Source organism: Homarus americanus, unplaced genomic scaffold, assembly GCF_018991925.1.
Source record: "Homarus americanus isolate GMGI-L3 unplaced genomic scaffold, GMGI_Hamer_2.0 scaffold16340, whole genome shotgun sequence".
In the NCBI taxonomy this organism is placed as follows: domain Eukaryota; kingdom Metazoa; phylum Arthropoda; class Malacostraca; order Decapoda; family Nephropidae; genus Homarus; species Homarus americanus.
Genome location: NW_024729824.1, coordinates 270,736 through 342,824, shown reverse-complemented (window position 1 = coordinate 342,824; position 72,089 = coordinate 270,736). Strand labels below are relative to the sequence as shown.

The 72,089-nt window shown below is 47.1% G+C and overlaps 3 protein-coding genes across 3 annotated transcripts; 2 read left to right on the top strand and 1 right to left on the bottom strand.

Annotated features, from left to right (window-relative positions):
• Positions 1-7,110: 7,110 nt before the first annotated feature.
• LOC121866841 (vegetative cell wall protein gp1-like) lies at positions 7,111-8,765 on the bottom strand. Its single transcript, XM_042366578.1, has 2 exons — positions 8,708-8,765; positions 7,111-7,682 (listed from the first exon to the last, which is right to left on the bottom strand). The coding sequence occupies exons 1-2, from the start codon at positions 8,763-8,765 to the stop codon at positions 7,111-7,113; spliced, it is 630 nt and encodes a 209-aa protein (XP_042222512.1).
• Positions 8,766-31,645: 22,880 nt separating this feature from the next.
• LOC121866840 (collagen alpha-2(I) chain-like) lies at positions 31,646-32,500 on the top strand. The gene is made up of 2 exons (XM_042366577.1): positions 31,646-31,800; positions 32,158-32,500. The coding sequence occupies exons 1-2, from the start codon at positions 31,646-31,648 to the stop codon at positions 32,498-32,500; spliced, it is 498 nt and encodes a 165-aa protein (XP_042222511.1).
• A 119-nt stretch (positions 32,501-32,619) lies between these two features.
• LOC121866839 lies at positions 32,620-45,970 on the top strand. The gene is made up of 3 exons (XM_042366576.1): positions 32,620-32,754; positions 45,028-45,038; positions 45,571-45,970. Exons 1-3 carry the CDS (start codon positions 32,620-32,622, stop codon positions 45,968-45,970), a joined length of 546 nt encoding a protein of 181 aa, XP_042222510.1.
• The last annotated feature ends 26,119 nt before the right edge of the window (positions 45,971-72,089 follow it).

Sequence of the window (72,089 nt, the reverse complement as noted above, 5' to 3'; positions counted from 1 at the left end):
AGACCAAGAAACCAAGACCATCAGACAGACAGACATAAAGACAAACAGGCAAGACGGAGAGCAAAGAAGAAAGGGGATATAGAGAGGAAATGAGGGAAGAAAATAAATGGAGTAAGGAGGAGCTAGAGATGAGTAATGGCCGGGAGAGAGGGCGGAGGGGAGAGAGAACAAGGAGGAGGGCAAGATGGATTGTAGGGAGGACCGAGGGAGGGCGCCATGGAGGGAGGAGACGAGAGAGAGAGAGAGAGAGAGAGAGAGAGAGAGATGATGGGTGAAAACTACAGAAAAGAACTAATAACAAGGAGAATGACGGAGGGAGAAAATGAGGGAGGGAGAAAATGAGGGAGGGAGAGAATGAGGGAGGAGAAATAAGGGAGGGAGGGAGAAGAATGATGGGTAAAGACATAAGGAAGGGACGATTGTCATGGGGAGAGGAAGCGGAAGTGAAGGGTAAATGAGGTGGAAAACGAGGAAGGGAGAGAAGAATGATGTGTGAAGAGGAAGGGGCGATTAATAGAGTGACAAGAGATGGCCAGGATGGGAGAAGGACATGGACACCAAGGAAGGGAAGGAAGTAGGGAAGAAGGGAAGGAGGAAGGAAGGAAGGAGGAATGGAGGAGAAATAAAGAAGGGGGGAATAGAAGGGAGAAAAGGAATGAAGAAAGGGTGTAGCAATAAGGGGAGGAAAGGGGGAAGGAAGGAGGGAGATAAGGGGAAGGGAAGGAAGGAGTGGAGGAGAAATAAAGGAGAGGGGAACGAAAGGGGAGGAGAAATAAGGAGGGGAAGAGGAGGGAGGAGGAGAAAGAAAGGAGGCAGAGAATGAAGGAGGGAAGAGAATGAAGGAGGAGGGAGATGATAAAGGGGGGGAGGCACCCAGCAAAACCAATTAATGCCCGTCATTTCATATTCAACCATTTCAATTCGGAACAAAGTGACTTTGGCATTTTAAACTGAGGGCTTGAGCGCCGCCAGAAATTTGATCTGTGTGTGTGTGTGTGTGTGTGTGTGTGTGTGTGTGTGTGTGTGTGTGTGTGCGTGTGTGTGTGTGTGTGTGTGTGTGTGTGTGTGTGTCACTCTATATCCCCCCACCATCACCCAGACCTCATTAAGCGAGGTATAATATGTGACAAAATATGTACTTACAATCGACTGCGACGAAAAAGTAAAAAGCTGTTAATTTAATGATGAAACGCTGCCGGACAAAAATACCTTCAGCGAATTCTAATTAGCTGTACAAAAGAGGGGGATGTCACACCTTGCTGCGCCTCAGTTTGTTGTATTAAATTGCATAGAGGAGAGAGATGGCAGGGGGGGTGGATACCCTAAAACCAATCTCATTACGTACACCTGCTAAAAATTCTTAATTACAAGTCTTAGAGGTTCTTAAAATATCTTTCAGAGGGGGACGAGAAGCCTTGTCGTCGGGGGAGCGTCCTGGAGAACTCTGCAGTACAGTAAGTTTTATGCTGACTGGTAAAATGGTCTCTCAATCCTAATGCCTCCCAACCCCGCCTTCCTACTGTATACTGAAGTCTTTATACACCCAATCTATTTCAACTTCGTCTAACTAATCCTCGTGGGCCGCTGTCATAACGGTTACACTGTGGCCGCTTACAAGTATACAGCGACCGCCTCCAACCTTCCTTCTCCCTGTGGCCGCTTACAAGTATACAGCGACCGCCTCCAACCTTCCTTCTCCCTGTGGCCGTTTACAAGTATACAACGACCGCCTCCAACCTTCCTTCTCCCTGTGACCGCTTACAAGTATACAGCGACCGCCTCCAACCTTCCTTCTCCCTGTGGCCGCTTACAAGTATACAGCGACCGCCTCCAACCTTCCTTCTCCCTGTGGCCGCTTACAAGTATACAGCGACCGCCTCCAACCCTTCCTTCTCCCGTTTACAAGCTCTCAACCTTCCTTCTCCTGTGGTACACAAGTATCAGCGACGCCTCCAACCTTCCTTCTCCGTGCCCCTTACAAGTATACAGCGACCTATCAGCTTCCTTCTCCTGTGGCCGCTTACACGACCGCCTCCAACCTCCTTCTCCTATACAAAGTATACGCAACCGCCTCCAACCTTCCTTCTCCCTGTGGCCCGCTTACAAGTATGCGACCGCCTCCAACCTTCCTTCTCCTGTGGCGCTTACAGAGTATGGCGGATATCAGCAACTTCCTTCTCTCCCTGTGGCCGTTTACAAGTATGCAACGACCGCCTCCAACCTTCCTTCTCCTGTGGCCGCTTAAGTATGCAGCGACCGCCTCAACCTTCCTTCTCCCTGTGGCTTACAAGTATACAACGACTGCCTCAATATCCTTCTCCTGTGGCCGCTTACAAGTATGCAGCGACCGCCTCCAACCTTCCTTCTCCTGTGGCGGTTACAAGTATACACGACCGCCTCCAACCTTCCTTCTCCCTGTGGCCGCTTACAAGTATACAACTCAACCTTCCTTCTCCCTGTGGCCGCTACAAGTATACAAACCGCCTCAACCTTCCTTCTCCCTGTGGCCGCTTACAAGTATACAGCAACCGCCTCCAACCTTTCCTTCCTTCATCCCTGTGGCCGCTTAAGTATACAGCGACCGCCTCCACCTTCTTCTCCCTGTGCCCTCCAAGTATGCAGCATGGCCTGTGGCCGCTATACAACCGCCTCCAATGGCCAAACTTATCACTATCCCCTTACCGCCTCCAACCTTCCTTCTCCCTGTGGCCGTTTACATATCATACAACCGCCTCCAACCTTCCTTCTCTCATAAGAACGCCGATCTTCCTGGCAGCCTCAGAGACACTCCATCTGGCCCCTTAAGAAGCCCACCCACGCAGTAACAAACGAAGGTACTTACAGCAGGTTCCAGTTAAACTCCAACGTATCCACCAAATAAGTCTTCCTACGTGACAAACGAACGTTCTTTCAGGGAGTCCCAGTAGAAGTCCATCAGGTCCCTGAGTAAATCCCTCCCAAAAATGACAAAGAATTTATCATACAGCAGTACACGATGCTCCTCCACAGTGTCTAGCCTAAGTGAAATTATTCTCACGTCCACCTGTTTAAAATTCCCACCAACAGATGAGTGTTTCTGTGTCCTTATAACTGTACACGTTATTATCTACCTACAGTATATATGTATACAGGTCCCTATCTACAGCTACCAGTCAACAATAGCTCCCACAAGTATCTGTCTATTAATTCTTACAAAGATTTTATTCTTTCGGGAAGCCATTAGTCTAGACGAGTACCTCCTGACTCCCTCCACTCACTACACTACACGTCCTCATAAATAGTCTGCCAAGTGTTTAAGTGGTCGTCCCTCGTAGCTGACTGGAGCCGTTTTATTGTGAATTACTTAGGTCCTGGGATGAAGGAGGTGGAGGGCGCGGGGGAGGTGGAGGGCGCGGGGAAGGTAGAGGGCGCGGAGGAGGGGGGTGGTTGGATGGTGTGGGAGAAGGGGAGGTGGGTGGAGGAGGAGGGTGAGATAGAGGGGACGAGGGAAGGATGAGGTGGAGGGTGAGGTAGAGGGGGAGGTGGAAGGGTGAGGTACGAGGGGAGGGCAGGGTGAGGGAAGTTAGGAAATGAAGAAGCTTGGAGGATACGTTTATCTTCCTTGAACTCCTCTCAATCCTTCGTCGTTTTCTTCCTCAAATCTCCAGCACGGGCTTCGGGTCTTTAATTAGATGTTAGCAAGATAATTAACATTCTTTCTCGAGTTGCTTGAGTCTCCCCCTTAAGAGTATATTTTCTCTGGGGGAAAAAAAGGAAAAGGAAAAGTCTAGGAGCTGTTACCGCTTTCTTTTTTCCTCTCGGTGTATTTTACTTTCCCTATTAAATATGCTGCACCTTTCTAATTGCAAGAGCTGGCTGCCACTCACGCACACTTTCATCACCCACTTTCTACCCACTGATGAAACACGTGATAAGTCTGAAGTGTAGTACTGAAGCGGAGTTTCTGAGAGTAATTTCAGAGATGGAGAAAATATTACTAAGGTTGTTTGTTATTAAACTTATTACAGCGTTAGGTTAGGTTAGGTTAGGTTAGGCTTGGCTTAAGTAACTACTTGACTGATCCACTCTGGTGTTCTCGAGTAATTCCTCACACGTGACCTATCCACTAATGAGTGTATCTGTCTCTTATTCTTACCCTCCGTTCCCTCCCTTCCCTCCTCCCGCTCCTCCTCTCTTTCCTTTCTCCTCCTCTCTCCCCTCCATCCCTCATCCTAGTTCCAGTCTAACCATCATTCCTTCCCCTCTTTCCACCCTCATGTCTCACCTTCCTTCCCCTCCCACCTGAGAGATTAATTATGGAAATACTTCTTTGTAACAGTTGTTGTTGAACTCGTGCGAGCAACCTACCTACCCCGAACACACCTGCCATCACTGATCCTCCAGACTCGAGAAGACATCACCTTGCCTCCCCGCCCTCAGCACCACAGGACCAAACTCTACACCAATCTTATCAATAAAGTGGTTAAAAGTTATTAATTATAAAGCCTACAACACGGGCTCACCTTTGGCTCAAACAGAGCTTCAGTAAACAAACTTGAACTGTAGTTTTTGCCTCCACTGTAAGGTTATGTCTACGCAAACAGCTCAGTCAACAAAAGAAGATAATCTAACCAATGGCTTCTGCAGAGACCAATTTTCTCAGATAAGTTTATTAACACAAATACAACTGTAGGCCATTGATGACGATCTTGGAGTGGATGAAGAAAGACATCGCCGCCTCTCACCACGAGTTACACCTGGGGCTGAGAGGAGAGATGCTGGTACGAGGAAGCCATTAATGTTGACGCATTATGGTAAATCTTGATGAATTCTGACATGAATTATTTGGTAACGTTGCGTAAATCACTGCGTGTGACTATCGCTACAGCTGATGACGGGAACTCCAGCTGCTGCCTAGTACCTGGTGCCAGCTTTAAAGGCTATAATAACATAACAACCCTGTGTGTTTTGTAATCATTATTTCTTACTACTGGTAATAAGTACTGTAGTATTAACTAATATTGTGTAGGTAGTTAAAAGTGGGGATTAAACACAGAGATTAACACATTAAAGATAAATTGTATGTTACTGTATTGTTTACTTTAATATTATCTAAAGCGACCTTTTACTGAGAGGCAGATCTTAAATAATATTGTTATAAATTATGTGGAATAATGATGAAAATCACTCATTATCACCCGGTGTTGACACCGCTGCTGAAAACTGAGCAGTTTGCCTACACACGCTCCATTTTGTTTGTACAAACAAAGTTTGTGCAAACATCTTGTCTGGCAGCGCTTGATTTTGCACAAACGTAGAAAATGGTTTGTTTATCCCCAAACCTGCCCTATACACGTTCAGTTTTGTCTGCGCAAACTTATTTGTAGAGAGAAATCAGAGCAAAGGTTTGAGCGTGTGTGGCGGACTCAAGGGATTATTTCCAGGCGAGAGACTCAAGGAGCACTTGTGACACACTGTTTCAAAAGACACTTTGAGGGATAAACTGTGGATAGTATTAAGGCCCGGGTAGATGAAGGGGTGGTCTCCAGGGCTTACTTAAAGGAAAAGTTGGAGGAAAGTATTTCGATATAGTGCAGCAAGGAAATACATTACAGGAGAGAGATTAAAAGAAAGAGTCTTCAAGGTAATACTTTAATACTTTCCAGGAAATATATCAGAGATAGTTTCCGAGAACTGCCTCCATATATTCCCAAGAAAATAGATATACTTGTAAGTGTCGATATGAAGGACTAGCTGTAAGGACTACTACAGAGGAGGCAAGTTTAAAGGGAGAGTCTCAGGGCTATAGTAAAGACAAAATTTCAAGGGTTAATTCCAAAGACGACTATTAATGGTGGAGGCTGAACTACTGGGTGAGTGAAGTAGAGAGGAGGACCTTCAACTCTGCCTCACTCTTACATTGATCAATCATTTTCCACACGAGTCACCTGTTTGATGTGACTCTTGACAAACACCTAACGTTAAACCTCTCTTCAACCCCCCATAACCCATATCACAACCCCCCATAACCCCATCACAACCCCCCATAACCCCATCACAACCCCCCATAACCTCACAACCCCCCATAACCCCATCACAACCCCCCATAACCCCATCACAACCCCCCATAACCCCATCACAACCCCCCATAACCCCATCACAACCCCCCATAACCCTCCACCAACCCCCATAACCCCATCACAACCCCCCATAACCCCATCACAACCCCCATAACCCCATCAAACCCCATAACCCCATCACAACCCCCATAACCCCATCTGCCCCAACATCACAACCCCATAACCCCATCACAATAACCTCATCAACCCCCATAACCTCATCCCATCACACATAACCCCATACAACCCATCACACACCCCCACCCCATCCACCCCATAACCCCATCACAACCCCCACAACCCCATACAACCCCCATACATCACCCATAACCCCATCACAACCCCCATCACCATACCCATCTAACCCCATACCCATCACAACCCATCCATCACAACCCCCATACCCCATCACAACCCCCACCCCATCACAACCCCATAACCCCATACTCAACCCCCATAACCCCATCAAACCCCATCACAACCCCAACATCCTGACAACCTCACAACCCCTCCTCCCATCACAACCCCCCATCACCTATCCAACCCCATAACCCATCAACCCCCCTAACCCATCCCTCACCAACCCCCATCATATAACCATCACACACCCCCCACATAACCCCATCTCAACCCCCTCCCTCTATCTGGGCTTTAATTCTCATATATACAAGTATTCCCTAAATTTTAATGTACTCCTTGCTTAGGAGTCACTCGTACTCCTTACTGTACTCTCTTCTGGTAATCAATCTTCGGTACTCAACACTTGCAGGAGTCCTCAGAGTACCTCTACTGTACTCTCTTCTGGTAGTCAATCTTCTGGTACTCAACACTTGCAGGAGTCACTCAGGTACCTCCTTACTGTACTCTGTTCTGGTAGTCAATCTTCTGGTACTCAACACTTGCAGGTCACTCAGAACCTCATACTGCTCTGTTCTGGTCTTCAATTCCAACACTTCAGAGTCATCAGGTACCCTACTGTACTCTTCTGGTACTCAGCTCTTGCAGGAGTCACTCAGAGTACTGGACGTTTCTCTGCTTTTAAAATTTCATCAATTTTCCGTCTCTTTAGCAGTTTGCCGGAACATTCAGGACTTTCCTTGTGAGGCTGAGAGGCGGCGTGGGCGGGAGTGGGCTGGATGATGGGTGAAGGAGCGTGGGCAGGAGTGGGCTGGAGGATGGGTGAAGGCGTGGCGGGAGTGGGCTGGAGTGGGCTGGATGATGGGTGAAGGAGCGTGGGCGGGAGTGGGCTGGAGTGGGCTGGATGATGGGTGAAGGCGTGGGCGGGAGTGGGCTGGATGATGGGTGAGAGCGTGGGCGGGAGTGGGCTGGAGGATGGGTGAAGGGAGCGTGGGCGGAGTGGGCTGGATGATGGGTGAAGGTAGGGCGAGAGTGGGCTGGAGGATGGGTGAGAGGCGTGGGCAGAGGTGGGTGGATTGGGTGATTGAAGGGCGTGGGCGAGAGTGGGCTGGAGGATGGGTGAAGGAGCGTGGGCAGGTGGGCTGGATGATGGGTGAACGTCGGGAGTGGGCTGGAGTGGGCTGGAGGATGGGTGAAGGAGCGTGGGCGGGAGTGGGCTGGAGCAGGCTGGAGATGGGTGAAGGAGCGTGGGCGGGTGGGCTGAAGTGGACTGGATGATGGGTGTTGGGCGTGGTGGGCTGAGAAGGAAGTGAGGTGTGTGTGTGTAGGCAGGTGAGAGGTAGGAAAGAATGGGGGGGTGGGGAGAAGCAAGCAGGATTGGGGCCTGTTTAGAGTGGAACCCCATGACAAGATGACGATTTGGCCATACCGTTTCTCGCACAAACACCAAAATCACACAAACACCACAAACACACAAACACCACAACACACAAACCCCACAACACACAAACACCACAAACACACAAACACCACAACACACAAACACAACACACAAACCCCACAACAAACACAACGCACAAACACACAAACACCACAACACACAAACACACAAACACCACAACACACAAACACACAACACCAAAACACACAAACACACAACACACAAACACACAAACACCACAACACACAAACACTACAACACATAAACACACAAACACCACACACACACAAACACTACAACCCACAAACACACAAACACCACAACACACAAACATCACAAACACACAAACACTATAAACACACAAACACTATAAACACACAAACACCACAAACACACAAACACCACAAACACAAAGCAAAAGTTTGGAATATTTCGTTATCTTTTACAACATATACTATTGGAGACACTTGTCATATTTGTCATTATTTCCTAAACGTACATGATCAAGGACCTAACCATCACGTACATGATCAAGGACCTAACCATCACGTACATGATCAAGGACCTAACCATCACATTACGCGATCAAAGGACCTAACCCATCACGTACATGATCAAGGACGAACCATCACGTACAGGATCAAGGGACGAACCATCACGAACACGATCAAGGACGAACCGTAAAGCGCACATGATCAGGACGAACCATCACGTACATGATCAGGACAATTCATCACATCACATGATCAAGGACGAACCATCATTTTTATGATCAAGGACGAACCATCACGTACATGATCAAGGACCTAACCATCACGTACACTTGATCCGGGACGAACCATCACGGCTGGGATCCAAGGACGAACCATCACGAACACGATCAAGGACGAACCATCACGTACATGATCAAGGACGAACCATCATGTACAGGATCAAGGACGAACCATCACGTACATGATCAAGGACGAACCATCACGTACATGATCAAGGACGAAGCATCACGTACGGGTCATAAACTGTGGACGTCCATCACTACAGGTCTTCACAGCGTTAACTAGACTGTTAAGCTTTTCATTAGGTACAGTACAGCTGTCTGCCAAATCGAACAATTCAACTGATGTGGAGGCCGGTGTGGCAGACGTGGAGGCCAGTGTAGCAGACGTGGAGGTCGGTGTGGCAGACGTGGAGGCCGGTGTGGCAGACGTGGAGGCCGGTGTGGCAGACGTGGAGGCCGGTGTGGCAGACGTGGAGGCCGGTGTGGCAGACGTGGAGGCCGGTGTGGCAGACGTGGAGGCCGGTGTGGCAGACAGTTTCTTGGGGTCAGTTCATCATTCATCTGGCACAAAGAGCATTGAGAGCACGACCTTTGTTAATTTCTAAACCCAAGAGTCACCAAGAGTCTCCAGGAGTCACCAAGAGTCTCCAGGAGTCACCAAGAGTCACCAAGGGTCAACAGGAGACACCAAGAGTCAACAGGAGTCACCAAGAGTCAACAGGAGTCACCAAGAGTCACCAAGAGTCACCAAGGGTCAACAGGAGACACCAAGAGTCAACAGGAGTCACCAAAGTCACCATGGAGTCAATAGGGAGGTCAACATGAGTCACCAAGAGTCTCCAGGAGTCACCAGAGTCACCATGGAGTCAATAGGAGTCAACATAGATGCCAAGGTCAACAGGAGTCACAAGAGTCAACAGTCACCAGAGTCTCCAAGAGTCACCAAGAGTCTCCAGGAGTCACCAAGAGTCTCCAGGAGTCACCAAGAGTCTCAGGAGGAGTCACCAAGAGTCTCCAGGAGTCACCAAGAGTCACCAAGGGTCAACAGGAGACACCAAGAGTCAACAGGAGTCACCAAGAGTCACCATGAGTCAATAGGAGTCACCAAGAGTTACCAAGAGTCTCCAGAAGTCACCAAGAGTCACCAAGGGTTAACAGGAGACACCAAGAGTCAACAGGAGTCACCAAGAGTCACCATGAGTCAATAGGAGTCAACAAGAGTCACCAAGAGTCAACAGGAGTCACCAAAAGTCACCAAAAGTCACTGAGTTTGTCTTGTTTACTGAATGGTGTACAGTGGGTGGCCAGCCTCTGCTATACTGGAACCCCCTGACCACCCTGTGCCTGTCACCTGACGTTACAACTCTCCAGTCAAGTAACTTTTAGAGACATTTGGACATGTAAGTTACACTCCTCAGCGCTTGTCTTTATATCAGTTCATATATTAAATCTAAACCCAGCCACGATTATAACAAATTCCAGCTGACGGAGGCTGACAGAGGCTGACGGACGCTGACAGAGGCTGACAGAGAATGGTGGCTCCACTTATGGAAATCTCCAATTTTACTTATGGCTTCGTCTGGACTTCACTTACATAGACAAAAAAAAAAGGTTTTCTGCGGACATAGATTATAACATAATCTAAAATCCAGTACAAGTCATCTGAGCAGATAAAGACCCGGGCGCCACCATCCTCACAATGGCACCACACAAACTCGCCTAAACACATTCCCCGCCAAACCACAACATGACCAAACAAGGTCAAATCCGTCTCCCGGCCTGAAATATTGACACTACAGCGCCCTGTAATGGTATAATTATTTCTGGCTCGAACAACCTGACACTCCGAATCACAGGCAATTCCATCACCATTATTTTCCTAACTCTCAGCTGACGAGACAAATTGTCAAGTAGGAACGCTAACACAGAGACATATTTTACAGTGTCAATTTGTCCCCACCTGACAGGGCAGCTCTGCAGTGTGAGTGGTGGGGTGATAGTGGCTTGGGAGAACCTCCACCGCGTCTCCATGTAAATGTAGACATTTCTGATGAGGTAAGAGGAAGGAAAGTGAACCTTATTTGTGGTGTTGTCTGTGTGTTGAGACCCCGGGAATGATCACTGTCTGTACATGGATATTTAGGAGAGAGAGAGAGATATCTCAAATGCACTTCATCTTCCTCCGTCCCTTTTAGCTACACATATCCTATTCCACACTTAAGGCCCATGACGGACATCTGAGCTTTCCAGTCCCCCCTCCCCCTTACTATCACCCTCCTTCAGGTAGTAGGTCTCCCGGTAACCTTCGCCAGGTGACCTCAGGGCACTCAAATCCTACAGCTATAAAAGACAGCTATATCAATTGCCTCCAGCCACTTACTGTGTGTGTACGCTACATACTAACCTCCCCTCGCCTGTGTTATGAGACTCCCGCGAGTAAAAGTTATCACCACGTCCAACTAAAACTGTGTCCTTGTAACATGAAAGCGTTTGACAATAGCAACATGCGTCTATACCTGTAGACTAGAACATAATACCTGCAGCATGTATGTATCCTAACCTAACCCAACCTAACCTAACCTAAAGCTGTCCACTAACAACCTAAAACTGTCTGGCAGAAAACTGATCGAGCGCTGTGAATTCCCCCTTCCAGGATGAGGCCCAGGGAGAGGGAGGGACGGGTAAAGGCTTCGCTCACTCCTCCCCTCCCTCCCTCGCATTATCTCATTATAATCAGCTAATTATTATCGTCTAATCACTCATCAGGCAGCCTCATCAGGACCGTAATCCCCGCCTCCCTTAGGTTCCCGTCCACAATGGAGTGTCGTGGCAGGAGACGTCAGAGGTCGACCCTGGGACCCGTCGCCGTCTGTTTTGAACGACAACGCCCAGTTTAATCCACTGAGATCAATATAAAGTGATACAATGCCGGTGAAGAGTGTACGTCCAGCCATGAAGAATGTGTGTTTACCTTCAACGTAAAACAATATCACTGCTAAGACAACAATAACATTATATAGAAAAGACGAGCATAAGATGTCGTACAACTTGCCTACTGTAAAGTCGTTCAGTTATGTTAGGTCAGGTTAGGTCAGGTTAGGTTAGGTTAGGGCAGGTTAGGGCAGGTTAGGTTGGGGTAATTAGGCTCATTATATATCTCAGACCGCCACACATGGTTTACCTCTCATATAACCTTCATCAGTTTCCATCATCATCAGCGTTTGGTCAGGTGACGCCTCCAGGGTGATGACACTTGTTGATCTCTCTCTCTACTTTCTATTTATTAAAAAAAAAAAGCTCATTTATTCTAGATTAGGTTTGGCTACACACACACACACACACACACACACACACACACACACACACACACACACAGTTTACTGACGGAACATGGCGGCCAAAAGGTTGAAATAAACAACAAACAAAGATGATAGAAATTACTTAATTGGGTCACTTGGTTGACAAATAATATACAAGTAACATAAGTGATGCAAATATAAAATAATATATAATGACAAGGGGCAGAGGGCCATTTAACAAGGGATTTCAGCACTTGTGTGTGTGTGTGTGTGTGTGTGTGTGTGTGTGTGTGTGTGTGTGTGTGTGTGTGTGTGTGTGTGTGATGTATAGTGATGAGTAGTGACTTCTGACCTTAAAGACTCAAGACACCAAAGAAGCTCATCACAAGACCCGTTATATGATTAGACCTTATTGAAGACATAACGAGAAGACCCTGAACAGCCCCAGACCCCAGGGAGACATTGACTTGCATATTAACAGAATTAGGAAGCTCTTTGACGCTGGAGCCATAATCACACCACTAATTCTCCAAGGTTCTCTCTCCCTATAGTAACTACTCTAGATGTATGGAGGAGAAGAGTTTATTCCATGTCTCTTCCTGTGACGACCACGCGCAGGCCAGACAAGAGTCGTACCCGAGAGAAACCATCCCAGGGGAAATATTTTTATTATTATTCCTGAATTATTAATTTCCTGAAGGTGTATAATTACCCTCGGTCTGTCGTCCAAAATTCTCGCAAACAATGAGAAAAGAAATGGAAAAAAAAAACCTAAACGGCAAACAACCAGTCTTGTCAATTACTCTCTGACGACGTCCCATGAAACTCATTAAACGTGGCCAAATATTCGAGGGAATAACCTGCCTCGTATGATCCTCAGGTTATGAGAACTGATTGCAACTTTCCTTCTTTAATTACACGACAGTTTACCTGAAGACGGAGGTCCTCTCCTCCTCCCCCTTCTCAAGCAACAGCACTGATTCATTCCTCCTCTTACCCCCCCTTAACACTTACTCTGCTGACATTTTAATAATTACTGACACTGATAATTACTGACATTTTGATAATTACTGACATTTTGATAATTACTGACATTGATAATTACTGACATTGATAATTACTGACACTGATAATTACTGACATTGATAATTACTGACATTGATAATTACTGACATTTTGATAATTACTGACACTGATAATTACTGACATTTTGATAATTACTGACATTGATAATTACTGACATTGATAATTACTGACAACAACATTTAGACGAGTCTCCCGTCGATACAGACTCTATCAAACCTTTGTGAAGATTAACTCAACCTGGATCAGCGTCCCAGATGACCATGAACCGGGTGAAGGCCTTCTCAATTGTTAGGTTAGGTTAGGTTAGGTTAGCATCGTATAAAGTGGCATCGTGTAGTGGCGTCGTGTAGAGTGGCGTCGTGCAGCATGGCGTCGTGTACAGTGGCATCGTGTAGTGGCGTCGTATAGAGTGGCGTTGTGTAGAGTGGCGTCGTGTAGAGTGGCGTCTTGTAGCGTGCCGTCGTGTAGAGTGGCGTCGTGTAGCGGCCGTCGTCGTGGAAGCGCCGTGGTGTCGTAGAGTGGCGTGGCGTAGCGTGGCGTCGTCAGTGGTGTCGTAAGGGCGTCGTAAGTGATGTCGTGGCGTGCCGTCGTGTGAGTGGCGTCGTGTAGAGTGGCGTCGTGTAGCGTGCGTCGTCGTGTAGTCGTATGCGGCGAGTCGTAGCGTCGTCGTAGCGTGGTCGTCGTGTGGGTGGCGCGTCGTGGTCGTGCGTCGTGTAGCGTGACGTCGTGTAGAAAGTGGCGTCGTGTAGAGTGGTCGTAGCGTGCCGTCGTGTGGTAGTGTGCGTCGCGTGTAGTAGCGTGCCGTCGTGTAGTAGCGTGCGTCGTGTGCGTGCCGTCGTGTAGCGTGCCGTCGCGTCGTAGCGTGCCGTCGAGTCGTGCAGCGTGCGCCGTCGTGTAGAGTGGCGTCGTAGTGGCGTCGTGTAGAGTGGCGTCGTGGCGTCGTGTAGAGTGGCGTCGTGTAGAGTGGCGTCGTCGTGTCATCTCTCCTATATCTATTCTTTCAGAACACTTCCTTCCCTGATGTGCTCTCCTGCTCTCTCTCTCTCTCTCTCTCTCACCTCCTTACCTTCACAAAGCCTGCTGAAGTTGTTGGCACACACACACACACACACACACACACACACACCACACACACACACACACACACACACACACACACACACACACACACACACACACACACACACACACACACACACACACACACACATAAACACACACACACACACACACACACACACACACACACACACACACACACACACACACACACACACACACACACACACACAAGAAAAGTATATAATTTGTCCATCTGAAAACTTTGATCCTGGGCAGAATTACTTCCTGTCTGGACTGGAGTCGGATTTACTGTTGGTTCATGTAGTTGATGTTTACAATACCGTGAGGGGAGCTACCAGAGACTCCCACCAGGACCTGACGATTGGTTGGGATTGGTTGGGTTTGGTTGGGTTTGGTTGGGTTTGGTTGGGTTTGGTTGGGAAAGTTTTTATGTAGTTTGGAGACGAGTACAGGCGTGAGGGTGATGGTGCGATCTATGAGCCTGAGAATTTTGAGTGAAGGAGGTACAGTGGGGGGTGTGTTGAAGAGGAAGGTACAGTGGAAGAGGTGTTGGGGAGAGAATTACAGTGAGGCAGGTTTAGTGGGAGGTGTTGAGGAGGTACAGTGAGGAGGGTACAGTGGGGGGTGTGTTGAGGGTACAGTCGGAAGGTCAGGGAATTTTAGTGAGGTACACCAGTGGGAGGTGTTGAGGGAGAATTTTAGTGGGGAGGTACAGTGGGAGAATTTTGACAGTAGAGTGTGTTGAGGAGGTACAGTGGAAGGTGTTGGGGGTACAGTGTGGGGGTGATGGAGGTGATGAGGAGGGTACAGTGGAGGAGGTACAGTGGGAGGGTACAATGGAAGTGTGTTGAGAGGTACAGTGGAGGTGTTGGGAGGTACAGTGGTAGGAGTGCAGTGGGAGGGTGTTGAGGAGAATTACAGTGGGAGGTACAGCAGGAGAATTACAGTGGAAGGGTGTTGAGGAGGTACAGTGGAAGGGGTGTTGTGAGGGTACAGTGGTAGGGTGTTGGAGGTACGGAATGGGAGAACAGTGGAAGGGTGTTGTGGAGGTACAGTGGTAGGGTGTTGAGGAGGGTACAGTGGAAGGGTGTTGTGAAGGGTACAGTGGTAGGGTGTTGAGGAGGGTACAGTGGAAGGGTGTGTGGGAGGAGAGGGTGGGAGGGGTGGGTGGGGTCGCTTGAGAAAAGATGTTGTTGTTGTTGAGATTGTCGGACCGTAGTCCGACACGGGCCTTTGCCTATAGGCGGCCCGTTTGGTGGTTCCGGCTGGAGCTCCAGAAGCAGCCAGACCGGATTGGGATTGGAGGTGGTCCCACCTGCAGATTGGAAGGATACTGCAGGTTGCAAGTGTAAGCGGACCCCCGATCAGTGGACGCTTACCACCAACCCCCACTCTTGGACGTGGTCAGTTTCGGAGTGGCGCGCCCCCCTAACTGGGGTCCGCACTTGCTGGGAGAGGATACTTTCTAAGCTATCTGGGTGGTGGATATCGTGTGATGACCCGGAGTAGGTGGTGAATGTGGTCTGTTTGGGCCTTTCGGGTTAGAGTGGCCGCTGGTGTTGTGTGTGTTTCTTGGGAGATTTGAGTTCTGTTTCGGAGGCTTTGTGTGACCTCGCAGTCGAGGAGATAGTGTTCAAGTGGGTTGGCTGCTGGCTCCTGACAGTAGATGCATTCCATGACGTCATTTCCGATCATCTGCCAGGAGCACTTGTACCCTAGTCGTAGTCGATGAAGGCTGACTTGGGTTTGTCTTGGAGTTTTCTTGTCAGCGAAAGGTGGTTCCCCTTTTGTGGCCGCCAGGTACCATTTGGCTGATTGGGATCCAGCGTTGAATGCGTGAAGGAAGTTCTTTTTGATGTGGAGCTTGCAAGTCTTTCTGAGGTGATTCTTGATCTGTTGCACGCTTGCTGGAACTTGGATGTGTACGCTACTAGAACGTGTGGCTGCCTTGGCTGCTTCGTCTGCCACGTCGTTTCCTCCGATCCCTATATGACTGGGAATCCAGTGTAAGACGACTGGGCGGTTTTGGCTTTGGAATTCCTGTAGCTGTGCGAGGATCGAGGTAATGATGTGGACGTTGTCTCTTGGTTGACTGTGTTGCAGCGCCTGCATGGCCGATTTCGAGTCCGTGTGAATTATGATGGACTTGTTGTGTTGTGTTGCAGCGTGTTGTAGGGCCTTTGAGATTGCTACCAGCTCTGTTTGTAGGGTGGAGCAGTCATTGGAAAGTCTCCATCGGAGGGTCTGACCTTGGGTGTAGAAGGCCGCTCCGGATCTATGATGTTTTGGGTCCACCGAGCCGTCTGTGAAGTATGATGCTGCATCAGCCGGTGTCTCGGTGGCTATGGCTTCGAGTTATTTTTTTGAGGTCCTCCTTCTGGAGGTTGGCTTTACTATCGCCTAGGTCGGTGATTTTGAATGTGGCTGGTGGAGGGCTCCATGGTGGAGGGACTACGTAACCATTGTCTCGTGTGTCTTGGTTGTTCTTGACGAGTGTTTCTGCTTGCAGGTGTCGGATGACCTCGCTTGCCTCGTGCGACCAGGTGGCCCCTCGCACTCTGTGGTCGAGGTGGAGGGAGGCACTGATTCGAATTTTGGCAACTGTGGGCTTGTCTGCTCTACAGATTTTGGCGAGGAGACCGGCTGTCACCTGCTTGACTCGTACTGCCAGGGGTGGTAGTTCGGTTTCCATTTGCAAATTGCAAATTCTGGTCCACATGGGTGCTCCGAGCATGGTCCTGAGAGCATTATTTTGGATGATTCTAGCTTGGCTATTTGGTCTTCTCTCAGTCCAATGAGTGCTGGAGCACTGTAATCTACCAACGATCTGATGGCGGCCATGTAGTAGGCTTTGAGCACATGAAGGTTTGCTCCTGCGGTTGTGCTGGTGAGCGACCTCATTATATTGTGTCTGCTCTTCGTCCTGTGCCTGAGATACTCGAGTTGCGGCTTGAAGGTGAGTTTCTGGTCAAACCAGATTACAAGACAATGGTGGGTGTTGGTCCAGACTACCGGCGTGTTTTGTATGGAGAGCATCTTGTCTGGTGTGTCTGTGCAGATGGCCATCGCTTTCGACTTGGCTGGATTTATCTTGAGTCCAAGTCTGTTGCACTCCTCTTCTATAAGTTGGAGTGCGTGTTGCGTGTTGGCTAGTCTGTTTGATCCTTTTACTATAAGCTGTAAGTCGTCTGCATAACATAGGAGCTTGGCTGTTTGTCTGAAAGGAAGTTTGACTAGATTTTCCATCAGGACATTGAACAGCATTGGACTGAGGATGCCTCCTTGTGGGGTTCCGTTTTCATGGACCCTGTAGCTTGAGGTTGCTCCCTGAAAGCGTACTCTTGCTTCTCTCTGTGTGAGGTAGTTCTGGATCCACCCCAGCAACCTTCCTTTGACGCCTTTTTCAGCGAGCGTCGTTGTAATGGCCAGTGGATTTGCTAGTTCGAAGGCCTTCTCAAGGTCGAGGAAGACCACCAGAGCTGGTTTGTAGTCCACTGTGCTGAGTATGTCGGCGATGTTGTTGCCTGTGCCGGTGTTCTCGGTGTAAGCAAAGATGAGAGGGTGTGGGCTGCCTACTTTCCACTTGAGTCGGTTGAGAGCCATTCTTTCTCCCGTCTTCGCTATGCAGCTGAGAAGGGAGATGGGCCTCGGTTTGTCTGGTTCTGTGGGCTTCGGAATGGGCTGTATATCTGCCTTCTTCCATTCCGGTGGGAGTCTTTGTGCTGTCCACGAAGCATTGATGGCTTGTAGCAGAGCCTCGTGAGAAAAGAGTCATACAAAGATACAGGTTTCTGAGGTATATTTTCCCCGGGATTGACGCTGCCGGAATGGGCTGAGTAATGTTGCCTTAAATGAACCTCGGCGATTCCCCATTCCTTCCTAGTAGCGTCAACACCATTAATAACATGTTCAAGTTTATCTGTTCCTACCATATGACAACAACATTAATATGATAACATGTTAGTGTCATGTTATCTTTAGGTATTGGTGTTTGCCACTATATGAGGGGGTGGGGGGGAGGGGGGGTGGGGGGATATATTCTGGCAACGGAAACACTACAGATTTTCTTGTAGTTAGAACTCGTAGTTTTAGCCAGAGTTAAACTACAGTGTATCTTGTAGCACTTGTTTCCTTGACTCTCAGTGACCAGTAAGTTTATGTCCGACAATTATGGTTTTATATCATACCGTTTGTACAATACAGTTCTGATAAGGATTACACAGCCTCTTACAGTCACCCCACGAGAGTCCTTACAAATTATCAGTGTTTCTTGTAGTTCCTTAAAGAGTCATAGTGTTTCTTGTAGTTCCTTAAAATAATGTGTTTTTTGTAGTTCCTTACAGAGTCATAGTGTTTCTTGTAGTTCCTTAAAATAATCAGTGTTTCTTGTAGTTCTTTAAAGTATCATAGTGTTTCTGGACTGAGGAACACATAGACAGCTCATGACTGGGCCGGGATCCCAAAACTGTCGTGTGATAAATATTCGAGGTAATTAGTGACGTAAGAACGCACCTGTTTGGTTAACTTTCTGCCAAAGAACAAGATTAACATAAATACTAGCAGGCCAATGACCATTATAGTCTACGTTAACTACATATTAGCGTCTGTCAGGGGACGAAATAGCAGTGTAAAGTCTTGGTAAATCTGGACTCCGGACCGATAAGAGAAAACTAAATAACACACGAATTAAATGCAAACATCAATTTACTGTCGCACAAAAGAGTGAGCAATGATTCACGTTACCTGCGGTGTATTTGTGGTAAATGCCGCGTGCGGTTTATTTAAAAGATCCTAAAACAGATAAATATACGTTTACAAAACCCAATGTCATGGCCGTGGGTGTGTGATGTGCACTGAGGTGTAAACATTAGGTGTGACTGACCATTACAGTATAAACAAAACTCCTGATTGGCTGTAGCTGAGTAAACAAACACTGTGATTAACTAGTACACTCACTTTTCAACTGGCTGAGTAAAGGACTAACTCCGACCGCCTGAAATAAATAACATCTATGATTGGCTAAAGCCCAGCAGTAAACAAATGCTCTGATTGGTCAGTGAACTTACTGTTGGGTAACTCTGACAAGATTGAATTTAACCAATCACAAGCACCCAAGTAGTGGAGGTGGACGCCCTCTCTCACGCGGCTGACTGGTCGTGTTTGAGAGACATCAAAAACCCACCAATTCTCCAGCGACAATCTAATCCCAACGAAGCCAAATTTATCTCAGTTCGCCACTATAAACAAAACCAGGCAAGTACAATAACCCCCGAAAAAAAACTTTATTCCCATTTACCCAGACGAATAGCACACAGTCGAGTAGCACACCAGTCGAGTAGCACACCAACGAATAGCACGCCAGTCGAGTAGCACACCAGTCAGTAGCACACCAAACGAATAGCACGCCACAGTAGACGCCAGTCGAGTAGCACACCAGTCGAGTAGCACACCAGTCGAGTAGCACACCAGTCGAGTAGCACACCAATCGAGTAGCACACCAGTCGAATAGCACACCAGTCGAGTAGCACACCAGTCGAATAGCACACCAGTCGAGTAGCACACCAGTCGAGTAGCACACCAGTCGAGTAGCACACCAGTCGAGTAGCACACCAGTCGAGTAGCACACCAGTCGAGTAGCACACCAGTCGAGTAGCACACCAGTCAGTAGCACACCAGTCGAGTAGCACACCAGTCAATAGCACACCAGTCAATAGCACAACAGTCGAGTAGCACACCAGTCGAATAGCACACCAGTCGAGTAGCACACCAGTCAATAGCACACCAGTCAATAGCACAACAGTCGAGTAGCACAACACAATATTTTCTAAACTCTTTGTAATTCAATAATAAATCTTCCACGAGGGAAAAAAAAAATCCACGTTCCAATAACTGCGACCCAGCGTGGCAGAGTCGTTCAGCGTTGTCAAAGATCACTGTGGGTTACAATTGAACGCAGAACAAGTTAACGAGTTCTTTTCTTCAACGTAAAACAAGTTAACGAGTTCTTTTCTTCAACACAGCGCAATTTCTTCAACGTAGAGCAAGTTAACGAGTTCTCTTCTTCAACGTAGAACAAGTTAACGAGTTCTCTTCTTCAACGTAGAACAAGTTAACGAGTTCTCTTCTTCAACGTAGAACAAGTTAACGAGTTCTATACCAACGCAGCAAAAGTGAGTCTCCTCAATAGGTCAGTTATCCAGTTCATTATTAAAGCCTTTAATCCTATGCTCTTACGTCGGTCCATCACGGTCCTAACCTAACCTAACTCAGCCTTAACCTAACCTAACCCAACCTAACCTAACCAAACCAAACTCAGCCCTAACCTAACATTAACCTAACCTAACATGGCAAAAACAATAACAACAGCAGCAATAAAAGCTCCCAGTGAGACTCATGGTAAAATAATTATCCATTATTTGCAGAAAATTCTGACAAACATATCAGTATTTATGACACAAAAGCCCTTAAGCTAGACTGGTAACAAGGAAGAAAATTATTACGTTTCAAAAAGGTAAATATGAAGAACACTTACTATTTACGCCAGCCATCACCTGGTACTGTAATTTGGGGGCGGGGAAGGGGTTGGGGAGGAGGAAGGAGGGAGGGGAAGGAGGGAAGGGGGATGGAAAGGAGAAAGGGAGAAGGAGGGAAGAGAGGAAGGGGAAGGAGGGAGGGAAGGGGGGAAGGAGGAGGAAGGAAGGGGAAGGAGAAGGAGGAAAGGAGAAGGGGGAAAGGGGAAGGGACGGAGAAGAAATATGTAGGAAAAGTGAAAGAGAAGGTGGGGAGAAGAGGGAGGGTGAGGTTGAGAAATGGAAAAAGAAAGATGCAGAGAAACGGAGAAAGTAAATAAAGCGAAAGGGAATAGAAAGACTCAGAGAAAGTGAAAGGGAGAAGCGAGCTGGAAGAAAAGAATGAAAGAGAATCAGAAAGGGAGATGAAAGAAATGAAGATAAAGAGAGGAAGAAGAGATGGAGAGGAAGAGAGGGATAAACGACATAGAAGAAAGACGATGACGAGGAGGTGTGTCCAGGAGAGGGAAAGGTGGAGAGGATATGAAAGGAGAAGGAAAGAGGACGTACTGATAAAGGAAGGGAAATGGGAAAGGAAGGGTGAGAGAGAGAGAGAGAGAGAGAGAGAGAGAGAGAGAGAGAGAGAGAGAGAGAGAGAGAGAGAAGAGAGAGAAGAGAAAGAGAGAGAGAGAGAGAGAGAGAGAGAGAGAGAGAGAGAGAGAGAGATATCATGAATTCTCCGTTCACACAGGATCGCATTACATACATGACACAACTGTGTACATCAACCCAGGGTCGAGGAGAGGGCACACACACACACACACACACACACACACACACACACACACACACACACACACACACACACACACACACACACACACACACACACACACACACACACACACACACACACACACAACACACAAAACACACACACACCACCTCCCATCACTCCCCATCTACCCCCCACACTGCAGAAATCCACTTAACGCATGGGGGCTAGAATCAGTCCCACCCCATACACGCTTAATTTCGGAAGGATGGGAAGGGGTGTAGGAGTGATGGGGAGATGGGAGGGGTGGAGTTAGGGAGATGGGGAGGGGAGAGTGAGGGGAGATGGGGGGAGGGGTGGGGAGGAGGGGAGATGGGGAGGTGTAGGGAGGAGGGGAGATGGGGAGGGGGTGTAGAGTGAGGGGAGATGGGGAGGGGGTGTAGGAGTGAGGGAGATGGGGGAGGGGGGGAGGGAGGGGATGGGGAGGTAGGGAAGGATGGGGAGGGGGGAGGAAGGGGAGGGGGGGTGGGGAGGGAGGGGAGATGGGGAGGGGGTGGGGAGGGAGAGGAGATGGGGAGGGGGTAGGGAGTGAGGGGAGATGGGGAGGGGGTGGGGAGGATGGGGGAGATGGGGAGGGGTGTAGGGAGGAGGGAGATGGGGAGGTGGGGAGGAGGTGGGATGGGGGAGGGGGAGGGGATGGGAGGGGGGTGGGAGTGAGGGGAGATGGGAGGGGGTGGGGAGTGAGGGAGATGGGGAGGGGGGTGGGAGGAGGGAGATGGGAGGGGTGTAGGAGGAGAGGAGATGGGAGGGGGTGTAGGAGGAGGGGAGATGGGGAGGGGTGTAGGAGTGAGGGAGATGGGGAGGGGTGTAGGAGTGAGGGGAGAGGGGAGGGGTGGGGAGTGATGGGGAGATGGGGGAGGGGTGTAGGAGGGAGGGGAGATGGGGGAGGGGTGTAGGAGGAGGGGAGATGGGGAGGGGGGGTGTGGGGAGGAGGGGAGATGGGAAGGGGTGTAGGAGTGAGGGGAGTGGGAGGGGTGTAGGGAGGAGGTGGGAGATGGGGAGGGGTGTAGGAGTGATGGGGAGGAAGGGGGGGTGGGAGGGAGGGGAGATGGGGAGGGGGGGGGGAGTGAGGTGGAGATGGGGAGGGGGAGTGATGGGGAGATGGGAAGGTAGGAGTGAGGGGAGAGTGGGGAGGGGGGTGAGAGGGAGGTGAGATGGGGAGGGGTGTAGGAGGAGGGGAGATGGGAAGGGGGTGAGGAGGAGGGGAGATGGGGAGGGGGGTAGAGTGAGGTGAGATGGGGAGGGGTGTAGAAGGATGGGGAGTGGGAAGGGGGTGTTGAGGGGAGATGGGGAGGGGTGTAGGGAGTGGAGGTGGAGATGGGGGAGGGGGTAGGGATGGAGTGGGGAGATGGGAAGGGGTGTAGGAGTGAGGGGAGATGAAGGAGGGGTGTAGGAGTGAGGGGAGATGGGGAGGGGGTGTAGGGAGGATGGGAGATGGGGAGGGGGGTGTAGGGAGTGAGGGGAGAGGGGGGAAGGGGTGAGAGGGAGGGGAGATGGGGAGGGGGTGTAGGGGAGGAGGTGAGGGAGGGGGAGGGGGTGTAGGGAGTGAGGGGAGATGGGGAGGGGTGTAGGGAGGAGGGGAGATGGGGAGGGGTGTAGGAGTGGAGGGGAGATGGGGAGGGGGTGTAGGGAGGATGGGGAGATGGGGAGGGGTGTAGGGAGTGAGGGGAGATGGGAGGGGGGGGAGAGGAGGGGAGATGGGGAGGGGTAGGGAGTGAGGGGAGATGGGAGGGGTGTAGGAGGATGGGAAGATGGGGGAGGTGAGGAGGAGGGGAGATGGGGAGGGGGGTGAGGAGTGGGGAAGATGAAGGAGGGGTGTGGGAGGATGGGAGATGGGGGGGGGTGTAGGAGGAGGGGAGATGGGGAAGTGAGGAGGAGGGGAGATGAGGTGTAGGAGGAGAGATGGGGGAGGGGTAGGAGTGAGGGAGATGGGGAGGTGTAGGGAAGGAGGGGGAGATGGGGAGGGGTGGAGGAGGAGGGGAGATGGGGAGGGGGTGGGGAGGGATGGGGAGATGGGGAGGGGTGGGGAGGGAGGGAGGGGAGATGGGGGAGGGGTGTAGGAGTGAGGGGAAGAGGCAGGAGTGAGGGAGATGGGAGGGGGTGTAGGAGATGGGAAGATGGGGAGGGGTGTAGGGAGTGAGGGAGATGGGGAGGGGGTGGGGAGGGAGTGAGGGAAGATGAAGGAGGGGTGGGAGGATGGGGAGATGGGGGAGGGGGTGTAGGAGTGAGGGGAGATGGGGAGGAGGGTGTAGGAGGGAGGAGATGGGAAGGGGGGTGTAGGAGGAGGGGAGATGAAGGAGGTGGGGAGGAGTGAGGGGAGATGGGGAGAGGATGTAGGAGGATGGGGATAAAGGGGTGTAGGAGGAGGGAGATGGGAGAGATGTAGGAGTGATGGGGAATATGTCGGAAGGAGTTTGGATGTAGTAGTTCTAGACTATAACGTCCTTCTCCCAGCCCTTCAACCTCCAAGCGCGCCACACTGACCACAGGAAAGAGGATTGCAAACCACCAGACGCGCCACGACACACAAATGGAATCCATTTCCGTGGTGAATGGATGATCATGCTAAAATCCACCTATACACCGAGGTCAAAGTGAGTAATGTGGCTCCCGTCCGCCTGATGTACGATAAATGAACTGAATGGCCGGTGTGATACAGGTCCCGTCGCTGGTCCTAGTCGGGGGGGGATGAGGAGGAGGGGAGGAGGGGGGATATGGGGAGAGTGAGGAGGGGAAAGGATAGAGAGTTAGATGGAGGTTGGAGGGGTAGAGAAGGGGTGCAGAGAGGGTCAAAGGTAAGAGGGAGAGGGGAAGGGTAGGGTGGGGAGGGGAAGAAATACCAAGGGGAAGGAATGACGAGAGAGAGAGAGAGAGAGAGAGAGAGAGAGAGAGAGAGAGAGAAGAGAGAGAGAGAGAGAGAGAGAGAGAGAGAGAGAGAGAGAGAGAGAGAGAGAGAGAGAGAGAGAGAGAGAGAGAGAGAGAGAGAGATGAGGAGAATGGACCTCCAAATTTTGTACAACAATATCACTAAAAGAGTCAGGAGGGAAAGAGGGAGAAAGGAAGAGAGAAAGGAGAGAGAGAGAGAGAGAGAGGTGGAATGTGCCTTCTATAGGTCACTAAAACAGTGTAACTATCACGGGGTGGAGGCGAACGAGGCTGTTCACAGACACACAGAGAGAAGAGTGTTCAGACAACGACACATGAGCACACACGACCCTAGGATCAACACTCGAATGTTTAAACTAAAACCGTGGATCAGGTTAGGTTAGGTTAGGTTAGGTTAGGTCAGGTCAGGTTAGGTCAGGTTAGGTTAGGTTAGGTTAGGGTTAGGTTAGGTTAGGGTTAGGCTGTGTCAGGTCGGGTTAGGGTTGTTAGGGTTAGGTTAGGTTAGGTTAGGTTAGGTTAGGTTAGGTCAGGTCAGATCAGGTCAGGTTAGGTTAGGTTAGGCTGTGTCAGGTCAGGTTGCGGGTCAGGTCAGGTTAGGTTAGGTTAGGTTAGGTTAGGTCAGGGTCAGGCTGTATATAGGTTAGTTGAGGTTAGGTCAGGTCAGGTCAGGTTGGGTTAGGTCAGGGTCAGGTCGGTTAGGTTAGGTTCTGGTCTAGGACACAAATCTCTTCCCTCCATACATAAAAGCATCTAACCTACAAACAGGAAATTTCTTTCTAAAAACAAAAACACAATCACACACACACACTCATGCTCATCCAAGCAAACCAAACACAGAAAACAAACAAACAAACAATAACCACTTCTCCATCCAAAAAAAAAAATAAAAAATATTTTCACTGAAAACAAAAACTGATAAAAAATTAAATAAAATAAAACAAACAAACAAGCACAACTGGTCTCTTAATTGGTCGCTTCATCATCACAATTGACCCATTTCCTCCCGATTTTTCACCCAATTTGCGGAGAATAATTACGGAGGACGATTGAAATGAGATCCAATTTGAAGGGAGAATGCCAGGAGGAAGGAGGGAGGGAGGGAGGAGGAGGAGGGAGGGGAAGGAGGGAGGAGGGTGAGATGGTGGATGGGTGTACTGGAGGGGGAGGAGGAGGGAGGTTGTGACCGCGACGATGAGACAATGACGAAACTACGTGAACGACCACCAGCCGCCGATGTGTCAACTGGTGGACGCCGGTACTAATAGGCCCCAGTCTTAATAGAACAAAGTCCTACGGGCCCTAGTCATAATGGGCCCCAACATAAACTAACTTCAAGAATTGCGGTCCAAACTGACTAATTTACCTCCTTAATATATATACGTACATAAATCAAAGAGCTTCGTGTATATACAAACAACGTTATGTATGGGTGTCATAACGAAGGAACAGAAGCTTCTTAGTTCTGTGACAGGCCGATCCGTTTCCAGTAAGATTTCAGAGGCCAGCAAGGCGACCGAGAAACCAACTTCATTACCACGAAAGTGATGGTGCCAAGTAACCGTCAAAGTTGAGCTCCTTCTCGTTAATTGGTCCAGGTTCTACTGCCACCCGGGCGCAATTTAGTGTTGGAATGTATGATATGGGAACACAGACGCACGGCCCTGGAGACTTATCGCTGGGGATCCATTTCACGGGCCTTTGTTTATAACTGCTACTACTGTTTCCCGCCATCTGCAATCATCAGCCGAAAATTACTGACGAAAGTTGTGTTGAGTTGCATAATATTGTGAGAGAAGCGTTGTGTTATATAGATACATTTCGAAGGCTGTGTTGAACTGTAAACTATAATATGAGGCGAGAGAAGCGCCCTACTCAGAGCTACAGATACAGTTGGCGGGATTTGTTTTAATTACCGCTGGTATTGTCTCCAGCCAAATGTATCAGCGGATATTCTTGGCGGGAAATTACTGACAAAAGATGTGGCGGTAAAGGCAAACAAACCTCGTGAATTACGGCCGCAAGCTCGTCCAAATGGTGGCGCGGGGTGTGTGAGTGTTCCTCCGGGATTATGCTCGCTGATCCTGAGGGCGCTGGAATGAAAGATGAAATAACTTCTTTTATTTAGCGGCATCAAATGCCACAACCAAATGTTACTCAATAAATCCGGACGGTCTTCTTGCTGACGTTTTAAATATATTCCACTAAACCTCCGGATATTGAATTAAAACTCTTACAGAGGAAAGCTCCACAATTTCCTCCCTCGAATTGATCAGGAAAAGCCCTCGGCAACCCAGCGCCCTCCATGCTTGTTAGCAGACGGACAAAGCGGCTTGCCAGCGGGGCTTCCGTACTGACTGGGAGCCCGCGGTCAGGGGGCTTATCTTGGCCCACTACGACCTTAAACCTTTACTGTCAGACTGCGTCGTCGAGGACCTGCAGTCTTCTTCAGCAGGTTTTAAAACTCCTCGTAGATGCTTGATCTTTAATGGTCTCTATGTACAGTAAGTTACTCATCACTAAAGGCTTATATTTGCCACAAAGTTCTTAACAAGAGACAGTTTATCTCTCTTAAGGCAGCAAGTCTTCCACATGAACGATATCAAGGCTGTAAGTCTTTCTCAAGGACCTCCAGCTGAAGTCGTTTGCATCACCCACAAACTCTTGGACAAGACTGTTTGAGTCTTCGAGATGAGCTTTATCAAATGCAGTCGGTATTTAAGTCTTCCAGAAGAATCTTACCAAGAGTTACTCGATCTCCTTAAAGCATTTTACCAGAAGCTATTGTTGCCGTATACAAACACGTTAACAACACGCTGCTTGTATTTTCCTTAACCCCTTGAGTACGATGACTTAACCCCAGGAGTACGATGACTTAACCCCAGGAGTACGATGACTTAACCCCTTGAGTACGATGATGACTTAACCCCAGGAGTACGATGATTTAACCCTTGAGTACGATGATTTAACCCCAGGAGTACGATGACTAACCCCTTGAGTACGATGACTTAACCCCAGAGTACGATGACAACCCCAGTACGATGACTTACCCGTGGTACGATGACAACCCGTGAGTACGATGACTTAACACCGTGAGTACGATGATTTAACCCTTGAGTACGATGATTTAACCCTTGGTACGATGATTTAACAGACGATGCTTAATACGATGACAAACTGACAACCTTGAGTACGATGACAACCCCTTGAGTACATGGACACCTTATTTTCAGGGGTATATCATCGTAATCAAGGGATCAATAAGTAACTTGATCTCCTGTAAGAACCTCCTCTAAAGATGTTAGTGGAGACATTACCAATAATTCTGACTCTTGTTAAAATATTTACCATCGGCTGAGAATCCCAAGAAGATTGACGATATTCCACGACGATTTTAATGAGACTCACCCACAACCAACCATACTACTAAGAATCATCCACAACCAACCATACTACTAAGAATCATCCACAACCAACCATACTACTGTTACTATTGGCTAAGAATCATCCACAACCAACCAAATTGCTAAGAATCATCCACAACCAACCATACTACTAAGAATCATCCACAACCAACCATACTACTAAGAATCATCCACAATCAACCATACTACTAAGAATCATCCACAACCAACCATACTACTAAGAATCATCCACAACCAACCATACTACTGTTACTATTGGCTAAGAATCATCCACAACCAACCAAATTGCTAAGAATCATCCACAACCAACCATACCACTAAGAATCATCCACAACCAACCATACTACTAAGAATCATCCACAACCAACCATACTACTAAGAATCATCCACAACCCACCATATACTACTGGCTAAGAATCATCCACAACCAACCATACCAAGAATCATCCACAACGAAACCACTACTACAAGAATCATCCACAACCAACCATACTACTAGAAGCTAAGAATCATCCACAACCAACCATACTATACTAAGAACTATCCACAAACCCACCCATACTACTGGCTAAAGAATCATCCACAACGAACCATACCACTGGCTAAGAATCATCCACAACGGACCATACTACTGGCTAAGAATCATCCACAACGAACCATACTACTGGCTAAGAATCATCCACAACCAACCATACTACTAAGAATCATCCACAACCCACCATACTACTGGCTAAGAATCATCCACAACCAACCATACTACTAAGAATCATCCACAACCAACCATACCACTGGCTAAGAATCATCCACAACCAACCATACTACTGGCTAAGAATCATCCACAACCAACCATACTACTAAGAATCATCCACAACCCACCATACTACTGGCTAAGAATCATCCACAACCAACCATACTACTAAGAATCATCCACAACGAACCATACTACTGGCTAAGAATCATCCACAACCAACCATACTACTGGCTAAGAATCATCCACAACCAACCATACTACTAAGAATCATCCACAACGAACCATACTACTGGCTAAGAATCATCCACAACCAACCATACTACTAGCTAAGAATCATCCACAACCAACCATACTACTAAGAATCATCCACAACCAACCATACTACTGGCTAAGAATCATCCACAACCAACCATACTACTAAGAATCATCCACAACGAACCATACTACTGGCTAAGAATCATCCACGGGAACAGTGCCAGATCCTATTAGCCTCAAGCCAAACGACTTTACCAGAGGGCGTTAATAACCGCCACAAAGACTTATTAAAATACTACCACAAGGTTATTAAAGAAGACTGTTCTCTATAACCCAACAAGCGCCTTAACTGGTGAAGGTTTTTGACGAGGGTCTTATTTAATACGAATCCTATATATATTCCTTCCTTCCTTCCTTCCTTCCTTCCTTCATTCCTTCTTTCTATCACCCTATCCTTCCTTCCTTCCATCACCTTACCCTTCCTTATGTTACTTCATCCTTCTATCTCTCCCTCCTCCCTTCTGTTACTTCGCCCTTCCTTCTATTACCCCCCTTCTTTCTTCTTTCCATCCCTCCATTCTTCCAATTCTACCCCTCTCTCTCCTTCCTTCCATTCCCCTCACTTCTTCATTTCTTCTATATTTCCCTCCCTATTATAGAATGGATATAAATTCACTAGAGTCGGTGCAGCGAAGAATGACAAAAATGATACCGGGACTTAGAAACCTTCCATATCAGGATAGGTTTAAGGAACTTAACTTGCATTCCCTAGAAAGACGAAGAGTGCGGGGAGATATGATAGAAGTATTTAAGTGGGTGAAAGGAATCAATAAAGGGGATATAGATAAAGTTCTTATAATATCCGAGCAGGATAGGACTCGGAGCAACGGATTCAAGTTGGATAAGTTTAGGTTTAGGAGGGAGATAGGAATAAACTGGTTCACAAATAGGGTGGTGGACGAGTGGAACAAGCTTAGCAACTTTGTAGTAAGTGCGGGAACTCTGGAAAGTTTCAAAAGGAGGCTAGATAGATTCATGGATGATAGAGAGTGGTAGTAACTCTCGACAGGAGCTGCCATGCACAGGCCAACCGACCTATTGCAGACTCCTTATTTTCTTATGTTCTTATGTTCTTATTCACCATCCTTCCATCCCTTCCTAACACCCTCTATCTCTCCATCCTTCCACCCCCCTCCTTCCTTCCTTCCCCTCCCTCTCTCACAAAAACATAAAGCGATTTTACCAGTTCCAATCCTCAGCCTTGACCTGACCATCAAGGGGCTTCTCTACACACGGCGGCGAAACCCTACAACACCTTACAAAGTCCATCAGTTATTGAGAGACTTAACACCCCCCCCCCTTCCCCCCTCCCTTCCCCTCTCGCCTTCGTTGTAAACCAAGAGACCTGTTTGTTTTCTCTTGTCCTGTCAATAGTAAGAGCATCATCTCTCGTCCTCTTGCTTCTTTCTCTGTCTCCCCACAGTCTCTTCTCCCACAGTCTCTCTCCCACAGTCTTTCCCACAGTCTTTCTCCCACAGTCTCTCTCTCTCCCACAGTCTCTCCCACTATCCCCTTGGATTTATCGCTCAGTCTAACTCTGGTCCCAATACTCTTGTCAAACACTTTCGCTCGCAATAAGCTTAGGCGGGGAGGGGGGGGAGGGCGAGGGGGGGAAGGAGGGGGGGAGGGGCGAGTGGGGGGAGGGCGAGAGGGGGAGGGGGAGGTGTTGGCTGCCATCCTGCTGTTAAAGCCTGGTGTTTCATTTTTTTTTCCTCTTGTTTATAATATCATCGTGAAATGAAAGGAACTGTGACGGCTTTGGTTCCACGTCAGATTGTCTCATGTGTGTGTGTGTGTGTGCGTGTGTGTGTGTGTGTGTGTGTGTGTGTGTGTGTGTGTGTGTGTGTGTGTGTGTGTGTGTGTGTGTGTGTGTGTGTGTGTGTGTGTGTGTGCGTGTGTGTTGTAGTGTGTGTAAAAGCTAAATAAAACAAGGAAGAAATAGTCTTCTCAATGTTTCTGTTTAATAAATAAATATAAAAGAAACGAGTAGAATAAAGTGCAACATCGTTTACATAGTTTATTGTTCTCTGGATCTTGTATTAACGTGTTTTAATACCTTGTTTATGTGTCCGGCAACAGGGTGCCAACTCTTAACACGCCGCGGCTATCAGGACCACACCCACCATTATAAAGTGTAGTATATTACCATCTAATTTACACACCTTGAAATGTAGCGAGAGGTTTAATTATGGACATGACTGTGTGTGGGTAGTGTCTTGAATTATGTGCCTGTGTGTGTGTGTGTGTGTGTGTGTGTATGTGTGTGTGTGTGTGTGTGTGTGTGTGTGTGTGTGTGTGTGTGTGTGTTCTCTCCTTCTTTCTCTGCCTTTTTTCTTTATCACTCCATTTTTCTTTTACTCCTCCCCTCCTTTCCTCGCTGTCTCTGTCACATTTCCATCCTTCTATTTATCTCTCTCTCTCTCTCTCTCTCTCTCTCTCTCTCTCTCTCTCTCTCTCTCTCTCTCTCTCTCTTTCTACCCTCCCTACCTTATCCCCAACTCTCTCTGTCTTCTTTATCACTACTCCATCCATTCCTTTATCCTCTCCCTCCAAACCTCCACCTATCTCTCCTCTCTTTCTCTCTACCACCCCTTCTTCTCTCTCCCCTCCTCCTCTGGGCGAGAGTCATTCTCTCCAGCGGGCACCAAGAGGCCTCGGACGCGGCACTTCACACTTGGCACAGCCCTCCCTAGTGCCAGGTTAACCCCACCCAACACGCTGCTGATGGACGCTATGGCCATCCTGAGGCAAATTTACGGCAGAAATACGACACGATTGCCTGGTGATGATGCCCCCAGTGAAGGACCTGGTGGTGATGCCCTCAGTGAAGGACCTGGTGGTGATGCCTCACAAAGGACCTGGTGGTGATGCCCTCAGTGAAGGACCTGGTGGTGATGCCTCAGTGAAGGACCTGGTGGTGATGCCCTCAGTGAAGGACCTGTGGTGATGCCCCCAGTGAAGGACCTGTGGTGATGCCTCAGTGAAGGACCTTGTGATGCCTCAGTGAAGGACCTGTGGTGATGAGTGAAGGACCTGGTGGTGATGCCCCAGTGAAAGACCTTGTGGTGATGCCATCAGTGAAGGACCTGGTGGTGATGCCCTCAGTGAAGGACCTGGTGGTGATGCCTCAGTGAAAGACCTTGTGGTGATGCCTCAGTGAAGGACCTGGTGGTGATGCCAGTGAAGGACCTGGTGGTGATGCCCCAGTGAAGGACCTGGTGGTGACAGTGAAGGACCTGGTGATGCCTCAGTGAAGGACCTGTGGTGATGCCCTCAGTGAAGGACCTGGGATGCCTACAGTAAAGGACCTGGTGTGGCCTCAGTGAAGGACCTGGTGGTGATGCCCTCAGTGAAGGACCTGTGTGATGCCCACAGTAAAGGACCTGGTGGTGATGCCCTCAGTGAAGGACCTGGTGGTAATGCCCACAGTGAAGGACCTGGTGGTGATGCCCACAGTAAAGGACCTGGTGGTGATGCCCTCAGTGAAGGACCTGGTGGTGATGCCCACAGTGAAGGACCTGGTGGTGATGCCCACAGTGAAGGACCTGGTGGTGATGCCTCAGTGGGGACCTGTGGTGATGCCTCAGTGAAGGACCTGGTGGTGATGCCCCCAGTGAAGGACCTGGTGGTGATGCCTCAGTGAAGGACCTGGTGGTGATGCCTCAGTGAAGGACCTGGTGGCGATGCCCTTGGTGAAGGACCTGGTGGTGATGCACCAGTGAAGGACCTGGTGATGATGCCTCAGTGAAGGACCTGGTGATGATGCCCTCAGTGAAGGACCTGGTGGTGATGCCCTCAGTGAAGGACCCAGGTGATGCCGTCCTGTGTTCACTAGGGACGAGGAATGTCAAGTTTAAGACTAGAGTTTGGGAGTCTGGAGGCTTTGCTGGAGACTCTGTTAGAGGCTGAGACTGGAAGCTAGAGGTTAGGAGGCTGGAGACTGGGAAGCTAGGAGGTTAGAGGCTGGAGACTAGAAGCTAGAGGTTAGAGGCTGAGACTGAGCTAGAGGTTGAGGCTGGAGAGAAGCTAGAGGGGCTGGAGACTGGAGGTTAGAGGCTAGAGGTTGAGGCTGGGAGGTTGAGGCTGGAGGTTAAAGACTGGAGGCTAGAGGTTAGAGGCTGGAGGTTAGAGGCTGGAGGTTAGAGGCTGGAGGTTAAAGGCTGGAGGCTAGAGGTTAGAGGCTGGAGGTTAGAGGCTGGAGGCTAGAGGCGTGCAGTTTAGCCCTGGGACGCTGCCACCAACTTCTTCCAAAGCGAATGAAACAAAAGACCCAATTCTTATCTTTAAGTTACATGCTCGACCATCTGCCACGTCTCGCTTCATACGAGTACAGTTTCCCACGTTGTTCTACATTCATCTGAGACGTCGCGTTTGGGAATTATTCTGAACAACTTACACTCTACACGTAATAAAAATGCTAAACAAAGGGTTGTGGACTTTAATCTAACCTAACCACCAGGATTAAGGACTGGGGCCCCCTAATCTTAATGCTTAGGTTTATTTAGATTGGGTTGGAGCCGATTAGAGCCGGGGACAATAGGGACAGATGAGATGGAGTGTATCTGATGAGTTAGGACACAGAAACACGTACGTCTGCATGTTCAAACCAACAGAATATCATTCTTACCTCAACTAAGACGCCGTAAAGTCCTTAATTACATTGCCAGGATCACGGAGAATCACTGGCGTCGCGGAATGTCCTAAAACCTTCTATTAAATACTAAAATCGTCGCTTATAGGCCGGACGATCCATTAGCTTTTGAATTGAATTTTACCGCAGATTGTGACTAGTTTATTGTGCACCCAATGAACGGTAGTGCAAAAAAATGATTACAGAGCAGAGGTTACAGAGGATGTGTATACCAGACCCCTAGTAGTCAGGATATTATGGCACTGAATGTTACAGAGCATTTCCGGTATATTTTTTGTTTAGTTGTGTACATCGGAGCCGACTTGTTCACACTAGCAAGTTAACTGTGTGTTTAGTTGTGTACAAAGGAATTAACTTCGGTCATCAGGGGGTCAGGTTGGTAGTGTGTTATCTCTCAGAGGTCGTCAGCTGCGGCTCGGTCTGCCACACACACACAAAAATTACGATCCAGTCCTAAATTTTTTTTTCTGTTGCCAGCAGCTGTGTACACCACATGTATATCCCCAGCCCCCTGCCCCCAGCCCCCAGCCCACCACTTACCTCCTACCACCCCATTTCCCCCATCTACCCCCTCTTGACCCCACTGACCCCTCCCCGTCCTCAGCATGGTTCTACACACACACACACACACACACACACACACACACACACAAAGGACAAATAAATGTGTGAAGACTGATGAAACTAATCCATAAAATATTCTGACAAAAACAAACAAAAACGACCTTTAAAAAAATACATGTAAAAATATATCCATAAACGATGACCCCAAAAATTAATCCACAGACGACACACAAAAAATAATTAATCCCAAAACGACACAAATTAAGAATTCATAAAAAAAAATCCACGAACGATACGAAAAAACACAGAAATAACAGAGATAAAAATGGAAGAGTAGAAGTTTGGGAGCAGAGAAGAAGCAGGGAAGAGGAAGAACACATGATAAATGGGTGGATAAGAACCAAATGATAACATGGTTACTTAGAGCAATAAAAGTGAACGCTACACTGATTCTTTCCAATTTTTCCTCTTCTTTTTTCTTTTATCTCCGTCCCCCTAATTATTATTCCCCTCGCGAGCATTTTTGGGGCTACCGCAAGTGGCTCCTCCCCTTCCACCCCCCTCCCCTCCCCTCATCATCATCCTTTACTACTCTCCTTTCACTCCCTCTCACCCCCATCCCTTCCTATTCTTCTTTCCTCCCTATATCTCATCCTTCTTTCCTTCCCGTTCTCTCTCCCTCTCTATTGCTATCCATTCCGTTCTCCCTGTTCTTTCCTCCCTCCCTCTCTCCCTTCTAATTCCCCCCCCTCCTACTATCCTCCCTCTTACCTCCTTCCCTTCCCCTCACCATCCCCTCCTACTCTACTCTTAGTCACTCCTTCTCCTCCCCTCTTTCCTCTTTTACACACCGTTATCACTCCGGCATTCCTCTCCTTTTTATAACCCGTCTTTATACCCTCTTTTACGGTCACAAGTATCGTGTTGCATTCCTCAATTACCCGCACGCGCGCGCTCTGTGGGTGTGTGTGTGTGTGTGTGTGTGTGTGTGTGTGTGTGTGTGTGTGTGTTTATAATGTATGTACACTCTCATAAAAGTATCTGACCTCACTATGAAACATTTGAGACCACAGATGATAGATACTGGGACAAGCATTTAATTTGTTATATAGTTTAACATAAGTAATGTAATGTGTATTTACTTCTGTGAAATTAATATGATGTTCGGTTACCAAATGTAGCAGCATCAGTGTGCCACAGAACCACGCATACCAACCCTCCGGGGCCACAGAGCCACACATACCAACCCTCCCGGGCCACAGAGCCACTCATACCAACCCTCCCTGAGCCACAGAGCCACGGAGCACACACTACCAACCCTCCTGGCCACAGAGCCACACATACCAACCTCCTGCCACCACGCATACCAACCTCCCGGGCCACAGAGCCACGCATACCAACCCTCCCGGGCCACAGAGCCACGCATACCAACCCCCTCCTCCCGGGCAACAGAGCCACGCACCAACCCTCCCGGGCCACAGAGCCACGCATACCAACCCTCCTGGCCACAGAGCCACACATACCAACCCTCCCGGCCACAGAGCCACACATGCCAACCTCCTGGCCACAGAGCCACACATGCCAACCCTCCTGAGCCACAGAGCCACGCATACCAACCTCCCGGGACATGAAGAGTTACATGTAGCATTATGGAAGTCATCTGACCCATCCTGGCAGATACTTTAGGAAGATACTGTACTGTACTTGCCAAATTAAAGTGCCTCATATATTTACTTGTGTGTAAGTTCAGTACACATATACAGTATACCCGTGGAAAAACAGAGGGGGATGGGGAAGGGGCGGGGCGGGGCGGGGCGGGGCGGGGCGGGGCGGGGCGGGGGTGAGGTGAGGTGAGGTGAGCGCCCTATGCCCCAGGTGAGCCACACAGTAATAACAACCAGAGAGGAGGACAAGTAGGTGCATCCCTGCTTCACCACCACCACCACCACCAACAACGCTAGCATTGTCCCTTTGATATTAAGCCTCGTCTCCTCTATCCTCACCACCCCCTCTCTCTCCCTCTCTCTCTTCCTTTATTCCTCCCTTTGTCCTCCTCCACTTCCCTCTCCCACTCAACTTCTCTCCCTTCCCTCTCTCCTTCCTTCTCTTTTCCTCCACTTCTCTCCTTCTTCCTCCTTTCCCAAGACTCTCTCCCATGACTGACTACTCATCCATTTTATTTCTAAATGGAGAGAGAGAGAGAGAGAGAGAGAGAGAGAGAGAGAGAGAGAGAGAGAGAGAGAGACGGGGGGTACTGGAGAGATCAGGTGAAAGAGGGAGAGAAGAGGAGATGGGAAGAGAGGAGGATTTTTTTTGTTTAACAAATTTATTGGCAGAGCTTGTAGTACAGTTTGCCTATTCTGAGTAATTCAGTCAGGTCTTGACACTGAGGGTGGTATCACTTCTCACTGTCACGCAGGACAGAGGTTCACACACAAAGAAATACATCATATTCATTAACAACTATAAATGTATATAGGTCAGGTTCAAATGGATAATGTCACTGTTCACTGCCATGCAGGACAGAGGTTCGTACACAAAGAGTTGCATCATATTCATTGACAGTACATATACATATATGTAAACACACACACACACACATATACATACATATACGTATATACATACACATATACATGTACACGTACATATACATGCACACACGCACACATACATACATATACGTCGGTCAGATTCATGTGGGTAATGTCACTTTTCACTGCCATACAGGACAGAGGTTCGTACACAAAGAATGCATCATATTCATTGACACTATATATAGGTCAGATTCATGTGGGTAATGCCACTGTTCACTGCCACGCAGGACAGAGGTTCGTACACAAAGAAGGAAATACATCACATTCACCAGCAGCATATATAGGTCAGTGGATCACATACATTGGAGTCATATTCTAATTGAAGACTAATCAGTGTGGGCTAGCAAATTTGGGAGGAGTGTAGAAAGAGCGTACCTCATAAGCCACTTAGGTTGGTCACTGCCACAATAGGCCGGACACACTGTCTTGATTTCAGGGTTACAGATCAAGTAGACCCGTGTCCTAAGAGACCCCAACCTGTCCTAACAGACCCCACCCTATCCTAACAGACCCCAACCTATCCTAACAGACCCCAACCTATCCTAACATAAAGAACAAGGACTTGAACCTCTTTAGGACATGGAATAGGACTCATAAGGATTACCGATCATTAAGACTTATATACCACTACCTATAATACTCAGATAATAACACAGATTATAGCTTATATTTTACCACTATATTATACAAGTTTCTCTTACTAACATTTCCTTGTACAGATTTAGTACTGAGGGGAGACAACTTCAAACAACTGCTCGTAAATTAATCACTTTTATGTTAAAGTTTTCTGACTGTCTGAGCATTATTACCGCCACGTGTTCTCAAGCTAAGCCTTTCTATAATAATGGTGTATCAATAACTGGGAGGGACTGGTGAGTAGGATGAAGAGCCACACCATTCACAGTTAACAGATACTTTTCACATGACCATCTCTTGAGGTGTTAGCTTCCTGAGGTCAAGAGGTCAAGAGGTCAAGGCTTGAGTGTAGTTCAAACATATGTAAGTATTAAATCTGTACTTCTAAAATACTTATGTGAACAGGAAGTCACTAATACCCACTCCTGAATCCCTCATTAACTAGTGTTCTCCGGCAATAATACTAATGGTCTCGTTATTACGTCATGTGAGGGTCAGATATTATAAGGAAAGAGCACTACCTTGTATGTATGTATGTATGTATATATGTATGTGTGTATGTATATATATATGTATGTATGTATGTAAGTATGTATGCGGAAGCCTCTTGATTATATAAAAGCAAACAACAAAAATAAGATAAATTTCCACATTATTGACAAGTTAATTCCCTCCTAAACAGTGACGTGTCCATAAGGGTGATACTCCCATCTGAACTTCTGAGGATTCCAGGCCTTAACGACTCCCACAAGACTTATTGCACCAAGCTGTGATAATTCTCTTCATTGAGTGACAAAACTCATAGAGCTTTGAGGAGTCGTGTTATCAAGGGTCAAATTTAACCTACGAGGAATCATTAGAGGCCAAAAGGGATCTATTACGAGTTAAAAATATTACCCTAAGGTGCTTTGAGCATGAGGCACTTGCGGGAGCCCTCACTTGAAGGCCAGGGGGTAAGGGGGAGGGGAGTGAAGGAGGGAAAGAATGAGAGGAAGGAGGGGTGAGGGAAAGAAAGAGAGAAGGGAGTAGGGTCGAGAAAGGGAATCGGAGGGAAGGAAGGGAGGGTAGAAAGAAGGAAGGGAGAGAGGAAAGAAGGAGAAAGACCAGAAGAGAGGGAGGGTGTGGGGGAGAGGGTAGGAGAGGGGTAAGGAGGAAGGCCAGGAGACGGCGAGGGAGGAAGGAAGGGAGAGAGATAAGGAGGAGGGAGGAGTGAGACCAGGAGAGACAGAGAGGGAGTAAGGTCAAGAGAGAGGCAGAAGGGAGAGAGGGAGGCCGGGAAAGAGGGAGGCCAGAAAAGAGGGAGGCCGGAAGGGATGGAGGCCGGGAGGGAGGCCGGGAGGGAGGTAAGGGGGAGGCAGGTCAGGAGGGAGGGCAGTTGGCTCGAGTAACCCGTCATAATCTGGGTTGTAAAAGACGGGGACAAAATTCGACTTTGATGGAGGCGGGAGCCGAGGCGACGCCCCCTAGGAAACGCCCCCCAGGAGACACCCCCCCGGGAGACGCCCCCCGGGAGACGCCCCCCGGGAGACGCCCCCTGGGAGACGCCCTAAGAAGCCGGGGTTTCTTTCTGTCCTTCTTGTATGCTGGCATGTTTTATTCACACACGAGGAGGCTGGCCTGAATACACGACCTGGGGAAGGAGGGAGGGTAGGTGGGTGAAGGAGGGAGGGAGGGTAGGTGGAGGAGGGAGGAGGGAGGGAGGGAGGGGGTGAGACCGAAGAATGGGAGGAGTCGAAAGGCGGTGAGGCAGGTGAAGAAGGGAGGGTTAATCAATTGTGAGGGGGGGGCGAAGTGAGAGAGAGAGAGAGAGAGAGAGAGAGAGTAGATGAAGAGCAGGCACACAGAAAGGGAGGAGGACATACATACATACATACATATACATCCATACACACACATACATCCAACCATCCATCCATACATACATACATACACACATACAGACAGGCTAGACAAAGAGACAAGGTAGGAGGTAGGACAGAGGGGAAGAGTGAGGGACACGCTAGTCACAGCCATAGGGGAGAAATAATTCTTAAAGGAAGATAATTAAAGAATAATAATAAAAATATAAAGATGAGGGGAAATGAAGGAGATGATAGGGAGATGATAGGGAGATGAGGGACACACACACACACACACACACACACACACACACACACACACACACAAGGAACAAGAGATAGGGTGATAATAATAATAATAATAATAATAATAATAATAATAATAATAATAATAATAATAATAATAATAATAATAATATCCCATGAACACACAGATGAATGTTAACAGGTGTTCATAAACTTAATACACCTGTGAAGAAAAGGACAGGTGTGTGATGAGAAGGGAGAAGAGGATAATAATGATGATGAGAGGCAATGAAATGAAGATAATTAAAAATAAAGGCAGACAGGTGAGAAGACTATAGAAAGGGGTTAATTAAAAAGGTGAAGGTAAACATCTTAAGTGAAACAGGTGAAATGAAAAGGGAAAGAGTTAATTAGAGAGGACGGTAGACAGGTGAGGGGGAGTAGGAAGGAGTAAATTAATGAGAAAGGGAGACAGGTGAGAGGGCAGATGAAAGGGTTAATAAGGAAGGTGAGGAAGACAGTTTTTTATTTAAACCTTTTTTTTTTTTTTGAGGTTTAAGAAGGATAATAAACGACCCCTCATTCACAGGACACGAGAGAGAGAGAGAGAGAGAGAGAGAGAGAGATCACCATTCTTAAAAGTTCGCAAGTTAAATGAATCCAAACCTTTAAATGTTACAACTAAATGTTCCCTAAACTAAGGTAAAAAAAAATAATGCATCCTAACACCTCTTAAGGATTCATCTGGTAAAGTGTCAATTGCCCCAGATATGAGATTTAGCGAATGAATCTCTGAGGCTTCGGATCCTGGTTCGGTATTTTGTCATCCATTCTACGTGTGTGTTGTATCGTGTTGCTTTGTGTGTCTCGTGGTGTATGGGGTCTGGAGGCGGCCCCTACCACCTACCACAGGGGCTTTGAGGTAATTTTTAACATAGATTACAAAGACCTGTTTTATTATGTGGGTAATTACTATTAGGGAGAAGAATCTTTTTCACCCCCTCCCTTCCTTCTCTTTCTTCCCTCCTCTCATTCCTCCCTCTTCATTCTCCCCCTTCCCCCTTCTCTTTCTTCCTCCCTCTCCTTCCTCCTTCTTCGTTCTCTCCCCTCCTCCCTTCCTTCTCTCCCCTCCGCCTTCCTCCCTTCCTCTTCATACCCTCTCCTCCCCCTTCCTCCCTTCTTCTTAGTACCCTCTCCTCCCCCTTCCTTCCCTCCTCTCCGTACCCTCTCCTCCCCTTCCTCCCTTCCTCTTGTACCCTCCTCCTCCCCCTTCCTCCCTTCCTCCTAGTACCCTCTCCTCCCCTTCCTCCCTTCCTCTTCATACCCTCTCCTCCCTTCCTCCCTTCCTCTTCATACCCTCTCCCTCCCCTTCCTTCCCTCCTCTTCGTCCCTCCTCTCCCCCTTCCTCCCTTCCTCTTCGTACCCTCTCCCTCCCCTTCCTCCCTTCCTCTTTCTACCCTCCTCCTCCCTTCCTCCCTCCTCTTCATGCCCTCTCCTCCCCTTCCTCCTCCTCTTCGTACCCTCTCCTCCCCTTCCTCCCTTCCTCTTCATACCCTCTCCTCCCCTTTCCTCCCTTCCTCTCCCTCTCCTCCCCCTTCCTCCCTTCCTCTTCATGCCCTCTCCTCCCCCTCCTCCCTTCCTCTTCATACCCTCTCCTCCCCCTTCCTCCCTTCCTCCCTTCCTTCGTACCCTCTCCTCCCCTTCCTCCCTTCCTCTTCGTACCCTCTCTCCTCCCCCTTCCTCCCTTCCTCTTAGTACCCTCTCCTCCCCTCCTCCCCTTCCTCTTCCCTTCCTCTTTCCCCTAATCTCTCCCCTTCCCTCCCTCCTCTTCATTCTCCCTCCCCCTTCCTTCCCTTCCTCCCTCTCCCTCCCCCCCCTCCTTCCTTCATACCCTCTCCTCCCCCTTCCTCCCTTCCTCTTCTACCCTCTCTCCTCCCCCTTCCTCCCTTCTTCTCCCTCTCCTCCCCTTCCTCCTTCCTCTTCATACCCTCTCCTCCCCCTTCCTTCCCCTCCTCTTCATACCCCCTCCTCCTTCCTCCCTTCCTCTTCTGCCCTCTCCTCCCCTTCCTCCCTTCCTCTTCCTCTCCTCCCCCTTCCTTCCCTTCTTCATACCCTCTCTCCCCCTTCCTCCCTTCCTCCCTTCTCCTCCCCTTCCTCCCTTCCTCCCTCTCCTCCCCCTTCCCCTTCCTCTTTCCTCTCCTCCCCTTCCTCCCCTTCCTCTTCCTCCCTCCCCCTTCCTCCCTTCCTTTCGTACCCTCTCCTCCCCTTCCTCCCTTCCTCTTCGTACCCTCCTCCTCCTTCCTCCCTTCCTCCCTCTCGTACCCTCTCCTCCCCTTCCTCCCCTTCCTCTTCTGCCCTCTCCTCCCCTTCCTCCCTTCTCTCTACCCTCTCTCCCCTTCCTTCCTCTTCGTACCCTCCCCCCTTCCTCCTTCCCCCCTCCCTCCCCTTCCTCCTTCCTCTTCGTACCCTCTCCTTCCTCCCCTTCCTCTTCCCCTCTCCTCCTCCTCTTCCCTCCTTCCCTCCTTTCCTCCCTTCCTCTCGTACCCCCTTCCTCCCCCCTTCCTTCCCTCCTCTTCACTTACACAATCGTATTTAGAAACAAAAGCAGTCCTCCCTTTATAGAAAATGAATAAATACATAATATGAATAAATTAATAAAAATAAACAGATAAATTAATAAAATAAATAAATTAAAAGTAATATATTGGTTCATTGTAAGCTTGAGGGAGATGGAATGAGTTGATAAAGAAGGAAAAAGAAGGTAGAGTAAAGGAGAAAGGAGAGAAAGCGATGACAAAAGAAAAGATAGGAGAAAGAGACAGGAGAGAGAAAGCAATAAAAAGGAGAGAGAATGAAAAGAAATGAAGGGGCAAAGAGAGAGAGAGAGAGAGAGAGAGAGAGAGAGATAAGAAGGGTGGGGAAGAGAGATAAAGGGATGGAAGCCGATAGAGAAAGAAAGAAGGAATGAAAGAGAAAGCTTAAAGGAGAGGGAAGGGAGAGAGAGAGAGAGGACAGATCAAACACCGTAAGTGAGGAGATGGGAAGGGGAGGCAATAGAAGAGATGATAATAGATGGATTAACGAGGGAAAAGAAAAGAGACTAAGGAATCAGGAGGAGGAGGAGGAGGAGGAGGAGGAAGAAGGGAGAGGGGAAAGATGACGAAGAGGAAAGAGAGCGGTAGTGAAAAGGAGAGAATAGGTAGGGGAAGGAAAGACGAGGAGGAAGAGGGAAGGGAGGTAGACGAGGGAGGGAAAAGACGAGGGAGGGAAAGGAGGAGGAGGAGGAAGGAAAAGGAGGAAGAAGAGGAGGAGATAATGGAGGTGAAGAAGGAGGAGAACGGAGATGGAGGAAGAATCAGGAGAATGGGCAATAAAGGAGGTAGATAAGAGGAAATGAATAAAATAGAGACACACAATGGCTGCTATAAACTAATAAACATAGTCACTATCAAGGGTGCGGCGGCATAGTGGTTATAACACAAGCCTCAGAGGTCACTGGTTCGAATCCTGGGCGCCCTCAGTCCACCCAGCTGTGCAAGAGTACCCAATTTTTGTGTAGTGAAAAAAAGTTTGGTGAGGTTAGGTTAGGTTTGGTGTCATGGGTTGCGTTAGGCTTACCCACACAACCAACTCCAAAGTTTGTTTTACTAGAGATAAGACACCCGGCGAGGCATAACTGGGACATGTATTTCCATTAGTGTATGTTAGCCAGCCTTTAGGGGGGGTGGGCAGTGAAACAGTGTTGTACTGTTCATCGCTTCACACCCAAAAACCTCATTTTAAGTAGTATCCCCTGAGCCATGGGTTAGTTAAGAAGTCGTCTTGACTCTCTCCCTCCTGAAAGGGAGCGGGACACCACACCACACAGAGTCCTCCACCGCCACTCCGTCCTGTGAATCGTCGTCGACACAAGACTAAGCGTGTTAACCTAGGTTGTTATCCCCGTGGAAATATCACGTGTGGATGTCTGGTTGCGACAAGAGCAAACCAGGCTGGCCTATCAAACCTACAGTAAATGGTTAATTAATTCACGCTTACAGAGTTCTCCTGCACGACACCCGTCTACAGTGACCGTGATCGACACGAGACTAAGTGTGTTAACCTAGGTTTGTTATCCCCGTGGAAATATCACGTGTGAAAGCCTGGTTGCGACAAAAGCAATCCAGGCTGGTCTATTGCACCTAAATGGTTAATTAATTCACGCTTACCAGTTCTGCTTGCCGCGACAACCGTCTACAGTGACTGTCAGTGACGCGAGACTATGTGTGGTAACCCAAAAGTACCTTTTGTTGTTATGGCCGTGGAAAGAAGCTCTTGTGTGGAAGCCTAGTTGCAACAAAGGCAATCCAGGCTGACAATAAATGTATCACTTGAAGAATTAAGGCTCTGTGAAGTCATAGCCATAGTAAAGTAATCACATGTGTCCCCAAGTTGAAAATTCTCTTTTAGAAGATTAATTTTATTATAGCGTGAACGTGAGTGATTCATATATCCATGCAACTTGTAAATCATTGTATGGAAGCTTGACAAATTAATGTAAGTGCAATTATCTGCCCGTATCTGTGATCCTATCTTATTATTACTAAAGGTAATGACTGATTGGTTATGACAAAGTATAACCAATAACTTAGATGGATGTTGGAATTTAATGGAACTCATTAAATCATCATTTATCAAGTATAAATCATGGAATGTCGAGTGGTGGAGTGAACTTCTACGTAGATACGCCATAATCTCCTGTAAGTAACCAGTGTGAAGCTATCGAACTCTACGGTAAGAAATAAGAAATACGACATATTATCTTTATATAATATAATCCACTCATACACCACCGATTTACCCCAAAACCAGGACATTTGGGTTACAGTGTACTGTATCCTTCCTGCCCCTCAGGATAACAAGAACAAGAGGTTACATGTAGATCAGAACACTGTAGAGTAAATTACGTGTAGGAAATTTATGTAGACTGTAATGAAAGTGTCAATACTCTCTCAAACACCAAGTTAATGCATCCCAACTCTGTGTGTGTGTGTGTGTGTGTTTATATAATTTTAACTCCTAATTTAACATCAACAAAACACTATAACAACTGTACTGTACCCGAGCGAGGCGACAGCCCATGACAACAATCTTTTACCACATGTTTTACAGCCGTGACCTTAATATTTGACCTTATGACCTCAAACTGGTCTGTATGGACAATAATTACACCATGTTTGGGTACTGTAGCTGTTACGGCTGTTGAAGTATGACACAAATATACATAGTTAATTACACGGTTCTATAGAGGCCAGTGACCGCATTATTCACTGACCGCTGGCTGCCCCTGTCCGCCTAATCCACATCCCCAGCTAACAATTAAGCAGTTCTAATCATCTAATCATCCAATTTACAAATGTAATCCCGTTAAATTGTGTCGCTTAAATTCTCTTTCCTTTTTATGCTTTTAAAATTTTTCTTGTACATCCTAACTCTGGTGATCTTCCTTCCTTATCCGCGTAATCTACTTCTCTAATCCTGTGTTCTTCTTGTTTTACTAATCCACTTATCCAATCTCCAATCCAGAAGCACCAATCCCCTAATCCCATGTCATAAGGATTGAAGTGTAATTGTGACAACGTTTATATTGGTTTAACAGGTAAATGGCAGGTGAGTGTGGGGTGAGGGACCAGGCAGGCAGGCAGGTCATCGTTAACCTGTACTGATAACTGTGTGAGTGTCTGTAGACTGTCATGTGTAATTAACATACATACATATTTATTTACATTCGAACACACACACACACACACACACACACACACACACACACACACACACACACACACACACACACACACACACACACACACACACACTACTGAAACGAGGGCTTAATAATACAGGGACCTATTAGGACTACAGCCTATTAGAACAAGGGCGTATTAAAGCTAGGGCCCATTAGGACTAGGGTCTATTAGAACGGGTGTATAGGACGACTGAAAACAATTAGAACTCTTACCTATTAGAACTAGGGACTATTAGGTCTGGACCCCATCATAAATAGGGCCCATTGGAACTGAGGTTTATTTGAACTGGGACTCATTAACACTAGGACCTATTAGAACCGGGACTCATAAGACCCTGGACCTATTAGAACCGGGACCCATAAGAACCTGGACCAATAAGATCCTGTACCTATTAGAACCGGGACCCATAAGACACTGGACCTATTAGAACCTGGATCTATTAGTTCTGGAACCCATAAGACACTGGACCTATTAGAACCTGGACCTATTAGTTCTAGAACCCATAAGACACTGGACCTATTAGAACCTGGACCTATAAGTTCTAGAACCCATAAGAACCTGGACCTTTTAGAACCTAGACCTATTAGTTCTGGAACCCATAAGACCCTGGACCTATTAGAACCTGGATCTATTAGTTCTGAAACCCATAAGACACTGGACCTATTAGAACCTGGACCTATTAGTTCTGGAACCCATAAGACCCTGGACCTATTAGAACCTGGATCTATTAGTTCTGGAACTCATAAGAACCTGTACCTATTAGAACCTGGACCTATTAGTTCTGGGGCCCATTAAAACCTGTGACCATTTAACATATCCTTCAACTATGGCCCAAATCTATAACTCCCAGTCATGCCTCCTCTAAGAATCTCACACGAACGGTACAGTATTTGAACTTCTCTCTTTCCTCTCTAACTTGTAATTGGTTAAAAGCTTCAAGATTTATCAGTTGTTTGATGTTGAAAATTGGGTTAATTACCGGAAAGAAGTGAAATGTGAAGAAAAAAAAATACATTAAGTTTTTATTTTGAATTTTTTGTTTATCCCTTGAGATGATTTATTGAGAGGTTCTTCTTCTTCTTCTTCTTCTTCTCCCGACCTCTCTCTCTCTCTCTCTCTCTCTCTCTCTCTCTCTCTCTTAGTCCTCCTTCTTTTCCTCCTCCTCCTCCTCCCATCGTTCCCACCACAGGCCAGAAACACCTCACGTCTGGTCCAAGTAATAAATTGTCTGGATTTTATTACATTAAGTCCTGTTTGTTGGTACCCCATTACCTGTGTTTCCCTCCCCCCATTACCTGTAAGCCTCCCCCATTTCCTGTGTGTTTCCTCCCCATTTCCTGTGTTTCTTCTTCTCCCCATTACCTGTGTTTCCTCCCCCCATTACCTGTGCTTCCTCCTCTTATTACCTATATTTCCTCCCCATTACCTGTGTTTCCCTCCCCCATTACCTGTGTGTCCCTCCCCCATTACCTGTGTGTGTTCTCCCCCATTACCTGAGTTTCCCTCCCCCCATTACCTGTGTTTCCTCCCCCATTTCCTGTGTTTCTCTCCCCCATTTCCTGTGTTTCTTCCCCCATTTCCTGTGTGTTTCCTCCCCCATTACCTGTGTTTCCTCTCCTCTTATTACCTATATTTCCTCCCCCATTACCTGTGTTTCCTCCCCAGTACCTGTAAGCCTCCTCTGGTTACCTATATTTCCTCCCCATTACCTGTGTTTCCAACCCCATTTACCTGTGTTTCCTCCCCCATTACCTGTGTTTCCTCCTTTTATTACCTATATTTCCTCCCATTACCTGTGTTTCCTCCCCATTACCTGTGTTTCCTCCTCTATTACCTCCCACCCCCCCCAGTACCTATGTTTCCCTCCCCCATTACCTGTGTTTCCCTCCTTTATTACCTATATTTCTCCCCAGTACCTGTGTTTCCCCATTACCTGTGTGTCCCTCCCCATTACCTGTGTGTTCCCCTCCCCCATTACCTGAGTTTCCCCCATTTCCTGTGTTTCCTCCCCCATTTCCTGTGTTTCTTCCCCATTTCCTGTGTTTCCCTCCCCATTACCTGTGTTTCCTCCTCTTATTACCTATATTTCCCTCCCCATTACCTGTGTTTCCAACCCCATTTACCTGTGCTTCCTCCCCCATTACCTGTGTTTCCTCCTTTATTACCTATATTTCCTCCCCCATTACCTGTGTTTCCCATTACCTGTGCTTCCCTCCTTTATACCTGTGTTTCCCCCAGTACCTGTGTTTCCTCCCCCATTACCTGTGTTTCTCCCCATTGCCTTCTTATTTTCAAAATTTCTGAGTCTGTGTGTTATTCCTATCCATGTTTTCATTCCACACACACACACACACACACACACACACACACACACACACACACACACACACACACACACACACACACACACACACACACACACATGTCCTTCCTTCACATCTCTTCACTATTCATATGTGTCTATCCATCCCCGTCCTTCCTCCCCTATACATCCATCTCTTTCCCCTCTCTATCCATTCCCACCTATCCGTATCTGCTCACTCCACTTCTAACCACCCACCACTGTCACTATTACCCGAACTCTCTATCCTTCTCTATTCCTCCTCTGATCCCTCCACTCACCCATCCCTCCGTCCCTAATTCTACCAATCCATCTCCCTCCCCAAACTAAACCATCTCTTCACCCCCTTCAAGCCACTTATCTTCACCCCACTCCCCATCTTCTCCCTCCATATATCTTAAATCCACTTCTTCCTCCCTCCCCTACCTACCTCTCCCTCCCTCCCTACCTACCTACCTCCTACCTCCTCCCTACCTCCCTCCCTCCCCACCTCCCTCCTCCCTCCCTCCCTCCCTCCCTCCCTCCCTCCCTCCCTACCTACCTCATTCCTCCCTACCTCCCTCCCTCCTCCCTCCCTCCCTACCTACCTCCCTCCCTCCCTCCCTCCCTCCCTCCTGGTACCTACTCCCTCCCTACCTGTCCTACACGTCTCTAAGTTATACATTTTTGAATAATATGTCAATTTCTGATTCAAGTTTGCTGATAGGTTTCAGCTTACGACCCAAATCCACCATCCCCCACAAACACCCCACTTATCTGAAACGACCCTTACCCTAATATACTATCTTCCTCAAGCGACTTTGACCTTAATTCTCCACCTTCCAGCCTATATGTATGCATATGTACAGTATGTATGAGTAATGTATAGGTATTTTTGTTGTTTACTTTGGATTATTATTAATGTTTCTTCCGTAAATATTAAAAGTTTATCGTACGGCTCTCTCTCTCTCTCTCTCTCTCTCTCTCTCTCTCTCTCTCTCTCTCTCTCTCTCCCCCCTCTCCCTCTCCTCCTCTCCTCTCTCTTACGGTACAACTCTTACCTACTATACCATGAACAACTCAACCATGACTCAACTCTGTGACTCAACCCAGTGAATCGTGAATCATCCTCGCACTCAACCATGTGACCTAACTCCAGTGACTCAACCTCGTGACTCAACCCCGTGATTCAACCCAGTGACTTAACACCCGTGATCACCAGTGACTCAACCCAGTGACTCAGCCTCGTGACTCAACCACGTGACCTAACTCCAGTGACTCAACCCCGTGATTCAACCCAGTGACTTAACCCAGTGACTCAACCCCATGACTCAACCCCGTGATTCAACCCCCGTGAATGAACTCTGTGACTCAAGCCCGTGACTCAACCCTGTGATTCAACCTCGTGACTCAACCTCGTGATCAAACTCGACTCAACCTCGTGACTCAACCCCGTGACTCACTGTAATAAGTCTCCTGAAGGTGACGGACCTTATATACCACGAGTGTGTTTTTCTACCATCGTAACCAAACCAAACCAAACCAAATCAAGCCTAACCAAACCAAACCAAACCAAAACTAACCAAACCAAACCAAACCTAACCTAACCAAAACAAACCAAACCAAACCTAACCAAACCAACCCTAACCAAACAAAGCAAACCAAACCTAGCCAAACCTAACCTAACCAAACCAAACCTAACCAAACCTAGCCAAACCTAACCAAACAAAACCTACACAAACCAAAAACCAAACCAAAACCAAACCAAACCAAACCTAAACCAAACCTACTCCTAACCTAACCTAACCTAACCTAACTCAACCTAACCTAACCTAACCTAACCTAACCTAACCTAACCTAACCTAACCTAACCTAACCTAACTTAAACATTTCAGTATGTTTAGGAGAAGCTTATGAACGATACAATAAGAAACAACCACAAAAATTCTTGTAAATATCAAACATAAACAAAAATGGATCAATCAATCTTTTTTTCTAAGTGTATTAACCTCAGGAGTGGAGACCCTCACTAATGGAGTACAGTTTGCCTATTGTGAGTAATTCAGTCAGGTCTAGACACTGAGGGTGATATCACTGTTCACTGCCACACAGGACAGAGGTTCATATACATTAGGAGTCATATTCTAATGGATGGTGATTTGATGAAGTGGTGAGTTTGCCTGTCTTCTTTCTCCTCCTTCTCTTCCCTCTCCTCTTCTCCTCCTCCTCCTCTTCTTCTTCCTTCTCCTCCTCTTCCTATTCCCCTCCTCTTCCCCCCTCCTCCCTCCTCTAAAAAAAAGTGACCCATTCAGGATACGGATCGTCTTCGTCAGCAGAATCGCCGTCGAGTTTAGGGAATCGCTGCTATCCATAAACCTCCACCCAGCATAGGGGTGGAGGGGTGGGGATGGAGGGGTGGGGTGAGGGGGTGGAGGTGGGGGGTAGGGAAGTATCTATGAGTAAGTGAACTGTAAGGAGGAGAGGTGGTGTTCAGAGGTGGGAGGAAGAAGGAGGATGAGAGGATACCAATCCAAGCCTAAGGGGAGGAAGAGGAGGAGAGAGAGGAGGAGGGAGGATGAGAAGGCCACCAATGCAAGCCTAAGGGGAGGAAGAGGAGGAATGAGACCAATTGAGGAGGAAGAATCCATGGGTGAAGAAGAGGAGGAGGAAGCCATGGGTGAGGAGGAGGAGGAGGAGGAGGAGGAGGAGGAGGAGGAGGAGGACACGGGTGAGGAAGAGGAGATAATGGGTGAATAAAGAGGAAGAGGAGGCCATGGGTGAGGAAGAAGGCCATGGTTGAAGAAGAAGAAGGAGGAAGTGGAGGCCATGGGTGAAGAGGCAGGGAGGCCATGGGTGTGGAAGAGGAAGCTATGGTTGAAGAAGAGGGAGGAGGAGGAGGTGGAGGCCATGGGTGAAGAGGCAGAGGAGGCCATGGGTGAAGAAGAGGAAGAGGAGGAGGAAGGAAACCATGGGTAACGAAGAGGAAGAAGAGGAGGAGAGAGACCATGGGTGAAGAAGAGGAAGAAGAGGAGGAGGAAGAGGAAGGCATGGGTGAAGAAGAGGAAGAGGAGGAAGAGTAGACCATGGGAGACGAAGAGAAGAAAGAGGCCAAATAGGAAGCCACAAGGTCGTTCAAAGAGGAATAAACTCTTTTCACCCAGTACCTCCTAGATCCGCCCGGCCTCAACGCTGTACCCATACCGGAACACTCAGCTGTAAACTTTGTGATAAACCTCTAAGGCATAACACTTGAACACTATATTATTGAATGTGACACTGTCAAAGACTTTAGGCCACCTGGCAGTGAACAGTGACATCACCCACATGACTCTGACCTATATATACTGTTAATGAATATGATCTATTCCTTTGTGTATGAACCTCTGTCCTGCGTGGCAGTGAGAAGTGATACCACCTTCAGTGTCAAGACCTGACTGAATTACTCAGAAGAGGCAAACTGTACTCCAAGCTTTGTCAATAAATTTGTTAAACTAAAAAAAAAAGCCTCTACCTCTAGCCTCACAGTGCCTCGCCTTCCCTGAGAGAGTCTCACCCAGTCTCAGTTCCTCTCAGCCTAACTTAACCACGACACACCCAAAACCTTCCTGAATCTCTACACTGTCTTCCTTTCACCCAAGTATCGTCTCATCTCACTTCTCTCTCTCTCTCTGTAATTCCTTATCACCCTTGTCTCCACCACCCCCTCCTCCTCCTCCTTCTTTTCCTCATCCTCCTACTCCTCCTTCTCTTCCTCCTCCTTCTACTCCTCCTTAGACCGACTGTCAACAACACACGACGGAGAATTCCCTTTCTCCTCCGCCTCACTCTTTTTCTCTCCCTTTGCGTGTTCCTTGGAAGGCAGTTCAATTCCTGTAGGCGACATCGAAGGAGATAAATGACTCTAATCATCAATTCTGGACTGACAAGGAGGCTCTCCCAGGGCCGTGTTTGCTGATAGTGACATAGAAGTTCAAAACTATCTGGAGGAGACGCTGAGATGTCCTGACAAATGAGCTTCAGAAGGTGGAGGAGTTCTTGTTGTTGGTGGCAGAGACCCGGGCTCATGTGGCCACACTAATGATCTCACGGAACACATGTGTCTCTCTGTCCTTTTATGATTTATTATATCTCAGGGTCATTTAAAACGCCTTAGAACGAAACTAAAGTAAGTAGATGAAGATAAAATAAAAGTTATGATTTGTGTTCAGCAAACTAGCGTGTGTTTGTGGACTAAACAACTTGAATTGTAATATAAAACAAAGCTAACATTAATATTATTGGCAGAGATAACACAGTTTGGATGGGTCAATAGATGAATGTTTCTTTTCTTTACATTCTCATACGATTCATCATGTAGGAAAATTTTTATCGTTCTTCCTCGTCACAGAAAAGAGGATTTACAAGACACACAAAGGAAAGCGATACTGTGTCTTTAAAAGTAATGGTCGGTGGCAGCTGCTGTAAAATACTTAACGTATGTTGTCGGTGCTGTTAAACACTTTATGTGTATTGGTCGCTGCTGTACCACTGGCAGCTTTGTGACTCCACACAGTCGCAATTACATACTTTATGTTTACATAACGGTGTATAACTAGAGGTGTATGCGACCGTCACTGAAATCACGTCTACCTCTAACTCTATATACATAAAGACGATTGTTTATTATAGAAGTTGATATAGAAGTCAGACGGCGTGTTGGTTTGAACGGGGACACACACGCACCCACGCACGCACACCACACTGACTCTTTGATTAATCTAAATAAGCATGACCACTTCGCCAAACGAGTTTTCACCTCGCTCGGGCTTTTTTTTTTAGTTTAACAAATTTATTGGCAAAGCTTGTAGTGAAGTTTGCTTATTCTGAGTAATTCAGTCAGGTCTTGACACTGAGGGTGGTATCACTTCTCACTGCCACGCAGGACAAGAGTTCATACACAAAGAAAGCAAATCATATTCATTAACAGATATATATGTATAGAGGTCAGATCTATGTGGGTAATGTCACTGTGCACTGCCAAGCAGGACAGAGGTTCGTACATAAAGAGATGCATCATATCTATTGACAGTAAGTATATATATATATATAGTATATATATATATATATATATATATATATATATATATATATATATATATATATATATATATATATATATATATATATATATATATATATATATATATATATATATATATATATATAGTGTCAGATTCATATGTAATGTCACTTTTCACTGCTATGCAGGACAGAGGTTCGTACACAAAGAAAAATACATCATATTCATAGCAGTATATATAGGTCATGGATCACATACACATTGGAGTCATATTCAATTGAAGACTAATCAGTGTGGGCTAGCAAATTTGGGATAAACAGCAAGAAATGTCCTAAGCACACCTGATTCAATGTAGTACTACAAAGTTCAAGATACACAAGTCAGGTGGCCTGAAGCCTTGACAGTGTCACATTCAATAATATCATATAGTGCGTTCAAGTGTATGCTTTAAAGGTTTATCACAAAAGTTTACATGTTGAGTGTTCCGGTATGGGTACAGCGTTATTAATTTGCCAGATGTGTCTGTATCCTAGCCTACCCTGGCCATGACTACATCACATTGTCTGGTTCGGTCCTTATGCTGGCCATACCGGTACCTCTTGTCACAAAATTTATTATATTTACTAATGCTACAACTGCCAGGTCTCTCTGCATTTCTAATTTCTTCTTAGATCAGAGTTCATGATTCTGATAGAATGTTTTACTTACAGCATTGGACAGGCCAAGGTCACGGTCAACATTTTCTTTCTTACATGTCACATTGGCCAGTCTATCAGCACGGTCATGATACCTGATTCCAACATGGGACGGAATCCACCCAAATTCGATACGAAAGTTGTTCTCATTGGCAGTTATCACATTCCTTTAATATCACATACAACTTTAGACATATGAGTCTGACAGGCTGTTCATTGATTTCAAAGCACTTGAGAGTCACAGAATATCACCCCACCTCCATTTTTCTTTAAGGTAGTCTGTGGCTAAGAAGTCTCCCAGTTAGTTCAGTTTGTGTTGTGCTGGCCCAGTTGTTCAGCCTTTGTTTGTTTGGATACCATGACCTATTTTTCTTTATATATTATAAATGCAATAAGCCTGTTCTACCTGTGTTTGTCTGCACAGAACCATCAGTAAAAGCATAACATTCACTTGATTTATTACTCTCTATGTGTCTGTTAATAGTTTCTAGTGTGACACATCTCACCACATCGGTGCTAACATTTGCTTACTACCAACAGGAGTGTAACTAATAGGAATTGAAATATCCAGCCAAGGAGGAATGGCATTAATGGGTTCGTCTGGGTGATTGGGACATTCAGTTTCAAGAGATCTGCAAATACCTTTTATGAAGCCACGCCCCAAAGAGAGTCTTTTGTGAAGGCTATGAGACAGTCGGGATTACTTAGGCTAGAACATCAACTCAGTTTGAGCTGTAGTTTGGGAACCACGTTCTTCAAAACTTTGACAATAAAAACATGGTATTAAGTAGAGCCATCTCCTCTCAGATAGGAGGGTAGCAGTCCGAGCTCTTTCCTCATGTTTACAATTTGGCTGATTTTGGACAACCTAGAATGTGATGCGCATGGCTTCACTTGCACTCACCAAGGCTGTTGAGTTGTTTAGGCGGAATAGTCACAAGATGGAGAGTATGATATCAACTACAGAACGAATGAAGTGCAGATAGAAAAGTACGAGCATAGGTGATGTTAATTCCATAGCCCTTGCCAACAAGGGCCTGAGGGGTTTAATGCGCTGCATTAGTTTGGTACGAAAGTTGCCGACAAAGTTTGCATCATTCACACAAAATTCCAAGATATTTATAGGAGCCAAGATGTTCCAGGCATGCTGTTAATGTTATAGTCAAGAGGCAGAGGGAGAGCAGGACGAGGATTATGCACCCTCGTCTTGTCAACAAATATCATGATGAGACCACATTCCACAGTCCTCCGAGCAAATACATCCAGCAAGGCTTGGAGCCTGAGTTTAATCTACAGTCATAATGCAGATATCATCAGCATAGCATATTACGGCTTCTGTTTGGCTGAATTGGAATGTCAGCAATGTTTGTGCATCAGTATATTAAAGAGCATAGGACTTAACACTCCTCCCTGTGGCGTGCCAAGCTCAATGATCTCATTTTGGCACTTTTAACTCCCCCTAAACAGAACACTGGCATACCTGTTGACAGATAACCTTATCCATGTCGAGGTTACCTTGATGCCAAAATAAGCTAGTTGTTCAAGCATAATGTGTCTCGCTTAGCCACATCAAAGGCTGATTTAAGGTCTATGAAGGCTGTTTGTGTTCCTATCTTGAGTGAACAAGATATTCTGCAAAGCATGTCTGTGTGTTACGCCCGGCATGAACCCCACAGATTAGGGCGAGTTTGTTGTCTTGACTTGAAACATTGACGGTTTAGAACAACTCTTTTCAAGGACTTTACACATACAGGATGTGAGGAAATTGGCTCAAAGTTGGAGAATTAGCTTGTGGGATTGGTACTATGTTTCCATGAGTCCATGTTCCAGGCAGAATACCCTGTGTGAGGCCTGTTATTTGATACAGGTCAAGTAGTGGATGGTTAGGGATCTCATTCAACAATCTCAGGGTGTTAGTAGGGTTATGCCATCCTCACCAGGGGAGTGATGACTTACCTTCATTAGTGCTGTTGTTAGTTCGTGGTGCGTTATAGAAACTGGTCGGTAAGGGCAGGTGAGAACAGGCTATTTCAATATTGAAACCCCATTAATGTGTGTGGTGTTAAGATATTGCTGTATGTCAAGAGGCAGGAAAGTGATTTAGACACACCAGACCACATTGGTCTAATAGCATATTCTGCAGGGCTGTATTTATTGGACTGGGGTGGGTGACTTGGTAATGGCTCTAATTTTAGTTCCACACTTTCGCTAGAGTGGTTGTTCTATTAATCCCCTGTAAGAATTGTTCCCACAGGTGTTTCACCTGACCTTGAGTTCACGAAATTCTCTGTTAGCTTTGAGGAATGCCAAGAGGTTATCACTAGTTTTATTTTGCTTATAAGTGTTGGCAAGCTGTTCTACCTTCTTGGTGAGGATGGGGTCATGTGACCACAGAGGTGGTTTAGCTGCCCCTTCCTCCTTGACTTAACCCAGGTGGTATAATATGTGGTAATGACATTTACAAGATCACAGCAAAATTCATCCACTGACCTAGGTGTACATCCAGCATGTACCATCTGTGGGATGTAGGCCTTGAAGTGCAGTTTAAGATTATCTGGGATAAATTCTGAGTTTAGGATGGGGTCCACACTTGACATCAGCAACAGTGTACTTAGTGGGGTATTGCATAATGATCACTGACCAGGTGGTCTGAGATGACCTTAGCCTTGACATTACTGTCTACTAGGTTATACCCTATCACATAATCAAGTCTGCCCCCCATCAGATATGTCACTTTGTCTGTGTCGTATACAGTGATATTATGATTATTGATGTAATTCACTTATACCCTCCCATTAGAGTTACACTGGACATCACCTCGCTAGGGCGCCTGGTGAAGAACTCTACGTCAGGAGTTTTATGTGTCTAGCGTCTACTGATGACTGGCACCGCTATGAAGGCATCAGTGCCAACATTCTCTCACCATCTCAACCAAAGAGGAAGTAAATTTTTTTGTAATATAAACCAAACACTTAAACCACAAGGGTTACTTAGGTTTAATCATTGACTGCGTTAAGCTGTACTTGAAAAACAAAAATCACAACTCCTGAAATGCTTATATCAGTCAGATTAAGTAAGGCGGACTTTGGGCTGACTAAACACTCAATATTAACCCCAACATCTATGTACCAAACACCGCCTCTACTACAGCCAATAATACCCTACCTCGGTAAACAACAAAATAAACAAATACAACAACAACAAAGTCCTAACTCTTTTTTCTATTCTTTTCACAGTATAAACTCGATTACAGGTGAACTATTCTGAACGTGAAATGGAATCTGACGCGGAGGATGATTGCCCGACTCTATGCCTGGTTGTCCCGTTCAGTATACCGACAACATATTTTTATTCTCATCATTATGGCCGGGGAGAGAACTGTAGGCTATATAAACTGTATATCATCTGTCTGTCTTCACCTAAAGGATGACAACTTAAGTCTGTCTTCACCTAAAGGATGACAACTTAAGTCTGTCTTCACCTAAAGGATGACAACTTAAGTCTGTCTTCACCTAAAGGATGACAACTTAAGTCTGTCTTCACCAAAGGATGACAACTTAAGTCTGTCTTCACCTAAGGATGACAACTTAAGTCTGTCTTCACCTAAGGATGACAACTTAAGTCTGTCTTCACCTAAAGGATGACAACTTAAGTCTGTCTTCACCTAAGGATGACAACTTAAGTTTGTCTTCACCTAAAGGATGACAACTTAAGTCTGTCTTCACCTAAAGGATGACAACTTAAGTCTGTCTTCACCTAAAGATGACAACTTAAGTCTGTCTTCACCTAAGGATGACAACAAGTCTGTCTTCACCTAAAGGATGACAACTTAAGTCTGTCTTCACCTAAAGGATGACAACAAGTCTGTCTTCACCTAAGGATGACAACTTAAGTCTGTCTTCCACCTAAGGATGACAACTCAAGTCTGTCTTCACCTAAGGATGACAACTTAAGTCTGTCTTCTAAGATGACAACTTAAGTCTGTCTTCACCTAAAGGATGACAACTTAAGTCTGTCTTCACCTAAAGGATGACAACTTAAGTCTGTCTTCACCTAAAGGATGACAACTTAAGTCTGTCTTCACCTAAAAGATGACAACTTAAGTCTGTCTTCACCTAAAGGATGACAACTTAAGTCTGTCTTCACCTAAAGGATGACAACTTAAGTCTGTCTTCACCTAAAGGATGACAACTTAAGTCTGTCTTCACCAAAAGGATGACAACTTAAGTCTGTCTTCACCTAAAGGATGACAACTTAAGTCTGTCTTCACCTAAAGGATGACAACTTAAGTCTGTCTTCACCTAAAGGATGACAACTTAAGTCTGTCTTCACCTAAAGGATGACAACTTAAGTCTGTCTTCACCAAAAGGATGACAACTTAAGTCTGTCTTCACCTAAAGGATGACAACTTAAGTCTGTCTTCACCTAAAGGATGACAACTTAAGTCTGTCTTCACCTAAAGGATGACAACTTAAGTCTGTCTTCACCAAAAGGATGACAACTTAAGTCTGTCTTCACCTAAAGGATGACAACTTAAGTCTGTCTTCACCTAAAGGATGACAACTTAAGTCTGTCTTCACCTAAAGGATGACAACTTAAGTCTGTCTTCACCAAAAGGATGACAACTTAAGTCTGTCTTCACCTAAAGGATGACAACTTAAGTCTGTCTTCACCTAAAGGATGACAACTTAAGTCTGTCTTCACCTAAAGGATGACAACTTAAGTCTGTCTTCACCAAAAGGATGACAACTTAAGTCTGTCTTCACCTAAAGGATGACAACTTAAGTCTGTCTTCACCTAAAGGATGACAACTTAAGTCTGTCTTCACCTAAAGGATGACAACTTAAGTCTGTCTTCACCTAAAGGATGACAACTTAAGTCTGTCTTCACCTAAAGGATGACAACTTAAGTCTGTCTTCACCTAAAGGATGACAACTTAAGTCTGTCTTCACCTAAAGGATGACAACTTAAGTCTGTCTTCACCTAAAGGATGACAACTTAAGTCTGTCTTCACCAAAAGGATGACAACTTAAGTCTGTCTTCACCTAAAGGATGACAACTTAAGTCTGTCTTCACCTAAAGGATGACAACTTAAGTCTGTCTTCACCTAAAAGATGACAACTTAAGTCTGTCTTCACCTAAAGGATGACAACTTAAGTCTGTCTTCACCTAAAGGATGACAACCCAAGAATAGGAAGAACAAGAACACTTTCCTAATTGAAAGAACATTGCCTACACGAAGAACAAAGTGTTAATAGGAACAACACACTATTAATAGGAAGAAAACTCTTATAGGAGACCACTGTTAATAGGAAGAACATTCTGTTAATAGGAAAACCACTCTGTTAATAGGAAGACTACTCCTGTTAATAGGAAGATCACTCTGTTAATAGGAGGAAACACTCTGTTAATAGGAAGAACACACGACTAATAGGGAAGAACAAATAATAACCATTTGTGTCGCCTCTAGAGCTGAATAAAATCGTCTGGCGTTAACCAGGTAACATATTAACACTGGCGCCCCCGTAGTGAAGAGGTTAGGTGAGACGGTCTACTAGCAGTAACAACACACGGCCATTACCTGTACACGGCCATTACCTGTACACGGCCATTACCTGTACACGGCCATTGTACACGGCCACACACCTGTACACGGCCATTACCTGTACACGGCCATTACCTGTACACGGGCCATTACCTGTACACGGCCATTACCTGTACACGGCCATTACCTGTACACGGCTTGTATTACACTTACACAAACATTCACTAAACCGGATCATATTATCCGCTTTGTGTCGTGTCCTGTCTACCAACCGACGACAGTGTAGATGGCAACACGACAGTTTCTACCCCCGGATGCTGTCGTTTCATCTCACGTGGTGTAAATTAGTTAGCTGAAGACCCCGCCATACGGTAAAACAGCTGTCCATTGCTCGCCCACTGCCCCCCACCCCCCCCTCCCCACCCCTGGCACGTGTCCACGGTTGAGATATATGACCTCTCAACACCTCCTCCTCCTCTTCTCCCTCCACCTTGCATGATCCTCCTCCACTCTACCTGGTCCTCCTCCTCCACCCTGCTTGCCCTTCTACCACACCTTCCCTCGTCTCCTCCACCACCACCACCACTTCTTCCTCTTCCTCCTCCTCCAGTTCCTCTTCCTCCACTTCCTCCTCCACTCGCCAGTGTTCAGGGAAACGCTTCCTACAGGAGGTAAGACCCGTGACTGAGGTGTTGGTACAAGAAGTGTGTCTGGATTAGACACTTTCCTACAATCTTAGATTAAGTTGTCTAGTCCAAGAAGAGATTTATCAGAGTGAAACAAAATGTTGAGCTCTGGGGCCAGGAAACTAATTCCCTTCTCTTCTTCTTGATGTTGTTCTTGTTGTTTATGTAGTGTTGTTTATATTGTTACTGTTTTTGTAGTTGTTATTTATGTTTTTGTTGTTGTTTATGTTTTTGTTGTTTTTGTTTTTGCTGTTGTTTATGTTGTTGTTTATATTTTTTGTTGTTTTTGTTTTTGCTGTTGTTTATGTTGTTGTTTATATTTTTTGTTGTTCTTGTTACTAGTGTTGATGTTGTTCTTGTTGTTTTAGTTTTTGTTGTTTTTGTTCTTGTTTATAATGTTTATGTTGTTCTTGTTACTATTCATGTTGTTGTTGTTGTTTATGTAATTAATATAGTGTTGTTTTAATGTTAATGTTGTTATTCAGGATATTTTTATTGTTCTTGCGGTTGTTATTAATTTTGGTATTGTTGACTTTGTTGTTATTTGTTGGTAATGCTATTGCGGTTGTTAATGATGTGGTTAGTGTTAAATTGCCGTTATTAATGCTGAAAATGTTAATGTTATTGTGAGTTATATGCGAGATATATGTTTTGTGTAAACACGTGTCTCTCTCTCTCAATTTCTCTCTCTCTCTCTCTCTGTGTGTGTGTGTGTGTGTGTGTGCGCGTCTCTCTCTCTCTCTCTCTCTCTCTCCCCTGCCAAGTTTTACGACGCCACTGGTTAAGAGGACACGAGAAACCGGTTGAGGGAGAGGTTGAGTCAGCAGCTTCCCCTCCCCACGACCCTCGCTCGACCCATCACCCAGTGGGGGGGTGGTAGTTGTGGTGGTTGGTTGGTGGTAGTAGTAGTACTAGTAGTAGGAGGAGGAGGAGGAGGGTTGTAGTGGTGATGGTGGTAGAGTAGTAGTAATAGTAGGGGAACGAGAGCATCGGCTCTAAAGCCGACAACAGTTGCAGATATTGACTATGAGGCAACAGTCACTGATGCCGCATAGATCTGCGGCTCAACTAACTCACACAGTTAGGATAGCTACTTATGTATTAAGGTAATAAAATGGTGGCGAAGGTGTGGCCATTGGGGGAGGCTGGAGGCCACGTTGTAGTAGTATGATGGGGACAGTGAGCCTTCTTTGACATCAGGATATTCGGCCCCATGACCGCATGTCACCGTAACCTAGCTCTCGATGCTGCACACAAGATGAACGAGAGTGATGAGAATAGGGCGTAGCGGAGAGAATTCAGTAAGTTGATCAAGGCATCTTCACTCCTCTGGTGATCACAACCTCTGGTATTATCTGAACGGAAGCAGCAACCCAGAAGCCACGTTACAGCCTGGTTGAGATGTCGACTGTCCTTCTCTCTACTTAGGTCGTCCACATTGTTCTGCCTCAGGGGAACGAGAGCATCAGCCCCAAAGCCAACAACAGTCGCAGATATTGACTATGTGGCCACCGTCACTGAGTGCCGCATAGGCCTGCGACTTAACAACTCAGCTAGGGGAGGTACTTTTGTAGTAGGATAGTTAGGCAATAATATGTGTGGAGGTGTGGCTATAAGGGGAGGTTAGAGGCCAAAACTTGTAGTAGTAGTAGAAGTAGTAGTAGGAGGGGTAGAAGTAGCAGGGGTAGTAGTAGTAGTGGTAGGGAAAGGGTAGCAGTAGTAGGAGAGTAATAGTAGAGGAGGAATAGTAGCAGGAGGGACCGTACTAATAGCAATAGAGGGGGAGGGGGAGGGGTGGTAGTAGTAGTAGTAGTAGTAGTAGTAGTAGTAGTAGTAGTAGTAGTAGTAGTAGTAGTAGTAGTAGTAGTAGTAGTAGTAGTAGTAGTAGTAGGGCTTGTAGTAGGGCTTGTAGTAGGGTGGTAGTAGTAGTAGTAGTAGTAGTAGTAGTAACAAGAGGGGTGGTAGTAGTAGTAGAAAAGTGAGAAAAAAAATCCCCCCCCAAACTTTTTTATACACAATTTCCACAGTTTAGCCTCGACGTTCTTTCCCCTCTGTGCCTCTTTTCCCCTCCTCTCTCCGCCGCCTCCCCTCATCGTTTACCCTCAACTGCCACACAGTAACGCAACAATACATGACAGACATTTAAACACCAAGTCTACCCAATATTTTCATCTACCTTATTTATCAACCTCATTTTCCATTTCCTAGTTTTATCTCCTTTTTGTTATTTTTTTGTTTCGGTTCTTATTCGCTTTTTTTTTTCGTCTTTCTACATTTTTTTTATTTGATTCTATTTTTCATCTCGTTTTTATTTTTATCAGTACCTTTCTTTTCGTTTTTTCTACTTATTTCAATTTTCCTTTCTCTCTTTCGTCTACCTTTTCTATTCTGTTCCTTTTCAATTTCTGTCACTTTCCATTTTTTTCGCTTTTTCGTTTCGTTATCTTTGTAGCTATATTTTTATTCTCTTTTCTTACCTATTCCTCCTCTTCTCCCCTTTGCTAGTTTATCTCTCCATTTCCTTTTCATTTACTGTTTCCTCTTCTTATTTTCGTGACCTTTTCATTATCGTCTTTATCTCTCTTTTATGGGCGGTGGGTGGACAATTTGGTGCGTGTGTAAGGACCCTCTTCCCGCCCATGACCCCTCACCCTCTTCCCGCCCACGATCCCTCATCCCCTTCCCGCCCACGATCTGTCATCCTCTTCCCAAACACGACCCCTCATCTTCTTCCCGCCCACGATCTGTTATCCTCTTGCCGCCCACGACCCCCCATCCTCTTCCCTGCCCACACCTCATCTCCCTTCCTGCCCACCTCATTCCCACCCGCCCATGACCCCACCCATGCCCCCCTCTCACCCCTCACCCATGCCCTCTCACCCCTCACCCATGCCCTGCTCACCCACTCACCCATGCCCTCTCACCCACTCACCCATGCCCTCTCATCCCTCACCCATGCCTCACCCCCTCACCCATGCCCTCTCACCCACGCCCTCCTCACCCCTCACCCATGCCCTCTCAACCAATCACCCATGCCCTCTCACCCCCTCACCCATGCCCTCTCACCCCCCTCACCCATGCCCTCTCACGCCCGACCCATGCCCTTCTCACAACAGCTGGCTCCCACAGCTAGACCTCTCGAACGCATCTTTGTTTTTTGTGTTAATATTCCTTTTTTTAGCTTCTCTTTAATCAGCTGTAAGCTTTCATATTCCATCTACTATTTCTCTAGTTCAGCTGCCGGATTCGTTAGCTTTATGCTATTAATGTGGAAAGAGGATCGAGTAGTCCATAAAGAAATGTTCATATCAACCCAGAAACTTTTAAAATGGATCTGATTCTATTCTCTATAAACTTGCCGCTTGATCTTATGTCATCTATTAAAGCTTTTGTTTACTGCATCACGAGTTGGTCCTGCAGTACAGTCGTCAGCCTTCACCAGACAGTGCTTTCACCTGGGTCTTAAAAGGTGGTGCATTTAGGTGGTATTTATCCTGAGTGTTTAAATGCTTCCCAGTCATAACAAGACCCACCCTAACCTAACCTGACCCAAGTTAACCAATTAGAACTGGGGACTCAATCCTCATGGGCCCTCATTTCTAATAGGCCCCTACTCTAACCATTAAACCAATTAGAACTGGGGCCCATTTGACCTTTCCCTATTCTCCTGACCTAAATATAACACACATCAACAATCACTGTGTACTTCATCCTCTGATCCCGTCCCAGCTGAGGGAGGGATAGGGAGGAGAGGGAGGGATAGAAAGGAGAGGTAGGGATAGGGAGGAATAGGGAGGAGAGAGAGGGATAGAGAGGGATAGAAAGGAGAGGTAGGGATAGGGAGGAGAGGGAGGGATAGAAAGGAGAGGTAGGGATAGGAGGAGAGGGAGGGATAGGGAGGAGAGGGAGGGAGGAAAGGAGAGGTAGAGATAGGAGGAATAGGGAGGAGAGAGAGGGATAGAGAGGGATAGAAAGGAGAGGTAGGGATAGGGAGGAGAGGGAGGGATAGAAAGGAAAGAGAATGAATAAAACAAAACAGAAGAAACGGATATGGAAAGGAATAGGCAATAAAGAAGGGGAAAAGTGTGATAGAGGAATAGAAGGGAAATAAATGGAATGTTAGAATGAAGGAAGCTAAGATGGATGAAGGGGAAGGGAAGGAGATAAAGGAATGAATGGAACGTGAGGAGAAGAGAGACGACAACAAGGGACAGCTTATATTATACGCACTGATAACACCCTGACAACACTCACCTGACAACACCCTGACAACACTCACCTCACAACACCCTGACAACACTCACCTCACAACACCCTGACAACACTCACCTGGCAACACCCTGACAACACTCACCTGGCAACACCCTGACAACACTCACCCTCACAACACCTGACAACACTCACCAAAAACTCCCCTGACAACACTCACCCTCACAACACTCTTCACCTCACAACACTCACCTGACAACACTTACCTGACAACACTCCTGACAACACTACCTGACAACACCCTGACAACACCCTGACAACACTCACCTCACAACACCCTGACAACACCCTGACAACACTCACCTCACAACACCCTGACAACACTCACCTGACAACACCCTGACAACACTCACCTCACATAACTCAGACGAGACTCTTCCAGTATAAACTTTTTCAGGGTTAGGTCAGGTTAATTTATTCTTAGTTAGGTTAAGTTAGGCAAGGTTAGGTTAGGCTAAGTAAGTTTAAGTTCAGTTAGATTATGGGTTCGGGTTCGGATCCCTCCCCCCCCCTCCCCGACCCAACACGTGTAGTGATGGACCTCAAAACTTTTAATTCTTCTCTTACGTCAAACAACAGTAACAGGGCCTTATTGTGATGCAACAAAGGTTCTCATGCATCACCACTGTACCCTAGTGATCATAGTTTAAGGTATACTCGGGTTTACTCGGGTTTACTCCTACACCATCCAGCAAACTCCCTCACTCGTACACACAGACTGGAGGTGGGTGAGGGTCCGGCCTACACATCACCTTGTTTATACTGGAGTACTGCTGCCAATTCGGGCGGAGTCTAGCTTACTATAGTGTGTGTGTGTGTGTGTGTGTAAGTCAAACACAACACTTAAGACACACACACACACACACACACACACGGATCTCATAGCGCTCACGAGACGTACCTCTCAAGACATCAATAGAACGGTGGTGTGGGTGACGGTGGTGGTGTAGTGTGTGTGTGTGTGTGTGTGTGTGTGTGTGTGTGTGTGTGTGTGTGTGTGTGTGTGTGTGTGTGTGTGTGTGTGTGTGTGTGTGTGTGAGTGTGTGGTTGTGGTAGTAGTGTAGTGTGATATGGTGCAGTGTGGTAGTGGTGGGGGTAGTGGTAGTAGTGGTAGTAGGGGGGTGGAGCAGTAAGGTAGCACACACCTAGACTTAGTTACCACACACACAGGGGTAGTGGTAGTAGTGGTAGTAGGGGGGTGAAGCAGTAAGGTAGCACACACCTAGACTTAGTTACCACACACACAGGGGTAGTGGTAGTAGTGGTGGTAGTGGTGGATGTAACGGCCCCTGTCTCATCAACAGAAGTATTATATAAATGGGTCATTACATTTGACTTATATACTGATTCACCCCCTGTAACTTTCCACTTGCCATGAGTTGTCATACTCATATCACGTGAATGTTAGCCTCCTTGGGGCGCGGCCCGTTTGACTGTATGTCAGCACATGGGTCAGCTCGGGTAAGCCGGCACCCACGGCAGTCACACTCATAATCTTACATCGAACGGACGTGATTAAACGGTCTATTTACATCCTCTCCCTTCACACTCATAGATAGTGGAAATTACGGTTGATTTACACTCAGGAATTATATAAACAATATTTTTTCAATAAAAGAAGAAACAACAATTGGGTTTCGCTACTCTTACCTAATATAATATAGGTATGTCTAGTCTCATATGCTTTATGGCTAGAACATGGTAGTCGTGGTAGTGGTGAAATAAGGTAACACACACACCTAGACTTAGTTACCACACACACAAGGGGAGTGGTGGTAGTGGTGAAATAAGGTAACACACACACCTAGACTTAGTTACCAAACACACAAGGGTAGTGGTGGTAGTGGTGAAATAAGGTAACACACACACCTAGACTTAGTTACCACACACACAAGGGTAGTGGTGGTAGTGGTGAAATAAGGTAACACACACACCTAGACTTAGTTACCACACACACAAGGGTAGTGGTGGTAGTGGTGAAATAAGGTAACACACACACACCTAGACTTAGTTACCAAACACACAAGGGTAGTGGTGGTAGTGGTGAAATAAGGTAACACACACACCTAGACTTAGTTACCACACACACAAGGGTAGTGGTGGTAGTGGTGAAATAAGGTAACACACACACCTAGACTTAGTTACCACACACACAAGGGTAGTGGTGGTAGTGGTGAAATAAGGTAACACACACACACCTAGACTTAGTTACCACACACACAAGGGTAGTGGTGGTAGTGGTGAAATAAGGTAACACACACACCTAGACTTAGTTACCACACACACACAAGGGTCTCTAAGTATTCAGCGAGGGTAAACACAAAGCGCGTGAGTCTCCAGTATAAACTATAGTGTGAGTGTATTGATTGGCAACACACAACCTGGAAAGTATCCCTCGAGTACATCATCTGAGTGAGTCACCTGAGAGTGCTTCCAGTGCGTATATCATCCAGGTGTATAATCGACGTGTGCTATTTAAGTATGCTACCTGAGCGTGTACCTTATGTGAAGCACCTGAGTTCCTTCTTCCCCCTTGCATGTATTACTGCAATGTATCCCCAAACTATATAACTAACGGGCTCTTGGCCATTGCAAGCAATTTATTGTCTTATTTTACATATACTCCTTCCGCTTACTGTATTATATCTTAAAACATAAACTCTAGGCTCGTAAAGTTCTCTTAATGTAACTTCGGAAAAGGAATGTAAGATTTCTAAGGTCTGGTAGCTGTTACTTGTGCCGAGTGGGTTAAGCAATGTTACCTTAATGTACGAGCGTTGTGGCTGTAACAGAGGGTTTAATCTTTGTTTTGTTTCATCCCTCCTCTCTCTCTCCTTCCCTCCCAGTGTCAGCCGACCCTTCCACCTCTCCTCCCAGTGTCAAATGTCCCTTCCATCTCTCGTCTCAGTGTCAGACGTCCCTCCCACCTCCCTTCCCAATGTCAGATGTCCCTCCCACCTCTCCTCCCAGTGTCAGCCGTCCCTCCCGGTGTGTCAGGGGGAGAAAGACCCGCCACAAGACACTAGTAGGAGGGGACACAAGGGGAGAGGCGACGTCAGCATCTCTGGTGCTCCTAAACTCTGCTGCCTCGGCCACAGGAGGGAGGGGGGTAAGGGGAGAGACAAGTCCTCTATTTCCAGTTTACTGCCGCCTCCTGACCCACCGACCCGCGGCGCCTCCACCTACTACAATATCCACACACGCTACTCCAGCATCCACAACTCTCAACAGACATCCACACAACTCACATCCACATACACTCAACACACACACACACACACACACACACACACACACACACACACACACACACACATACACACACACACACATACACACAAATTCACGATATCCACACACACTTATTAGATACATCCACACACTTAACACACACAGATCAACACTTTTGTCATCATCTACTTGACAGGAGATGTAGGTGACAGGAAAGGGATTTTAAGATCTAAATACTCAGATAATAATTTTTACCATTTTATGTGTAATGTTTATCAGCTATATACCACAAGCTAATGCGAGATATTGGCAACTGTCCAAGTACTTTTGGCACCAGGTGTACAATCTCTGGTGTTTCAATATTGTAACGTAACACAGGTGAGATGCTATTGCTCTTCCTTTCCCATGGTTAATAATAATAATAACGCTAGTTCAGAAATACATACAATACGGTCCACAAATTTCAGGAACTTGGAAACAGCAGAGATTCTTGTGACAATCAGAGAGTAAACACAACCTCCGCCTCTCGTACACCAGGGAGAGGCCCAACAGTGTTCCTTGGAGCAATGTTCAACACAGACATCAATGGGAAGGAACTGAGGCGTCTGTACAGCTGCTGAGTCTTTAAAACATTTAGTGGCATTGTCAAAGAGTTTCTAGAACAAGAGGTTCCACTTAGTGGGTTCCCCCGCGACAGTCGTGACGACAGCGCCTCTAGCAGCACGCGCGTGCGTTCCCTGATGTAAACAAGGCCAGTAACTCGCACTTTCATGCTACAATAAATTGTCGAAATTCCAGTAAAAATATCCTGGTATGTCGTTTTTTCGCTTCACAAAGGATGAGAAAAGGCGGGCGAACACGAGTTGTTATATTTTGGTGTAAACACTGAACACAAAGGTTTAGGAGTACTGATACAGTGGGCGTCCAGGTGTTAGTGTGATCGCTGTACATGTACTGCAGGTAAAATAACTGTTGTACAGGCCGCAGTTAAGTACTTTGTAAACAACACTAATCTCACAACACCCAGTTGTCGACACAAGAGAACGGGGACCTCTGAGTTACAACTGTATGAAAGCTAAGACAATCGACTAAGCTGGAGTACATGTTCGTATGCTTTGAGCTTTGTGTGTGCTTGTTGTCAGCTTCACATTACTATCAACCAATGGACATATGAAGGAGATGTATCACCATCCGTCACACGTAACAGGGACGGTGCAGAATTATCACCACTATTGTAAAACACATCAGTAATGAGTGATGTAGAGTGTGGGTAAGTGAACCTGCTGGCCACTGGTACTGAATGTGTTGCCTTGTGTTGGTCAGCTGCAACACCTACAAGTATCAGATAAAATAATTGAGAAATAAACAAGTTAGTGTACGGGATATTTACCATGTTAGTGTACGGGATATTTACCATGTTAGTGTACGGGATATTTACCATGTTAGTGTACGGGATATTTACCATGTTAGTGTACGGGATATTTACCATGCTAGTGTACGGGATATTTACCATGTTAGTGTACGGGATATTTACCATGCTAGTGTACGGGATATTTACCATGTTAGTGTACGGGATATTTACCATGTTAGTGTACGGGATATTTACCATGCTAGTGTACGGGATATTTACCATGTTAGTGTACGGGATATTTAACATGTTAGTGTACGGGATATTTAACATGTTAGTGTACGGGATATTTACCATGTTAGTGTACGGGATATTTACCATGTTAGTGTACGGGATATTTACCATGTTAGTGTACGGGATATTTACCATGTTAGTGTACGGGATATTTACCATGCTATAGTGTACAGGACTCACATTTTTTATCTTCAGTGCTGAACAAGTAACTCCTACACAACTTTCGTAGGTTAGGTTAGGTTAGGTTACCTTTACTACACGGGGATATATTATGCAACCTTTCCTAGCCTGACAACGTCGGGATGTCTTACTGCATCTTAATGAGAGTTTAGCGGCGTGATAAGATAATGTTGGTGCGGCGGCCGAGTGGATACATCACTCGCCTGTAGGGTCACTGGTTCACTAGAGACCTTACTTTACAGCTAAGGAAGTAAAGGTGATCAATACAGTGCCGGCCACGCTGCCTCCTTGTATATAAGAAAAGAAAAATCTTACCCCACAGTGTACTGTATCCACACAGCCCGTAACGGACCGCCAGGCCTAGGGGAGCCATCCTCAAGCTGAATAAAAAGTTTCTATTACCCCACAACTTATATACAGTTCATGTATATAGGACACAACAGTTTATACGGCTTACGTACTTTATTCCCCACCAAGAAGACAGGAAGGTGACGCTTAACACACGTAGACTGAGGTAAAGTCGCGTGTCTCTCACTGAGGAAGGAGGACCACTAACTGTACTGTCCGTCCTGCTACTGAGGGCCACTGACGAGCCTCCGTGTGAGGAATGGGCGTGAGGGGTGGGATGGGCGTGAGGGGTGGGATGGTCGTGAGAGTGTGGGTTACCGTGGGCGTGAGGGGTGGGATGGAGTGAGGTCAAGGTGGGCGTGAGGGGTGGGGTATTGTTGGGTGTGAGGGGTGGGGTGATCGTGAGGGTGGTTGTGGGCGTAAGGACGGGATGGGTATGAGAAGTGGGGGCCAGGCAGAAGCATGGGCGGGGGGTGGGTGTGCATACTGATGGCCGCCCACTCAGGATGAACACGCGCCCATAAAATCACAGTTAACCATAAATTTAACGCCAGTGATTTGTAGATTTAAAGGATGCTGTTGGTGGGTGAAGGAGGAGGTGGGGAGATTGATGATGATTGTGGGGAGGAGAGGAGATGATGAGAGCCGGGGGGAAGAGGAAGAGCGGGAGGAGGAGGAGCACGAGGAGGAGGAGTGATGATATGGTCAAGGTAAGGGAGAAAGAGGAAATTCAGAGCAGAAGGAAGAGGAAGTGGAGGAGGAAGGTAGAAAAGGGTAAAATAAGTAATAGAGAGAGAGAGAGAGAGAGAGAGAGAGAGAGAGAGAGAGAGAGAGAGAGAGAGAGAGAGAGAGAGAGAGAGAGAGAGAGAGAGAGAGAGAGAGTTTTGAATATGGGATAAAAGCCAGAAAATGAAAAGTGGAGAGGCACGCAAGAGTGAGAGAGTGGAGTACCCCCAGAGTACGGTGAGAGTGGCGAGGTGAGGGAGAGCTGCAGAGATTGTTGAAGGTCGGCAAGGAGTGAAGGAGTGAGAGGTAGGGAGGGTGATGAAGTGTTGGAGGGAGGGAGGGAGGAAGAGAATGAAAGAGAACGAATTACGAGGAAACTGAGCGATTTCGTGAGGGAGTGTGAGGGAGGAGAGAGGGAGTGATGGAGTAAGTGAGGGAGAGTGAAGGAGTAAGTAAGGGTGAGTGAGGGAGGGAGTGAGGGCGTGATGGAGTAAGTGAGGGCGTGATGGAGTAAGTGAGGGTGAGTGAAGGAGAGTGAGGGAGTAAGTGAGGGCGTGATGGAGTAAGTGGAGGGGAGGGGAGGAGGGAGGTTGGGCACTGGGTGATGGCAGAAGAGGCGCTGAGTTACACCCGATAGGAGGATCAGAGAAGCCTTAAAGGACTTAGCAAGTTTAAAGGTGTTTGATTCATCGCCATTAGTATGCTGGTGAGGGCGCGCGCGTGCTCCGCCGCCCAAAATCACAGCCGGAGAGGGGCTGAGGGGAGGGAGAGGGGTGGGAGGGGGAGGTGGGAAGGAGGCAGGGGGGCAGGTAGGGGGTAGGGGGAGGCAGGGGGAAGGCAGGGGGGTAGTAGGGAGGAGGAGGGAGGCAGGCAGGGAGAATGGGAGGGAGGGTGGGAAGGAGGAGGGGAGGCAAGCAGGAGGAGTGGAGAGGAGGCAGGGGCAGGCAGGCAGGCAGGCAGTGGGCAGGCAGGCAGGCAGGAGAGAGGGAGGAGGGGAGGAGGAGGAGGAGGAGAGAGGGAGGCAGGGGAGAGAGGCAGGCAGGCAGGAGGGAGGGAGGGAGAGGGAGGCAGAGAGGTAGGGGAGAGGTAGGTAGGTAGGGGAGGGAGGTGGGCAGGGGGCAAGGCAGGGAGGCAGGGAGAGGCAGGCAGGGAGGAGGCAGGCAGGCAGGGAGGCAGGCAGGGGAGGCAGGCAGGGAGGGTGGCAAGGGACAGGGAGGGAGGTAGCAGAGACAGGGAGGGGAGGGAGGGAGGGAGGGGAGGAGAGGCAGGCAGACAAGGAGGAGGGAGGCAGTCAGGGGGAGAGGTAGGTAGACAGGGAGGGGAGGGAGGTGTGGGAGGTAGGTAGGGGAGGGGAGGTGGGGTAGGCAGACAGGGAGGGAGGGAGGGAGGGAGGGAGGGTGAGGCAGACAGGGAGGCAGGTAGACAGGAGGCAGGCAGACAGGAGGCAGGCAGGCAGGGAGGCAGGCAGGTAGGGAGGCAGCTTAACTTTGTTGGGAAAGTATTTGATGAACTTAACTTTATTCGATAAAAATAAATTGGTTGTCATTAAAGCCGGTGCTTAAAATGGCGCTCTGGACATGATGCTACTGTAGGTGGCGCGGTTGGTGCCTCCTGGGGTGTTAGGGTGGCCTCCCTCGGGTGCTTCAGGAGCCCACATATTACCCTGAGATAACGGACAGCTTACCGTGTCTCACCCTCAACCACCTGATGGCTCCATCCTTAACAAGTGTCACCGTGATTTGAACCTTGGCCGCGTAAACCCAAAACTTGGAAACAAAACAAAAAAAAAAATAAAAAAATACTGCCATCCCTCCTACGTGTAAAGCATCTATCAGCGAGGTATGATGGGAGTTGTCAGAGAGTGTGTGTGTGCGTGTGCGTGTGTGCGTGTGTGTGTGTGTGTGTGTGTGTGTGTGTGAATAAGTCGTTCAGCGTGTGAGTGAGTGTTGTTGGTGTGTGTGTGTGATATGTACTAAGTGTGGATGAGTGTGGTTTTGCTGTGTGGATAGCGCTTACTGAATGTGTGGATGTGTGTTACGTATTGTGGATGTGGAGTGTATGAGGAAGTCGGGCAGGTGAGGGGATTGAGGCAGGTGAGGAGCCAGGCAGGTGAGGGGCGCAAGGCAGGTGAGGAGTCAAGCAGGTGAGGTGAGGCAGGTGAGGGGAGTGAGGCAGGTGGGGAGCCAGGCAGGTGAGGGGCGCAAGGCAGGTGA

Excerpts from the sequence above, each read along its gene's own strand:
- LOC121866840 (XM_042366577.1), top strand. The coding sequence starts at position 31,646 with ATGCCCCCAGTGAAGGACCTGGTGGTGATGCCCTCAGTGAAGGACCTG. Across the intron at positions 31,801-32,157 it reads CCCTCAGTGAAGGACCTGTG|TAAAGGACCTGGTGTGGCCT; the intron begins GTGATGCCCCCA and ends GGATGCCTACAG.
- LOC121866839 (XM_042366576.1), top strand. The coding sequence starts at position 32,620 with ATGCCCTCAGTGAAGGACCTGGTGGTGATGCCCTCAGTGAAGGACCCA.
- LOC121866841 (XM_042366578.1), bottom strand. The coding sequence starts at position 8,765 with ATGGTTCGTCCTTGGATCCCAGCCGTGATGGTTCGTCCCGGATCAAGT. Across the intron at positions 7,683-8,707 it reads CGGATCAAGTGTACGTGATG|CCTGCTCCAGCCCACTCCCG; the intron begins GTTAGGTCCTTG and ends ACCCATCTCCAG.